The sequence below is a fragment of the Lupinus angustifolius genome, unplaced genomic scaffold, assembly GCF_001865875.1.
Source record: "Lupinus angustifolius cultivar Tanjil unplaced genomic scaffold, LupAngTanjil_v1.0 Scaffold_45_35, whole genome shotgun sequence".
NCBI lineage: Eukaryota > Viridiplantae > Streptophyta > Magnoliopsida > Fabales > Fabaceae > Lupinus > Lupinus angustifolius.
Window position 1 is genome coordinate 1 of NW_017721786.1, and position 53,485 is coordinate 53,485.

Below are 53,485 nucleotides of genomic sequence, written 5' to 3' on the forward strand. Positions count from 1 at the left end.
TGCCTATGTTTTGATGAAGACAAAGGACTTAGTGAAAGCTTAAAGACAACTCAACAAATCAACATGCCAAAGATTCAAGAGCTTCATGTCTATACTAGAGTCATAGATCTGTCTTAATTATTTAGTCTAGGTTAGGTAAACCTAGATGCAAATCTCCAAGTCTAAAAACTATCATATCATTTACATGAAACATGTCGTCTAGTTTATTATATGTTCATGCATTAACCATACATGTTATTTGTGCATTTTAGGCATATCATAAAGGTAAAACATGTAAAGTTGATAAGCATAACGTATAGGTAGTTTACCAATTAACATCTTAACTGAAAATATGCCAGTTAATCGATTAAGTAAAGCTTTAATCGATTAACGTGAAACAGTTTTTAACAGTTTCAACAGATAACTGAAAAACAGATTTGGACTCTCTAACATCCCGTTAATCGATTAACAGGCAACATAATCGATTAACTAGGTGAAAAACAACTTTTCTATATAAACTGTATTTTCAACAGATTTCATATACGATTTAATACATTCATTCATTGATATTAGAATTGCTAAGTTGCATATTTTCATTTCAATGTATGTCATATAGGCAGAGAGAATTGCATGTGAGATTAGAGTGAGATAGTATTATGCTTAGGGATTAACCTGTCATCCATTGCATATTATCAAATTTGTTCATCATCCTATCTTGTTCAGTTGTTCTTGCATGATTCTTTCATTACTATTTAGAGATTTCTTATGGGTAGAAACTACATGTTCTTCATGATTTTGATATTATACATGTTCATAGTAATTGTGATATTTGTATAGGGTTTATAACTTGTTCTTTCTTGTAATATTTGAGCTATTTTAGTGCTCCACATTACTCTGTTTTTTGTGTTGTTTGTGTAACAAGGAAAGTCGTCTCTTGGTGTCGTACCACCAAAGAGATCAGAGAGTCTTCACCAAGACTTGGAGGTCTTGAGTTTAGAGCATACTCTTGGCTGGGGCTGGATTGTAGGAAAAGTTTTCCTTGGTGATTGGGTAAGGTCAAACCAAGGTAGAAGTTTTGAAAACTCAAGAAGGTAGCGTTCAAGGTCTTGTAATTGGAAGTGTGTATGTAAGACACATTGGTTTCAATTTTAGTGAAGAAAATCTCCCGGATCAGATGGGAGGACTAGATGTATCTTTGTAGTGGACCACAAAATGAACCAGTATAAATACTTTATTGCAGACTATTTCTTTCCCTTATCTCGTTACTGTTTTTAGTAGCTTTTAATTGCCTATTGTAGCTGATATTTTGAATATAGTATTACTGCCAAATAAAGATCATTTGTGTTCAAATATATCTGCTATATCATTTATGTATAATCTGTAATTGGCTGCGTAATTGAGCCATTCAACAACTGCTAATTTTGTGTGACTTAATCGATTAAGTCATAGCTTTAATCGATTAACCATGTAATTTTTCAGAATAGGGCTTTGGTGCAAATAACGGTAAGTGGGAATCGCACCTATTCAATCCTCCCCCTTCTAGGTGTACTCTGTGACTGATACCTAACAACATCCTCTCTAACTAAAAATATAACTAACTTAACCAATTCACTCTCAACTAAAATAATAGAAAGAAAAACAATACATCACATGATAATCTAGTCTACTTCACCAAAACTAATCCAGGAAACAATATAAATGAAAGGCTAGCCAACAAGGTTGATTTTGGCTCCATCTTCTTTGTCATCAGTAGCTTCATTATCAAGGAAATGTTTTCTCTATTTGATTGAATCAGAAACATTGCCTTTAAGTTCATGGACAACAGCCTCATCTTCAAGGTCTTGATCATTGATTCCTTTATCTTCAAGTCCTTGTCTACTACTTCCTTGAGCTTCTCCTTGAGTTGAATTGGATTCATATTTTGACATCCCCCGCAAGTTGGACTATGTATGTCACAAAGGCCAAGCTTAGATGAAAGGGGATAGAACTTGGCAGGGGCAAGAGCTTTGGTTAGAATATCTGCAATTTGAAATTTTGTAGAAATAGGCATCAAGTGAACAATTCCATTTAAAACCTTCTCCCTAATAAAGTGACAATCCATTTCAATATGTTTTGTCCTTTCATGAAAGACAAGATTTGTTGCAATATAAAGAGTTGATTGGTTATCACAATATAAGACAATATGATTAATGATAAAGACAAGTAAGTCCTTGAAAAGTTAAGTTAACCATTGAGCTTCACAACCTGCAAGAGCAAGGGCTTTATATTCATCTTCAGTAGAGGATCTAGAGACAGTCTTCTGCCTCTTGCTTTTCCAAAATATGATAGAATCACCAATGAAGAAACAAAACCATGTTACAAATCTTCTAGTGTCTAGGCAAGCCCCCCAATCAGAGTCACTAAAACCTTTTAGGTTGATCTTAGTGTTGCTAGGAAAAAACAATACCTTTCCAAGAGCATTCTTAAGATATCTAAGGATTCTAAGACCTACATTGTAGTGATCTATTGTGGGCTTGGATAAGAATTGACTTAAGTGACGAACACCAAAGGAGATATAAGGTCTAGTGTGAGTAAGATATACAAGCCTTTCTATTAACCTTATATAGGCAGTGGGATTAGGGTGACTAGAACCAGAGTTGTTATGGAGTTTTGTGGTGTTGTCCATAGGTGTTGAAACAGGCTTGGCTGCAAGCAGCATTGTGTCTTGTAGGAGATCAAGAATATATTTCATTTAACAAAGGTTGATACTCTTTCTTGTCCTAGCAACTTCCATTCCAAAAAAAATACTTTCTTTTATACTGAACTTCTTGTCCAAAAGCTGCTTAACAAATTGAATTTCTTTTATGTCATTCCCAACTAATACTAAGTCATCAACATACACTAATATGGCAATGAAGGAGTGGTGAGAGTTTTTAATGAACAAAGAATAGTCAGCTTTAGATTGGGAATATCCATTTTGCATTAGGACAACACTAAGTTTAATATTCCACTTCCTACTAGCTTGCTTCAATCCATGTAAGGATTTTTGAAGTTTGCATATCTTTGATTTATTAGTGATGTTGAGGCCTTGAGGGATTTTCATGTAGACTTCTTCAACTAAGTCTCCATGAAGGTAGGCAGTGTTAACATCAAGTTGATGAAGATGCCAATTCTTAATGGAAGCTAAGGCTAGGATGACTCTAATTGTTGTGATCTTTACAACAGGCCTGAAGGTGTCTAAGTATTCTATGCCTATTGTTTGTGTGTATCCCTTAGCCACTAATATGGCCTTATGTCTATCAATGGTTCCATCATGGTTGTGTTTGTTTCTAAAGATCCATTTGCAACCTATGGTTCTCTTGTCTTTGGGAAGGTCAGTGATGATCCATGTTTCATTTTTATCTAAGGCTTCCAGTTCCTTCTTTATGGAATCTATCCAATGTTGGTCCTGGATGGTTTGATAGTAATCGCTAGGTTCATATATGGAAGAGATGTTGAGAATGAAACTCTAATAGGTAGGAGTTAAGTTATTATAGGACAAAACAAAAGACAGAGGGTACTTGGTATGACTGATATTACTCCTAGAATTCATCAGGGTGCAATAATAGTCTTCAAGGTATTTAGGAGCTCTCTCTATCCTACTAGATGTCCTAATATTGTCACTGTGTCCCTCACTAGGAATAACCTCAATTGATTCACTTGGCTCATCAATGTGATCCATCTGGTTGGTTTGATCAGGTTGAGAGCTAAAAGGCCTATCATAAGGATGGTAATATAAATAATGATCACCTTGGTTAAAGGGGTTAGTAGGTAGAGACTCATCATCTTTATTCTCATCCAGTTTGTTTTGGATAGAGAAAGGAAAGGCTTCTTCATAGAACACTACATTTATGGACATAAAAGTTTCTCTAGTCTCTAAGTCATGGAGAATGTAGCCTTTAACTCTATGTTTGAAACCTAGCAAAGTGCACTTCCTAGCTCTATGGTCAAATTTTCTCCTATTGTTAACCAAAGTGGAAGCATAACACAAACATCCAAAAACATTCAAATTAAGAAGATTAGGCATAGAAGATTGATACATCAAGGCTCTTACAACTCCAAGAACGTGTTGATGTTTTCTCTCCACAACACCATTTTGTTGTGGAGTCTCAACACAACTTGTTTGATGCACTATGCCATTAGAGTTATAAAATTCATTCATTCTAAATTCTAAACCATTGTCTGATTTTATGCATTTCAAGGTGATGCCAAATTGGGTCTTAACAAGGATAACAAAAGATTTTATATATGTTGCAGTTTCAGATTTATTCTTCATAAAAAATAGCCATGTATGTCTTGATTTATCATCTACTATAGTTAAGAAGTATCTATGGCCTAAATTAGAAGGGATAGAAACAAACCCCCATATGTCAACATGGATAATATCAAAGGTAAAATCAGAACTACTAATGCTATTTTGAAAGTTCAGTTTGTTTTGTTTGGCAAAATGAGAAGCATCACAAGGTTTGTGCATTGAATCATAATGAATGAAAGAGAATTCTTTATTGAGAATAGAAATTTTGCCATTTGAAGGATGCCCAAGTCTATTATGCCATACGTCCTTCTTTACACTATTGACTATGTTTATACATTTATTAGAGAATTTAGGCATATAGAAAACATCAGTTAAATAGAGATCATTAGAGAATATAACTATTCCAAATATAGCAATAACAATTTGGTTTTCATCAGGCATCTTAATGACCACAGGGTCAATCTTCTTGAAAGATTGATATCTTGAAAAGGAGTGACATATGTGATCTTTTGCTCCATTGTCAATTATCCAATCTTCCTTATTCAATTTGTTAGATAGGTTGTGAGAATTACCTGAGAATTGCACCTTACGTGAGTGAGCCAAGAAAATTGTATTGATCTGATTGTTGATATGATTTGTAGGCTCCTTTAACATAGCTAAAATGGCTTTATGTTGATCAGGAGTAAATCCTATGAGGTGTTCTTCTTCAGTTTGTGGTTTGAAATTGTCCAACTCTTGCCAATAACTTTTCAACTGAGTGTAGTATTGATCTATGGATTGATTCCCTTGCTTGGTAGTATATAGTTGTTCTTGTAAATCACAAATATGAAATATGTCACCTTGATAATACCTTTCTTTGAGATATTTCCATATGTCATAGGCAGTTTCAAGCCATAGAACACTCTAAATAATGGAATGATCTAGTGAATGGTTAATCCAAGACATCACCAAGGTGTTGCATCTGTCCCATGCTACAAAGGTGGGATCATCAGGGTTTGGCTGGGGCAAGGTATCATCCACGAATTGCAGCTTATTCATGGTCTTGAGTGCCATCAACATGTCCCTTGACCAAGAGTGATAGTTGGCTCCTGATAGATGTTCCTTCACCAGACTGCATCCTGGGATTTCATTTGGATGCAAATAATAAGGACTCAAGGGATCAGTAAGCGAATTTATGATGGCTACAACATTGACCATTTTAAGAATGAAATGAGGATATAAAGGTTTAGAAAGAAAGGAAGGTAAGTAAGAACAGAAAAGTTTATGTGCAGCAAGGCATCAATTGATGCTTTGATACCATCTTAAACAATGGTAATTCATGATGAGCAAAGGTGATGCACAAAAGATGAAAGAATGGAAGACGACTTGCAAGAATCAAACAGAGAAGAATTGAATAAAATTGCTCTTCTTTTATTGATTGTAAAAACGAGTGAATGATACAATTTATAGGATGATTAAGATGACATCCTCTCTAACTAAAAATATAACTAAATTAACCAATTCACTCTCAACTAAAATAACAAAAAGAAAAACAATATATCACATGCTAAAATAGTTGTTTGATTTACAAGCAATCTAGTCTATTTCACCAAAATTGATCCAGGAAACAATATCAATGAAAGGCTAGCCAACAAGGTTGATTTTGGCTCCATCTTCTTGGTTCAGTAGCTTAATTATCAAGAAAATGTTTCCTCTGTTTGATTGAATAAAAAATATTGCCTTTTAAGTTCATGGACAACAACTTCATCTTCAAGTTCATGGATACCAGCCTTATCTTCAAGGTCTTGATCATTGATTCCTTTATCTTCAAGTCCTTGTCTACTACTTCCTTGATCTTCTCCTTGAATTGGATTCATATTTTGACATTTACATTGATACCAAGAAGTCAGAAGATCAAATCTCAAAAAAATATTGTAATATCCAGATAAGAATAGTATCCAAAGTGCTCTATTTCATGGGCAAAATGATAATATATGAAATATAAAATTTGTTTGGCATGGTATATAAAGAATATTTGCATTTGGTTGTAGACTTGTAAATAACAGTTGCACCAACTCTCATACTAGGCTATGAGAAGTTTGCATAGGCTAAGACAAAGGGCGGTGCTACATATATCTCAGGATGAGTAAATGTACACCTTGATTTTTTCAAAACATATGCATACCACCTACAATTTTACAAATCCATTTTTTTTGCTAACAACGTGAAACATGCTTTGTTAAGAAGAAATAATCATTATCATGATGAATTAGTTAATACTATTGTAGATAAGGAACTTCATGATCATTATATGTATTGTTCGAGTTCAACAAAATTGTTCTCTAGTTTTGATATGATAATACTGATTAAACTTGTAAAGTTTTATCCATATGATTCTTTTCAATTATATTGGTAATGCTTGATAATCAACTTAAGGCTTATATGCATAGCAGTGTTGAATTTGTTTCTTTGAAAGGAATCAATAATCTTTCAGGTAAGTTGGTTGAAAGTGCAAGATAGATCGTTCACACATTAATTTATCTTATTTTGAAGTTAGTGATGATTTTACTTATTGTCACATCAACGATAAAAATAACATTTTCAACTAAGAAGACCGTGAAAAATAGCTTGCTAGTTGAATGAGAGATGCGTGAGTGAATGATTGTCTAGTGCCTTATATTGAGGGAAAATTGTTTAACATTGACAAGAGTTAATAATCGTTCAATAATTTCAAAATATAAAGTCATGTATAGATCAATTATGAAGTACATAATTTATTTTATTAGATATTTTTAAGTTTTGTGATTTTGATATTAATATTTCATCCTTTTCTATAAGGTGATATTTATTATTATAATTTTTAACATATATTGCATTCTTTCTTGGTGTTGTAGATTCGTCACTGACCACAACAAAGAATCATCAACATAGTCTTGAGAGGATAATATAAATAATATTTGGACATTTACTGAAAAGACTAATGTAAAGAATACTCGTAGAACAAGTTTACATAAACATGATTAATAAAAATACTACAAAATAGTATGCAAAGACTTATTTAACAAGGAAACTTAAGCATTGGTTAAAAAAAGTACCAAGCAAATAGTTTGAAGAGACTTGGTTAAGAAAATCACTTGAGCAACAAGTCTGGAAAAACTTACTTAACAAAGAGTACCATGCAATGAGTCTAAGAGAAACATTCGTGCATGCAAGGAGAGATGTTCAATACTTATTTGTGTTTGGAGGGGCATTTTTTACTTGTGTGTCTAGAGATGCCATATCCACTAATGATATGAAAATGTGAAGGGGCTTGGTTAAAAGAATACTTAGATACCCAAAGAAGCTTTTTTAACTTGTAAAATATGTATTTTGATAAGTTATAGTAAAATTTTGGAGCTGGATGTAGTTTGTGTTTGAAAGAACTAGGATAAAATATTTTTATCATACCCTTATTTTGACTATTTGTCCAAACAAATGAGTAACTTCAGTCCTAGTGTTTGTTTTGTTGAACAAATATTATCAAGACATGTTTATCTTTTTGTACCCACTCATGTGTTTGAATGAAAGTTCAGTTAAGACGAAAAGAAAGTGTAGAATATAAAACGTTAACATTTTCTATAAAAATATAAAAAGTTCAGTTATCTCCCCCTGTCAGTGAACATCTCTCTTTTTGTACCCATCTTCTTTACTACTTCTTCATGTTTAATTTTTTACGGGTAAAGTTTTCCTTCCTCCAATAATATTTCATATGTCATTCAATTTTATAATTTAAAATTGTTCTCTCACTTATTTTCTATTTTATGCATTTATACAATATTAATTTGATTTCAATATAAGCAATGCAAATAGACCATATATTTCTGGTATCTATTAAGTTATCTCCTCCTGTCAGTGAAAGCATGACATGTGTCATGTTTCACTATTTTCTATAAAAATATTTTAAAAAATAAACAAAATAACACACATGTCACATTTTTATTGGTTAGAGGAGATAAATTATCTCCTTATACAAGGAGATACATTATTCTATGTTGAATAATACACTTTTATGAGAAATAAAATGTGCATCCATTTCTCTACACATACAAAAAGCCCTCTCTTTAAAAACCCTGTTCTGTTTTTAAGACATTTTTTCTCTTTCATTCTTCCATCAATTTTCTTCAACTTGTTTGCACCTTCTTTTATTTGCAATTATAAATTCATTTATTACTTATCTCTCCTTCTTCCTTTTAATCTCCACCGTGACAAAATAGTTTGTTAGTTGAATGAGAGATGCATGAGTGAATGATTGTCTAATACCTTATATTGAACGAAAATCGTTTTACGACATATTTTCTAGTACAACAGATATACCCCTAGAGAAATACCCTTTTAGGGGAAAATAAAAAGATTGTTTAGGGACCAATTTTTTGGGTAAAATTATTTTTATTATTATTTTACAATCTCATTAATATATAATAGATTTTTTTAATGTTATTGTGATTATACAATGATTGGAAATAGTCTGATTCCAGGATAATTTAAGTGTCCATTAACCTTGTACTAAGTGACTATACTTAGTATTTTCCCCATTAGTTAACACTAAAACTATGAGTTATAATAATATGTATACACTATAACCATTAGAGAAATTAAATAATTTGTTGTGACTGCATATAGAGGTAGATGTATGAAAACAATAATCAAATAGTTTTATTTAGTAAAATTTGCTTTATGAAATAAACATTGTCTTTGTATTTATCTGGCTCAAATATGACTGCATATAAGGGGAAAACAAAACATCATTATATGAAGATTAAATTTATAGAGAAGATCAATAATCCCAAAAAAGTCTGCCTTGGTTATAGCATTACTCTTCCAAAAATCTCACAGATAAAGCAAGTATTCATAAGGTTTTATCTGGGGTGTTTCTGTTTTTCCTCTTCCACATAAAACACTCGTAACTAGCATTCATTAATTCACACATAAAAAAGTGGATAGGAATACCATAGGATTAGCTAATTAACCTTCCCACTATATCAATAAGATGTTAGTCTATTAATATAATATCTCATTAGATCATCAGATATATTAAAAAGTTAAAAGTTTAGTTTGTAAAAGTTGTTGAAATATCCTTAATTATATTTTAAAAAAACTCGTTGACTTTTTATGTACATTCTATCCCAGAATGCAATTAACAAAACCATTAAACAATACAAAATTTTGTCCTTAAAAAATTATTTAGCCAAGATGAGGTATTTGCAATACCACATAGGTAAAATTTTGAAATCCTATATTAACCCCTAATCTTAATACTCTTTTCTCACTCCACCTCTATACTTCTTACTTTTGAATGGTATTTGATAATTACATAATCCAATATAGAAACCATGCATTGAAAAATAATATAAAAAGTATATTGAAATACAATAAGAGTTCAAAAATTGTGCTTTCCAAAGTACTATTTCTATTTTTTATTTCTTAAGTGGCCTTTGTTAATTAGTGAGTTTAAGCATATTTGTGTTTCTAATTCAGACTTTTACCTTATAACATTGTCTTTTGTACACTTTATGTTAAGTCCAGGAATTTTAATTGCGGGTTGCATCAGGTTATATTGCCGCAATATCGTGGTTGTCATGACCATCGCATCACATCACAATTATAATGTGAGACCAAATCATAATGATGTGAATGCAACTATGTTGGGTCGCATATGGGCTACAACAAACTGCATTGGACCGCACCAGACCACATCGTTTCCAAAAATACTTTGTACTCATAAAATAATTCACACTGCTACGGCCGCAATCCCGCAATCTACACTGCAACAACCTCAATGACTATAATCACAATAACCACAACTACAACCACAATTACTACCACAATGACAATTTAAAACACCGGTCCAGATATCCCTACAAACATAGTTGAGAGACAAGGTGAGGAGCTTTATTTATGTTAGGAATTAGGAAACCATATTTTCAACACTTCCCATTTGCAGTGGGCCATTTTTTTTGATTTTGTACTATACCTGCAAGTTAGGGTTTGAAAGAAAAAAAACATTAAACTAAAGAATATATAGCACTTGCCATTGACATACCCTAGTGTGAAGTAGTATATTTATGGACATTTATTTGTCTGATACACTGTATCTTAGGATGCAATTCACAGAACAATGACAACCTTCATGTTCTCTAAGAAACATTAACCTCCATAGTATATTAGTATATATGAGCATATGATTACAAATTTCATCTCTACAAATGAACACGAAGTCTAATACTCTTGACCAATTAATGAGCCTAAGGATACTAGTAAAGTTATGATCAAAAGCACATACATATATTGATTAAGAGAGTCCTAGGCTTCAAAATAAGTTGACATCTATAATAATGCATAAATAGATTTAATTCACTACTACTACTACTCACAAGTACATATATACAAAGTGTTTTTATGCAAGTAAAGTAAGAAACATAAAACTGAATTCCAATCATCATTACAAAATAAAACACGATCAAATAAACTGTTAAATCTATATATCAGTTTTAAGAACCATTTTCCTAAGAACAATAGTTAAGGAACTAAAAAGTACAAAGTACAAAGTTTTTAGTGAGAAGTGATATATTTAATAAATGAAGATATAATTTTTCAATAAAAACTTTGTTTTAAGTTCCTTATTGTCAGGCAAAACCATTAACATCTAACAAGGATAAGAGAATACAATACAACAAAAATTAAATTTAAAAAGACACTTGAATAATTGTTTTTTTTACTATTCTATTTTCCTTCTTTTGTCTTATTCCAAGATATTTAAACTTGACATCCCAAAAAAAAGTTTCATTTCTAGTCTCTTTCATTCTTTATTTTCCAACAGTATTGAGGATTCTTCTAAGTCTTAATTTGGAGGTGAGTTCATGGAAATTGACTTTACCCAATGATCTGAGATACTCTCTTATTATTATTATTTTTAACAGAAAAGCATCATTCAAATCTGTGTAGCAAACAGAAGTCCTGCTCCTATGTTTGTCTTGTCTCGCATACTGTTCATCTTACAGTCTATGTGTTGATTTTGCTTTCCACATTATCACACCGTGATAGCATAACATTCTGTTTGATATATCCTTTTTATGCTATGAACAGTATTTTTGCATTGAATGTGATCTTTTGATATACATATTCAGGAAACATTATAGTAATTTTGGTTGGCATTAGCCACCACATTTGCAGTGAACATTATAGTACTGGTCAGTTAATTTCTATCAAATCACTTAGCACCAAAAAATTCGATGAAATATCTCTACTAATCAATTATATTTTTAATTTTGTATTTTTTAAAATTATGATTGTTCAACTAGAAGTAGGATAAATGTTTTAAATTATATTCTATAATAGCAATTGTTGTAATATTATGCTTTTTATAGTCTTTGTAACCATAATAATTGTGATCACATTTTGTCACAATTATAATAATCATAACATTACAACATGTTTAAGTATTATTTTGATATTTCAACCTACAAACTTACATTTTATATCTCATAACTTAACCAACCGAGTTGATATAAAGGATTAAATTTGACAAAAATATTCAAAGTAGAAATATAAAATAATGTCTTTAGTAAATAAATGAGATTAGAAAATATTGTGTTTATTCTCATGTGATGTGGTGTATAGTTTTTTTATAATGAAAATATTTGTTCTACCAATCTGTTAATTTTCACTAAATAAATGAGATATGAAAATATAAAATAAGTAATGTGTTTGTATCATGTAAACCTAAAACAAATTAATTTAACAAAAAAATAACCTAAAACAAAGTGCTTCAAAGTGCCATTATAGATAGTCACTCTCTTTGCCTAGTCCATACCCCGTAGTTGAATTAGATTTATCAACCAAACAAGTAGCACAAACTACATATATCTTGGTTGAATAAAAAAATCTTGGCTATAATTATGGCAATGAATGTGACGGATGGGGATCATCTGTTTCCAATGATGTCTCATTTCCTATCTCATGTCAATCATATATTAACATGTTGATAAAATAAAAAATTTAAAAGTAAAAAATAATAAAATTGAGCCATCTGATTGACTTGGATCATAGAGTAAAATACTGTTTAGAATAGGTGATCTCAATATTGAATGTGTGACAAACCAAAACATGCATGTAAATAATCAACCTATGACTGAGTTTTCAACTTTGAACAGCAAGAATACTGTGATGAAGACCAAAAAAACATAATATAAGGAATCAAAATCCATCACGTAAAATATCTAATTATCAGAGATCATTGGCTAAGCATTAAGGGTAAGGATCAGAATTAGGACACTTACTCTTAAGCTTTGGCCCTTGATAGAATGGAGAAAACCCACTTTTTATTCACCTCAAACACGTTTTTATGCAGTGCTAATCCAGACAAGAAAAATGGCTGCTACTGAACAAAAAAAGACAAGAAAATATAATCAACAATATATAAATAATGATAGTAATAAAGGAAAGTGCAGAGAGGAAGATAAGGAAGAAGGGGGTAAGGTAACTATTCACCAATAATCAATCAATGAGAAACAGTAACAATAGTGAAAATGGAGGGAGAAAAATATTTACCCCTTTAACAGCTGTACAAACTTTCTGAGCTTTATCTGCAAAGCTAAAATGCCTAACTAGCTGCAGCATCAGAAGCAGCAGTGTTGTGAACCACATCAACCCAACAACGCTAACAGAAACATTATAGGAAAGAAAGAAGAAAGTAACAAGCTTTTCTGTGTAACATTAATTGCAGTAAACGGAAAGAGAGAGATTCACACAATAATAATAAGGAATAAAATAAACATATATACTACTATGATATGATAAATATATATTTGTATAATAATGTATTTTTTATACACAATTGAAGGGTCTAAACATATGGATATTTTATTTCCCTCTTTGGGTTGTGAAACGATGTTCCATTTTCATCATCATACCAGGACCCAAATCCCTATGGTTAATTAATTTCATTGAGCTGTTCTGAACGTGCTAAAAGTTCAAAAGCTTAAACACCAATTACTGATCAGAAGAAGAAGAAAGTCTGTGAGCACTTTCCTTTGTAGCTGGGGTGATGAAAATAAAAAAGGAAATAATATAAAATATAATGTAAATAAAATGCTTCAAAAGAGAGTGTAGCTAGCTGCTAGCCCCAGGCATATAACTTTTGAGCTTGTATCTTCTTCATTATTTTGGCTCTAGCTTCAATTTCTTTGAGTCTGAGAATTTGATTTGATCACTGCCTGCGGTATTGCAAAGATGGGTCTAAATCAAAATGCATTGAAGCTTCCCCTCTTTGATTATCTCCAAACCTTGCTGATGTTGAAAGTGGCTGTAGAGAAGAAGACGCATGTGGTACAGTGCAACATTTGGGGTCTTCTGATGGTGAAGAACCACATTCCATGTTCACACCAAATAGCCTTAGTCTTTTTGATGCACTATTAGTATTATTACTACTAGTAGTACCACTCTTACCACCATGGTGTTGTTGTTGTTGATGATGATGATGAGCAACAGGCACTGAATCAATGATAATAGGAGCAATATTATTAACTCCTCCCTCATGTTGTTGTTGCCTTGCCATAAAGCTTTGATGATCACTCATTTGCATTGAAGGTGTTGTTGATCTCAGGTAATAGAGTGAGCCAGATCCTGAATTACTCACCTCATTATAGTTGTTCATGTAGTGATGACTTCCACTTCCACCACCACCATGGTGATGAAAGGGGTACATATTGTTGTAATTGAGGTGCTGAAAATGTTCATGGTGGTGGTGCCTTGTTTGTTGTGTTGGTGAAGGTGAAGGCATGGAGTATAATCTACCACCCCATCTAATAGAGTACTGTGACAAGTGTGGCTGATTTGGAAGAAACAAAGGAGCAATGAGTGTTCCTGAATTAGGATCAAGTACACCAACACCTCCATGATATTGATTAGGCCTTCTTCTCCAATCAATGAACAACCTATGCCTGTATAACTCGCCTATGCCGCGATGAAACGAAACAATGTCACCAGCATCAAGCTTCTTCTCTTTGACAAAACGGCTCCACCCTTTGGTCATCACATAGCTTTGGCTGCTGTTCCAATAGGAGTACCTGAACCTCCACAATTTCCCATTTCTATCTTCAAAATTGAGCAAAAGGCCTTTCTCATTTGAGGTTGTATCAAGAGGGAAGTACTTCTCAGCATGCTGTTTTGGTATCACCAACCTGTTCAGCTTCCCTACATCACTAGGTGTCACCACTTTATCAAACATGTGCTCTTTCTCAGTTACAATAGCTTGTGAAGATTGAGATCCTTGTTGAAAATTGGCTTCACCATTATTCATGTTTATATCTTTGTTGTTGCTGCCTCCAAGTGACAAATCCATGAACTCTATCTGCTTTGTGTGATGATTCATGAAATTGGAAGAAGCAGCTTCTTGTTGGTGTAACCCTAACCCAGATGATGAATTGTGAGATGTTGCATCTGAAGACTCATGATGAATCATCATCCTCAAGCATGAATATTTTTTTTGGGTGAGGAGGGATATTATTATTATTTATAAAATAATGATGATGATTTGAGATTGAAGAAAAAGGGTATTAGTGCTTACTGCTATTGCTTTCTTCTCTTGTGATGATTTCTTCTGTTGTTGCTCCCTCTTCCTCCTCTTCTTCTCTGCTATCAGAAAACCCTTTCACTCCTTGCATAGCAGCTTCCATGAAATTATAGAGTACTCCTCCACCTTCAATAATTCTTCTAATTATAACCTCTGGGATCTCAGAAATTTATAAAACAATGTCAAAATCAAATTATAAAAGCAAGAGGATGAGGAAAGTGGGGAAAAAGTTAAATTTGACAAGAATATAAAAAAATGGAAAATTTAGAGAAAGTGGGTGTGAAAAAAGAAGATTACAAGGTCAAGTGAATAACCTTACTAAGTTGAGCTTTTGTTAATAGTTAGGGGAAGATATTTGGGCTCAGATTTATGAGGGTGTAAAGGAAAACTAAGAAAAAAAGGAGGTTCTTTGTTAGAGACTAGTACAATACTTATTTGACTACAAGTTTTCAAACCCTAAAGACAAATCCATGAACTGTTCAAAACGGGGTCAAGAGTTGTGGTCTATTGTTGACCTACAAACACAACATAACATGAGAACTTAGAGAGAGAGAGAGAGATAGATAGAGAGAGAAAAGGAGAGGGAGATGAAGAAAAAGGAAGGTGGTGATGTGAGTTTAAGCTAACAAGTTTAGTTACCTCACAAGGGGAAGCTTCTTTACAAGTTGCAAAGTAAGAAAAAGAAGTCAAAATGTTTGTTGCAACCCCAGTTTTACTCTCGTTATGAAAGAAGTGAGAGAGTGTGTGTTGAAACTACACTAGGGGCCCATGAATAATGTGCTTATTGGGGTCATGTGAGCAACTAGTCATTTTCATAAAATATATTTGGGATAATATATATATATATATATAATCTTGTACAATATTATGATTCTGGTTCTAGGCCAAAAGTCCCAGTTGCTCTAGGAGCTAGCATTTAGCTTATAATTAACTTTGTTAACTTCAATGGTTTTAAATTTTGATCCTCGCTATTTACGATGTTAGGAGTTGTCCAAATTATATCATTAGTGAAGTATCATAGTTACTTATAATAGTCCATAACATCAAGGTTTTGAGAGTTTTTAAATTGTGATGACAACCAGTATTTAAAACTTATAACTACTTAAATAAAATCTGCAATTCAATTAACCATCTTAATTTTTTATTATTAAAAGTAAAGAAAGAAAAACATATATAACTATGGCTAGTTGTTGTCGTTATTTGAAAGAATAGAAGTAGTGGGGGTGCAATGCCAACGATGTATATAGAAGAGGACAGAGAAGATAGATAGAGAAAGATATTGAACAGTGTTAAGTTGTTTTATTTTTGAGTTACATTATTTTTTTGACTTTTGGTGCCATTGATTGTGTGCTGTGTGTGCTGGTCCCGGCAGAAAGGAAAGGCAATTAGCTGAGAGAGAATGAAAACAACAACAGACTCTCTCCCTCTCCCTCTCTCCACACTGCCATATATACTTCCTTCTCTCCATGTAATATGTATGTATTTTTTGTATTACTAATAGTATTTTCTCACATTTTTTGGATAATGAATTAATTCCTTTCGAGGTGTTTGATTATCCCTCTCACATCAAGTGTTGCTCCCAGGAATTGAATTATTGAATTATTGGTCATCCTAGAAATCCAGTAAAACTTATACCACCAAATCAAGACTTTGTTGTTGTAATATGTATGTTTATACCTAGCTACTTCATTTTCTTTCAATTATTATCATTTCATTTCATTTTGAGTTTCGCACTGTCTACTACACATTCAAGATTCCCTTTCCAATACTATTTTTCAACCAAAAAGAAAGAATAAACTAATAAATAAATTAGCCAATAACTTCTACAACCCCCAAGTTCTGTTCTTATTTAATAACCAGATGCCCAAAAAAGTGCTAACTATGATGACCTTTTTTGTATAGTTTTCAATAATATTTTCCATTATTATTATTATTATTATCATAGATTCTTCTTCACCATCATATATGATATTTTACTTTATCTGATTTATTGGTATTTCTTTACTACATGAAGTTTTTTTGCCTTGATTCTTATTACTGGTGGTTTAGGGATAAATAGGGTAATGTAGTTGCAACGATTTAAAAGAATATGTTTTTAGGAAGCATAATGGATATATGTTTTAAAATTAAGGAAGTAATAATAAAATGGAATTAAGTTATAATGTTTTAAAAAAAAAGGAAGTAATAATAAAAGAATATGGCTTGATTCTTATCTATGATCATTGCAATGTTGTGTTGAGATATAAAAAATTGGAGAGAGGACCTAGTCCATTTAGGTTCAATAATTGTTGGTTGCAACATCATACTTTTGAGAACCTGGTGATAAACAAGTGAGAGGTGGAAAACAACAAATTGGAGGGATAATCTTTTAAGACAAAAGTCTCAGAATAAGTGGTTAAAGGAGGGGGATGCTAATACTAGCTTATTCCATGCTTGTATAAATAATAGAAGATGGAGAAATCAGATCCATGGAGTGTGGATAGACGGATTGTGGTGTGAAGAGGAAAATCATATTAGAAGTGGTGCCTCGAATTATTTTAAGAAATTGTTTACGCAAGTGCATTTGCCAAAGCCCATCATTGCTAGTGTTGTGTTTAGTATGATTTCTGATTCTCAAAGGACTTCTCTGGACTTACCCTTTTCGGAGGAGGAGGTCAAATTGGCAGTATGAAGTTGTGCTGGGGATAAGAGCCTTGGTCCTGATGGTTTTAATTTCAAAAAAATTCAGACTTTTTGGGATACGATTATAAAAGATATTATCCTTTTGTGTGGGAATTTCAGCGTTATGGAAAGCTTCCTAGGGGTCTAAATGCTTCCTTTATAGCTTTGATCTCTAAGATTAATTGTCCTACTAAGATCCAGGATTTCCGACCCATATCTCTAATTGGCTCGCTATACAAGATTTTGGCGAAGATTATGGCAAGTAGACTGAAAGGGGTGATGGGTTCTATTATTAGTTATTCTCAGTCAGCCTTTATCCAAGACAGGTATATTCTTGATGCAACTGTGGTGGTTAATGAAACAATTCACTCGACTAGGAGGAATAAAGATGGGTGTCTTCTGTTGAAGGTGGATTTTGAGAAAGCTTATGACTCTGTTGACTGGGGCTTTTTGGGTTATATGTTGTCCATATTTGATTTTTCGAATAAGTGGAGAAGGTTGATTAATGCTTGTCTTTTTTCTACGTCCATGTCTGTACTAGTCAATGGTACCCCTTCTAATCAGTTCTCTATTTCGAAGGGTATTAGGCAAGGTGATCCTTTGGCTCCTTTTCTTTTTCTTTTGGTTGTAGAGGGCTTTGCTGGTTTAGTCCGAAATGCTAGAAGGTTAGGGATGCTTGAAGGGTACAAAATCGGTAGGCAAGAGGTGGAAGTATGTGACCTTCAGTTTGCGGATGATGCAATTTTGGTGTGCAAGCCAACTGTGTCAAACTTGTGGTGCATCAAATCTATTCTAAAGTGTTTTGAATTAGCCTCGGGTCTGAAAGTGAACTACCAAAAGAGCTCTTTATCTGGTATTGAGGTGTCTGAATCTTTCTTAGCACATGACATATTTTTCTTGGCTTGTAGAACTGGTACTCTTTCCTTTCTCTACTTGGGGGTGTTAGTGGGGGCTAATCCTAGAAGACTTGAGACTTGACAAAGCACTATTGATGTGATTACTAAAAGACTTGCTTCGTGGAAACATAAGCATATTTCTCTTGGTGGAAAGGTAATTCTTCTAAATTCTGTACTTGCTAATGTTCCTACTTATTTACTTTCTTTGTATGAGGCTCCTAAAAAGGTCTTAGCAAAACTAGTGAATTTGCAAAGGCGTTTTCTTTGGGGTAACAAGAGAGGTAATAAAGGTATTGCTTGGGTTTCTTCTGCAGAGGTTTGTAAGTCTAAATCTCTTGTTGGTTTGGGCGTTAGAGACTTGGCTTGTTTCAACGATGCTTTGCTGGGGAAATGGAAATGGCGTAGACTTCTGGATAAGGAGGCGCTTTGGGTTAAGGTGATTAACTCAAAGTATGGGAATACCATATATTTCTCATCTTCAACCAATTCTTCTAGATGGTGGAAGAATTTGTGTAAAGTTGGTTCTTGAGTTAACTTTATGGGTGGATGATTTGATGAGAACATTTGGAGGGTCATTGGTGATGGGTCTCAAACTCGTTTTTGGTTAGATATTTGGGTGGGAAATTAGAGCTTGAAAGAGTTATTCCCTAGACTTTTCACTTTAGCTCTAGATAGAGAGGCTTCTGTTGCAGATTATGGTGATTGGTGTGATGATGTGTGGAAGTGGGAGGTGGTTTGGCATAGGGATCTGCTTGATATAGAAAAGGATACCATTGGGAACTTGTATGACTTGATTCAAAATCACTCTTGAAAGAGGGCTATTACAGATAACTAGAGCTGGAGTTTGGATGCATCTGAGAGATATACTATCAAATCGGCTTATCTCAGTCAAGTGGATCAAAGTCCTTCTCCTTTAGATAACTCTTTAAAAATTTGTTGGATTAATTGTGTTCCCTAAAAAATCCGTTGTTTTGTTTGGAAGCTCATTAGACAGAGAATTCTAGCAAAGGTAGAATTATTTTAAAGGAAGATTATTCAGAGGATTGAGGACATTAACTGTGCTATTTGTTTGAACCATGGGGAATCCATTAAGCATTTGTTTATTTCTTGTGATTTTGCTTCTGCTGTGTGGAGAGGAGTTTACTCTTGGTTACAAGTCTCCATTCAACCTCCAAATTTGGTTGGGGAATTCTTAGTAATGCATGATGCTCTTAGACCGAATGTAAAAAGGGCAAGTTTGTGGGGGATGTTATGGTTCATTGTGGTTTGGTCCATTTAGATTATGAGGAATGATTTGATCTTTTCCAACAAGGCTATGAGTTATGTGCATATTTTGGATTTAATCCAAGCTAGATCTTGATCGTGGTTTCTCTCTAAAGTTGCCCCAACCTCTCTTGTGTTTGCAAATTAATGTAACGATCCAAAAACTTGTATTATATTAACTTCTAAAAAGAACAATTTTTATCTTTGAGGATGATTAAGGAAACCAAAAAAAATGAAATTTACAATATGAAGTGGTGTATTTAATAAGGAAAAAATAGTTTTTATTTTATTTTAAACATTGATGGTTTGGGAGCTTTTGTTGAATATAGATGAGCTATGTAACTTCGGGAAATGAACCGGAAGTTGAGATTAACATATACATAACTATAATTAAGCTCACATGGTTAAACTTTAATTAGGTAGTCACCAATTTAAGTATATAATATTGTCTGTCTTTGATATTACTATATGTAAGCTAGACAGATATAGAAAGATTGACTAATTACTTGCATATTTAGTAGATCATGCTTAGATTCTAATATAATTGTTTTTGTTTAAGTTGTTCTTGGAAGATTACACACGCCTTGAATTAAGTTCCATAGAAGTCAAAGTTATTAAGAATGTGAATAGCTAATAAAGTCATTATTATGATATTCCACTTATGAAAACACCAATTGATTAACAAAACCTCCCACACATTTTTGTAATTTAAAGTTGTTGGACCGAAAAACCTTCAATTATCAGATAGTTCCATTATTCTTGGGGTATGAGAAGAGTGCAGAGTTATAAGCGAAACACAACATCTTGAACCAAAATCTTAAGGCAATGATTTCATGAGTCTTTTCCACTTATACACTCTTTCTCTCATACCCAATGTATCTTAAATTCACCATGTTATATGTCTGTTGCCCCTTAAATTCACCATGTTTCAGTTGAATTATCAGCTCTGATACCACTTGTTGGACTAGACCGTGATCAAAGAGCTTCTAATCACTGAGGAGTTCCAATATTATCAGGGCATAACAAGAGTGAAGAACCACAAGTAAGACAAGTAAGACATCATGTCTTGAACTAAAATCTTAAGACAATGGTTCTATGAACATTTTTTCACTTATACTCTTTCACTCTTCCCCTCATATTCAATGTGAAACTTCATACTTCACTAAACCCAACCAAAATATTATATAATTAATTACCCATGCAATATCTCCAATTGAAGGATACATGAACAAAGATTTTAGTGTACATGTCCATATAAATCAGTGATCATTAATTGGTAGAAAATCAACAATGAGAAAGGCATCATCATGTTGGTGTATCTAAGAGTAATTTCAATTTCTTATTATATGATCACCACACATATATGACATGATATTTCTAGGGTAGGTAAATTCAAAATTAAAATGTCACAAAACTAAGATATACGCTGCTGCATTATTTATATGTCATGGTTGCTACATTATATATGTCCTTTTGATAGCATTTGAAATGATCAAGTTGTATATCAAATTATGGAAAATAGTATGTCATAAATTGATATATCAATTTGACATAAATATCTAATTGTTTGTGTGTATGTGGAAACGAATAGATGGAGTGGAGGACCTTATTCTGTAACTTCTTTGGTTAGCTTTGTAAACCTTATTCGTATATTTGGAGAACGTAGTTAGAAACTCAGAAGGATGGTTACTATTTAGCACATTATATATATTTACTATGCTTTTATTACACACCATAAAAATGAAAACAAAAGTGTACGTAATAACCAAAAATAAAATAAAGAAGGTATACATTTTGCCTTTTCACAATTATTCTTAGCAGAAAGCAAACATGTCCTTATCTCCTACATGGTTAATTACTTTATAGTTAGCTATAATTTATTATTGTGGACTGTAAAATTAATTGAAAGTGTGCTTTTAACAAAAAAGAAATTAATTGAAACTGGTGCTAGCTAGGTCTATGACTACACATAATAATAGATGGCAATGTTTATGAAAAGTAAGTATCATGCGTGGTCCAGTGTGATCTATTTGCCTATTTCTATGCGTTGGACAGAGTCTCCAATCACCATAAATTGAACATTTGCATCTATGATATAGACAAGCAAAAAGATTAACATTTTCATACTGAAGTTGTATAGCTAGAAACATAGGGAGGGAAGGAAATCAAACGCATTGGCAAAAGAAATGGTGTCTAGTCGCATTTCAATTATACAATTCTATGCACAGCAGCACTAATGTTGAAATGTGATACCCTTTATTGTTTCTTTTGGTATTCATGGTAGGAGTTGTTGAAGTGGGGTATTTTGTAAATATCTTGCTACATGTAATAATAATGACAATGAAAGTAATATAATTACACTGATAATATTATGCTATAACCTACAAGTCAATTAGGTCTAGTTGAGTTCTTGTGACAGTAGATATTTAATTCTGGTTATGTTTATTAAAAAGGCAAAATTATTTACTTTATCAATTCTACATCTAAAAGTGATTTGGACTCTAATATATTTTAGTTAATGTGGATCAATAAAAATTATTAAATATAATTAATGGTTGAGATAATTATACTCAGTCAATAAATCAACCTAATAGTTTAGTCTAAATTCAGAAGCATTATATTCTAAAGTGAAAGATGCACATTAGAGGATTTTTCCTTGGATAAATTATCATTTGGCTGCATGTTGAAGATAAAATTATCAAAATGGTAGGCTTATATGATTTTGGACTAGTCCATTTTTCAGTTCTAGTCATGACTAGGCTAGACCCAAAAAGCCTAAATCAAAATGGGTGAAACATTAAATCCTTGACAATCGTAGATGGTAAAATGGGCAAAGTTTACTAGCTGACCTGCATAGCCTACAAATTTTTGCAAGTAGCACATACAAATATTTTCTTTTTGCCCGTCATGCCCGGGGCATTTCTAGTAGGCAATCTGGGCAGTCTGCAGGCTTGATGTAATAAAAAAGAAAGAAAAAATCAAATAAATTATATGTAATATGTTTTAATTTCTCAAAAAAGTTGTAATGTAGTATGATTTGTTCTACTTCATATGAAATATCAAAGTTTTTTTTAAAATTCTCTCCAACTACTTTATTTAATTATTTTTAATATTTTATTGTATTAATTTTTTCTTTTTATATTTCTTATCAATATTCGTGAACCGTCTCCATGCTTGTTAGTCCGTTTTAAAACGGGCATGGTAGTCCGCATAAAGTATTGCCTGCATTTGTGGTACAAACGAAACGGGTCTGGCGGCCCGTTTTGCCATCTCTACCGACAATGAACATATTCGTATACTTGACCAAACATATTTTTTGTGCTTTGGTTTAGTTTAGGCCTATTGGTCAAGGCAAAATGACCAAAGGCCAATCTAGGTTTATATTTGCTGCTCAAGCCCGACCATTTATCAAACTCGACAAACCCAACTTTTTTTTTATCAAATTTCACGTTCCTTAATCATGCTTTCTTCAATTGCAGAAATTTTTCCATTGTTGCCTCCCATAGGATTCTGCATCATGTCAATGTGGTGGTTGTATTTAAGGTGATGGTGGTTTAGGTTATGGAACTCAAGATGGTGGTTATAGTGTTCATAAAGGTAATTTTGTAAGTGTCAACGATGATAGTGGTAGTGGTAGTGATGATGAGGGCAATAATAGTAATGGCTAGGTTTATATATGGTAACACAACATTAAAGGGTACTCGAAGTAGTGATTATTGTAATGGTGGTGACAGTGGCAAGCAATGGCGATGGTTAAGGTGGTTAATGAGGTAGTGGTCGTTGTGATCACGATGGTGGTTGTGGTTGTTATGATGAGGATGTTAGGGTGGTGACAATGATATTGATGTTTGAGGTGACGACGACTACCATCAAAATATAGTTGTAATGTGGAGGCAATAGTGATAATTATGATGGTGATGGTGATAATATTGGTAGCATCCGAGTAGTGGTGGTTGTTGATGCAGTGATGATTGTATTCGAGGTGGTGGTGGATAAGATTGTGATGATAGTGTTCAGAGTGGTGGTTATACACGAGGTAATGACAATATTGGAAATGGAGGTTGTGATGGATGCAATAATAATAATGGTTGGTTTTATTTATGGTGTTGGTGTTAATGATGACATGATAGCATGGGTGGTTATCGAAGTAGTTATGATGTCAGTGGTAGTAGTGGTAGCAATGTGGTGGTTACGTTGTAGAAGTGATGATTAGGATGGTGATTATGATTGCATTAGTGATGGTCTTTATGATGGAGAGGCGAGGGTAATGGTAATTATATTAAAGGTTGAGGTAATGGTGGTGACCATCAAGATAATTTTTTTTTTTAACTAAAGGTGCAACTGCACCTCATAAATATGTATTAATAAGAAAACATTATAAGAGGATCGATTACATGTTGTTCAACCTATAATTAGGAAGTAACAATCTATTTCTAGTGAATTCACTAACTAGAAAATGAGGCATTTCATTCCACCAAGAGAAAACCTTTGAATTGATTCCAATGTTAGCTAACGGATCAGCACAAGCATTGTCCTCTCTAAAGATATGAAATATATGAAAGTTCATTGAAGTTAAGGTATTTTTGCACCGGGTGAACCTATTTGCCAGTTTCCAAGGAGCATTCATTCAACCCATAAATATATCCACACTCAAAGAGGAATCACATTCAAGCCAAATGGAATACCATCTTTTCTTGTACGCAAATTCAATGGCCAGAATAGCAGAGATTAGTTCTGCAAACAGAGTGTCTTGAATGACAAAGAAAGAAGCAAAACAAGCCATGAAATCACCCATATGGTCCCTGAAAATTGCACCACCTCTAGCTAGACCAGAAGCACCATGAGTCGCTCCATCTAAGTTTATTTTTATGAAACCAATCTTTGGGGGATGCCGCAAAACCTCTGAAATTCTAGGAGCCTTCCTATAGTTGATTGACACATTGAATTGTTTAAGAATGTTGAAGTCATGAATGGAGTTGTTAGAACAAGTTGAGGAATTTCTGTTAGATTGAGAAATGGCTAAATTTATTCTAGAAATGGCTTGCATCCTATTCAAGTTCTTATCCTGAAATCTACTTTGGTTCCTGCAAAACCAAATTGTATTCAAGTGTGAATAATTGCTGCCACCAAAGTTTGTCTCACCTAGTTACTCCAATGTCTATTACAAGCTGACAAAATTGTTTGAATTGAAGTTGTGTCTAGATGTATTGAAAAATTAGAACCCAATCAATCCCATAGAGACACAGAAAAAGCACATGTCATGAATAAATGCTCTCAAGTTTCATAATTTGTGACCAGCACAGGTTGCACCTAGAAGGAAAAAAACATCATTTCCTCTTTAAGTTTTCATTTGTTGGCATCCTCCTATTGATTAGTCTCCATGAAGTGAAGGACTTAGATGGGGGAATTTAAGAGGACCAAATAGATTTATGCCAGTTCAATTGATTAGTAGTAGGAGTGACAAATCTATAGACATCGTGTAAAGATAATTTACCATCATTATAATCATACCATATTAGTTTATCATTTCCTAAAGAAACTATGGTGCTTGTTATTTCCTCTGCAATATGAGGGAACAACTCTGCCAATCTTTTAGGAATGATCCATTTAGAGTTTGATAGAAAGTCAGCAACAGAGGCCATGCGGATATGATGCAATTCCTCTGGTATATTCAGAGCTTGGGTCAGAGGTAAACTTAGCCAATTGTCCTTCCAAAAATTTGTGTCTCTCCCATCACCAATCAACCAAGTATAATTATTAAAGACTACATGCCAATTACTCTTGATCCTTAGCCAGATAGAATATTTGTAGTACCTAGAGTAATTGTTGAATCTTTCTCTGCAGAAATTAGCCCAATCCTGGTGAGAAGATTTCATCTCCCAATTGAGTTTAAGGATAGCTGCTCGATTCAGCTTTTTGATTGACTTAACTCCTAAGCAACCCAATGAAGTACGATTGCAAACCTGACTCCAAGAGACAGTGACCAATTTCCTCACCTTTATGTCACCAGACCAGATGAAATTTATGAAGCAAGTATCCAGATAAGTCAGTAACTGTGAAGGCCAAGCATATATTTTGAAGATGTATATCAGCATGCTTTGATAAACGGACTTAACCATGTCCACTCTACCTATGATTGAAAAGGAGATACCTTTCCAGGTTTCCAGCTTCAAAATAATTTTGTCAACTATTGGCTGCAAATGCCTTTTTCTAGGTTTCCCTTTGAAAAAAGGGACTCCTAAATAGGTGAATGGGAAGTAGACAGCATAGAAGCCCAAGTGATTAGATAACTTACCATTTTTTCTATTTATTGTCTTTCTAGTGTAAAACTTACACTTGTTTGGGCTGATTTGTCGGCCAGAAGCTAAAGCATAATCAATAATAAGCTTTTTCAATTCAGTAAGCTCCCTTTTGATGCCTCTACAAAAACTTAAGATATCCTGTGCATAAAGCACATGAGAGGAAGTGGTCAGGCTTCTAGGACCAACAATAGGCTTTAATTTGTTCGTAGAGACGAGTTTGGTAATTCCTCTGCTGAAAACATCTTCTGCCAAGCAAAATAGCAAGGGGATAGAGGGTCACATTGTCTCACCCCTCTCTTACAACTGAAGAATCCAAAATTCTGGCCTTTGACATTTATAGAAATCCTGGCAGAATGTAAAATTGTCCAAATTCAATTGCTGAATTTATCATGAAAACCAAAGGTTTTAAGAGTTTCAATCAGGAAATCCCAATCTAGAGTATCAAAAGCTTTCTTGATGTTAAGCTTGATAGCCAAGTTACCACCAAAAACTTTATGATCCAGTAGGTTTATTACCTCAAAAGCAATGCATAAACAATCATGAATGTGCCTATCCTTGATGAATCATCTTTGTCGTGGAGAGACAATCCTTGAAGATATAGAAGCAAGCCTGTCAACAAGGACTTTTGTTATTATTTTGAACTGGAAATTAGCTAAGGCAATAGGTCTGCAATCTTCTATTCTGTCAGCATTTGTAGTTTTAGGGATAAACACTACAGTATTAGAATTGAGGTTGAGAAGGATCCAACCATAATTGAAAAATTATTTGACAGAGTTGCACACATCACTACCCATAATCTTCCAAAATTAATGGTAGAAGCAACCACCAAACCCATCAGGCCCAAGAGCACCCTCACCACTCATTGAGAACACAACAGCCTTGATCTCCTCATTGGCAGGGATAGTAGTTAACATAGCATTCTCAGAGTCAATCTCCATGCTAGGAATGACCCTATGCATTAGAGAATTAGGGAAGCAGATATTATTTGAAGAAAAACTCCTCTTCCATTTCTCAAAGTCAATCACCATGCTAGGAATGATACTATGCAATTTTAGCCTAGACTTCTCCTTCCAAAACTCCTCTTCCATTTCCAGAGCTTCCATCAGGTTCTTTTGAACTACAAACTCTTAGTCTAACATATCTTAGTCAGGACCAACATCAGTGATACAAGTCTGTATAACTTCAACACTTTCCAAAGCAGCTTGCACTCTAGTGTGAATGTTTCCAAAAACATTAGTGTTCCAGACCTTTAACTTATACTTGAGCCTTTTCAACTTTTGAGGCAGGATAAACATAGGGTAGCCATACACCACTTCTCTCCTGGACTCAGAGACCATTCTCCTTCAATCCAGATGGTTCAACCATATTTTATGAAATTTAAAAGGAACATGTCTTCTAATATCAACATGGTTTGAACAAAGAAGAATAGGGTGATGGTCAAAGCATATTCTAGGCATAGTGCAACAGAAAACCTATTGCCAATAGGATAACCAAGCTTCATTGCAAAGGCTTCTTTCAGTATGAGCAATGCCACTTCTCTTATTGGACCAAGTGTATTCAGCACCCCTTGTGGCTAAATGCAACGAATTAGCCTTATTAGAGAATTCTTTGAAGTCCTCAACAACAATTCTATTTGGCAAGGAAGCTCTTCTAGACTCATTTGCCCCAAGCACAGTGTTAAAATTACCAACGCAACACCAATGCCCAATATGAATAAGCATAAGATTTTCAATTTCAACCCAATGATTTATTTTAAGCAAATAGTTGGTGTTGGCATAAACTGCAGAAATGAACAAAGTTTGGTTCTCAATAGACAAAGAAAGAGCTATTTATTGAGCAAAGGTATTTAGGACATTAGGATTAAGAGCCAAAGTGTAGAACCCTGCAGATACTAGGTAACAAAGGTCCTCTATCATTAACTACAAACAACTTCAAGTTTAAATTTCTCCAAAACATAGGATTGATGTCTTCAAAATGAATTTTTGGCTCAGGTATGAAAAGCATATTAGGTTTATTGGTCAGACAAAGGTTTTTCAACATTAACCTAGTCTTGTTATTCCCTATACCTTTACAGTTCCAATAAAGAACCTTCATTGGTTGGTAGTTTGTGATCCACCCCTACAAGTAAAGTGCACCCTCTCAGGAGTACCTTTATTCCTCATCCTTTTTTTTGGGTGATTTTGTTAGGACTGTGGTGAACGATCCTCTTCATCTATCTCCTCCACTTCCTCATCCTCAACCCATAGCTTTCCTAGGAGTCTCATATCTTTAGCAGCCATTTGGTTATCAATTTCCTCAATGGCTTGGACTGTAAAATTCTCCCTTTCTACTTGCTGAATAATAGGGGAATTTTGAGCAGTATTCTCCACTCTAGTCTCATTTGTCTCATCATCAGACTGATCAAATATGTGCACATTCATAGGAGTTGAAACAATAAGATATGTGCACATTCAAGATTGATGATTTAATCATTCTCTTCCTTATTCTCCATTTGTTTTGTAGCCTTATCCACTACAAAGTTTTTCCTTGACTGTTTAGGAGGCTCCTCAGTTGTGGTTTTTTTTAGAGTTCTTCTGCAATTAGCTGCCAAGTGCCTAATGGATTGACATCCATAGCAAAACTGAGGGAGATTTTCATATTCTATGAAAACAAAGAATGCAAATCCTTCCCTTTCAACTAAAATCTACTTTGGAAGATTACTCTTCAGATTGATGACCACTAGCACCTTGGCAAAATGACCAAAACTTATGTTGTTTTTTGCCTCATCCAACGAGATAGGTGTACCAAATCCCCCTGCAATGGAAAATATGATCCTAGGACTCCAATATTCTTGGGGAAGCCCCATAATCTTAACCCAATTTTGTGTGTGTGACATCCTCTACAGACTAGGATTGAAGTCAAGAGTCTAGAGGAACATGCGAAGAATTCATGGTTTGAGATTCCAAGACCCAACCGCACACACACTTCTCATGTCATCCACCGAAGAGAAGGCAAAGTCATAGAAGCCCTTCCCAGATCATACTCCATTTTCCAATTATACTCCATAATGCAGTGAGCTTGATTTTTAACTCGACATATTTGATGGGAGTGTCTCCCTTGGATAGAATAAGCCTACTATGAAGATGGTTCTTATATCTTTGAAGGCTTGCTGGAATTCCTTCTCTGGGATTTTAATGGCTATTGCATCTCCTTTGATGCAAGGTTGTGGAAGTTGAGATACAGTAATATCATAAGTGTTCTTCACTTCTTGGGCAAAGGATTTCATTGCTTGATGTGTTGGAGGTTTCGTGAAAGCAGCTGAAGTTCCTCCGAAAAAAGACCAAGGAATGCAAGGTTCATTTGTCATGGTGTAGAACAAAAGAAGAAGATCCAAGATAGTTGGAGATTTAGTTCCAAGAATTTAGGAGAGATTCCCAGAATGATGAAAATTTATCAAACCCTAGCAGAGCCATTCTCACGTTAACTTTTTGGTGATAGTGATAGTCCAATGTGGAGATAATAATAGTGAAATTAATGATGGTAGCGTTCGAGAATGATAATGGTGCCGACGAAAATAGTGATAACAGTGGTGGTTAAGATATTAGTTATGGACCATATATTTTTGGAAAAATTAATAACAAAAAATCTATTTTTGGGTGAAAACATTTTGTGACATCTTTCAATTAAGTGGGTCATATTTGGTGTACCAAAAAAGTGTGTCACCCAATGTGTTATTTCTTCTGATTGAGTGGAAAAAAATATTGAAGTTAAAAAATTAATAATAAAGTTTTTTTTTTTGGCTAATCAAAAGAAGTAGTACATAGAATGATATACTTTTTGGGACGTGCTCCCCAATTAAGCAGAGGATCTTTCACTTCCTCAAATCAGTTGTGATTAGTTTGACGGTCCATAATATAATAATGCTACGAGAAGATTAGCATAGAGACTGATTTCATTTCTTTCTATTTTTGTTTTGGTTGATGGATAAGAAGGCAAGTGGTAGAAAGCGATTGCGATTTGAAATATCCATATTTACTAACTAATCTATGACCCATTCACTGTGAAAAAAGAAACTAAAGAAGGAAATATATTTCATTCCTAAAATATTAAATAATTGGTCATATCACTATGCCTGTTTTGTATATTGATTAATTATAGTAATCTACAAAATAGTTGGTATATAACACTTACCGAGAAATTTCCGAGGAAGTGTCACACCTTGGGTTAGATAGAATCATTTAAAGAAAAAACTGAATGCCTAAATTTTAAATTCTAGTTAAAAGGCCATAGGGAAATTGGAAGGAAAGTGTGCCCCCTACTCTCACACATAAATGTGATATCTATCTGTTTAAATAATAAATTGACATACTGATCTTTATAATAGTATAGTTATACAAACATATAATTAAATTGGTTAAAATTAAAAATATTTAATTATATTGTGCTATACTGACCAAAACTGATTTATATATGAAAAATTACATATTAAATTCTTTTAATTAAAAGAAGGACATATTAGTGATCTTGTGTTAATTTGTACATGGCCAGTCATAGAAAGATTTTAATAATTAAGTTATAGGTTAAAAATAATAATATTTATAAATTTATTATATTTATTATAATATATAACTTAACTGATATGCGGAATATTAGTTGAACCATTATACCACTCCTAATAATAGTGCTCTCACCCTCCTCTATATGGCTATTAACACATTTAGAGACTTCTCTATCGCAAAGCTCATATTATACGCATCTCTAGCATAAATAATAATGCCGGAAGATAAAAGTAAGGCATAGATTGTGGTAAGCTCACTCATAAAACTAAGAATTATACTATTTGCAAATTAAATTTGATACCATATTTTTATTTTTACTTTTATTTTTTATACAAGATGATAAAATCATTCATTAAATGATTTAGACATGTATGAAATAGAATGTTAGAAGTATGAGTAAGTAATAATGAGAGTACATCAATTGAGAACAAACAAAATTTCTAGAGGCAAAAGAAGAAAATTATAGGTAAAACAATTACGAAAATTTAGAGATTAATATTTTTTAGTGAAAATGATTTATAATAGAATACTATTGTTAAGAAAAATTTCACTAAATTTTTCTATGATGTCATATTTGTGTAAGTGAAAAATAAATGGCGTTGATAGAGAAAATTAAATTGTGTTTACAAACACTCAAAACTCACAACCCCAATTATACACTAAATTTTTCTAATTTCTGCTTCTAGCTTACAATTGTTGTTGTTTAATACTTTGCTTTGGCTTCACAACAATTTATAGGAGAATTAGAGGCATAAACTTCATATTTCTCACTAATTCAAATCATTAGATTTTCATAGAATAAAGATGTGAAGTAGTTTTTTAACTTATCACTCTTGGAGTAAGTGAATCTTCACCTATATATATATATATATATATATATTATACTCATTTAAAAAATACTAATTGAAGAACTGTTAAAATGGTCGGAGACATGAAAAAGACTTCTTGATAAATCAAGAAGTATGAGAAAAAATCATGAATGAGAAAATGGAAACTTTCTATATTGAATTGAGTTACAAGGAATAAGGGAAACACCATTTATATACTACACTACCTAACTAATAACTAACTAGTTAATCGATTAAATAAACTCTTAATCGATTAACGAAAATAATATTACAACTAACAAACTGAAATCAACTAACAACTTTAACATCCCCTTAAGCTGGAATGTGTGAAACATTCCAAGTTTAAAATGATTGTGTTGAACACCACACATACTCTAACCTCCCCTTATTCTTGCTGGTGAGCGAATCTTCGTCTCTCAGTCTTGAAATCTGAACGTGAAGCAATACTGATGCTTAACGCTTAACCACCATTTGGTAGAAGCAATTTCATCCAACGCTTAACCATCTTTTTGACAGAATGAAACCAATCATAACGGATGAAAGAGAGAAATTAGATGAACCTTAATCTTGTTCTTTATATGTTGCTTCAATGAGGAAAAATTACACACTATAATGTTGTGTATTTAATGAGAGAGGTAAAGAAAATAGAGTAGAAAAGAGAAAAGATAATTAGAGCGTAATGATAAAGAATAAGAAAAGAATGTATAATATGTGTGATAAGAAAATTCAAAGAACCATTAAGATAAGGTGTGTGAAGATGAATAATTGCTTCGACAAACTTCAATTCCAACAACTTAGCACCACCACTTCCATGTTTTTAAGCATTTTATGGAGTACAATTATCAGACCATAAACCAATGCAGTAACTGCAAATGCTTTGATATGCTCATCCCACGCCAAATAATCCTTTGTCATGCTTTTGTTGTCTTTCAAGTATTCCAATCTTCCAGAATTTCAAGAAGCTATCAATCTTCTTGAATGTAGGAATAATGTATTCCGTGACTTTCCCAACAATTAATAATTCCAATGTCATCAATTATGTTATGTTAGCAATGACTAGCCAATCTAGTTGTCTATATTTTTGTAAAAGGAATAAGGAATACACATCAATATTCATCTTTAATGAAGAACGCATCAAAAACTTATCTATATATATAATACACATTGTTCTAGGCTCTAACAATGTGATGAACATATCTTGAAGGTAACATAGTCTTTTGTTCTTGCTTTACTGTTCCTCGAGTACTTAGGCTCAATTCCAAATTTTTTTGTATGAGACCATTTGCAAAACTTGAGTTCTTTGAAGTTTCTCTAAGCGTACTAGAATGGTAGCATCAAATTGAGTGTTCTGTGGATTATCTAAATAGGTAATATATTAAGGTGAAACACATGCTTGTAGCCATGTCATAGCTAATCTTTATTAGAGACTTTTAGATCCTGAGTATATATTAAATCTTTCAGGATATTCTTAACAACAAACACACATCTGATGAGAGGGACAAGGTTCTTGCAATTCTTGATGAGATACGCCAAATTCTTAAAGCACGACTTGCTGCACTGGAAGAAATGAATAAAGCAGCACAACATGAAAAGCTGGAAAATAGGGTTCTGTTTGTGAATAGAATGAGCAAAGAAAACAGAACAAAAAAGGTTGATGCAAAAAAGAAGATGGAAATAGATAATTACATTGCTCTGATATCATGTTAAAATGGTATGAGACATAAAAATGTATCTTAATGAATCAAGAAGTATGAGAGAAAATCATGAATGAGAAAATAAAAACTTTCTATATTGAAAGGAATAAGGAAATCATCATTTATATACTACAATGTCTAACTAATAACTAACTAGTTAATCGATTAATTAAACTCTTAATCGATTTACGAAAACAATATTACAACTAACAAACTGAAATCAACTAACAACTTTAACAATAACATTTATCTTATTGAAATGTACCGTAAAACTTATCCTTACATATAAGTTAACCATCTATTAGGTTCATATATCAGCCTGCATATCTGCCCAAAACTTTTTAAGTTTTATAAGCTGTGTTAATCAAAATAGAATAGATTTTGGTCTTTTATAATATAGCTCTGGGTTTGATTCCTTGATTTATAATTAGGAAATACAAATAATATTATGAAGAATCGCACTTGGACATCAGAAAAATTAATCTATATATCGTAAGGGTGGATACTCTAGTAGAAAAAGGCTACCCTAATATATAGCCTACCTTATTCCAATTAGTTTTTAAATGAAAATATATAAAAAAAAGTGACTGGTTGCAAATAAGTATAGAAAAAAGTTGGGTTAGATTAGACCCAGGTTGGGCTGTAATTACTCGTTTGAGTCTGAACTCTTATTTGTTAGATACAATTTTTTAGACCTATTTATGAGCTTAATCCAACCTATTACCTATAAAAATATATTGTTGTTATTGTTATAATATAAAGCAATGATATGGCACAAAGAGAGTGAGTAATTAAAAGAGAATACTTTTCAAGCAGTTTTAAATTGAGCTTTTAAATTAAGTGACGGTAGACTCTTCACCAAAATTTAAAGATTAGCCGAATTTATTGAAAAAAGATGGTCTTAAGTCTGTCCATGAAATCATGTTAAGGAAACTCTACTTCACATGCCTTGAGGTGACCCTTATGAAGGTTGGCAATATAATGACTCATTTAAATTGTATAATATCAATTTTATCATATTGAGAAATTAAGCTCTTTTCATGGGAACTTGTTTAGTTGTATTCAAATTAGGGAATTAATAAAAATTACATTTTGGAGGTGCCTAAGACTAGAAAAGGATTACTTATTTGTTATTTTTCACAATGGTGAAATAATCTTTAACATATATTGTTAGTAGTATTGTTTCGTACTAATTCATTAATCCAATCTTGTAAAATTTTATTAGATATTAAAAAGACCAAAAATTAAGAATTTGATTCTTAAGAGAAATATTTATTGAGAGAAATGATTATATACCCTAAAAAAATTAATTCATTATTTATAAGATTAAGATAATATGTTGTTAGAACAAAAAAAAATGGTTGCTCGATCTCATGAATTATATATATGGGTGACTCTAAACAATATTATTTAATTTAATCCATGCTGAACTAGACAAACACGTGTCCGTGGGTTACTCAGATGATCCGATCCTGCGTTAAGACACATGTAGTGATAACAAAATAAAAATACATGTGTACAAAAAAAATATGATATTTTTATTAATTTAAATATACATAAACATAAGTGATTTGTATAATTATCATTATAAATTTGTATACAACTTATTGTTTCACATATAATGTATAATTATTTTTTATGATTATACTTTCTTTTTTTTGTTTTTACAACCACAAATGCATTTAAATTTATTAAAAATTAAATACAACAATAATCAAATCTTATAATTTGACAAGTTGAGTTATTTGTTAATTACACTATTATCTTAGGCTGATATGAATTTTTCTAAGGTGTATTTCACTGAATCGGATAATAAATGCCCCCACAAGAGATGAGAGTGGCCTAACACTGGTATGGATGATAATAATTAGCTGCACATGTGCAATAAATAATAATACTAAATTGAAGAAGCAAATTCAGAATCATAGTCGGGATAACAATATTATTATTATACTGAAAATCTTTGTCATTATATTACAGTCACAATTGCCATTATAATCACCATATTTTTTCATTATTGTAATGAATATTATCATCAGAATTTATATTTGGAAATCATGATTTGGCTATAATATAATGATAATTTAGAGGACTTCATTCTCAATCCTTTGTTTTTTTTAATTTAGTAGGGATGATATTTGGTGATTGGCTAATGGGCATGATATTCCCACGTCTACCTCAACTTTGGTTTTGTTTTTTCCTACCAAATTCTAATTCCTTCCCTAACACTTTTATTATGTTTAGGTTTATCTCACTTGTGACAATAATGTGCTCCGAATCATATGCAAAAGGCATTTGCTAAAACAATATTGTATTCATAGGTTATTACTATCATATTATATATACATACATATGTATCACCATGTGCCTCTTGTTATAGTATAAAAAACATAAAAGAATATTCTAGCTAGGTACATCTAATCAGTTGTTAATTATAAAAGTAAAAAAAGCTCTCAAATCAAATGCTTCTTAATATCTAAGATACTAATTAATATATCAAGTTTTCAAGTTCAGGAAGGAACTCTAATTAATTTTATGATTTCCATCATTTGAGAGTGGTGGGTGCATGGAGTGAGAAAATTGCAGAGGGGAAGTGGTGGACCATTTTTTAACTAGCCCATGTTGCATTAACTGCTTAGAATTGAAGGTGTCCTAGATGTAAATGAATTAGGACACAGACTAACTTCTTCTATACATAGACAACTACATATGCAATGTTTCCAGTAAAGTACTTTAGAGACAGTTATAGGTCAATTTACCTCAAAAAAGTTGGCCTCGCAAACCCAACCTGAATTTAAACTTCTTCCTCATCCATTCTTCTGATTTTTGTCCCTTACTTAATGGTCCAATACTACTCTGTCATCAATTCAACATTTATTTTGGTGCATCCTCATCATTTATAAGTTTTGTTAGGTTTATAGTTTGTGTAAAATTAATGCTCTCCTAAAAGAGATTTGTTCGTTATCTATGAGATAAGGAATATCATTGGTTATACAATAAATCAATGTCTTCTATTTAGTTAGTATTTTATTTTATTGGGTGAAAAATTTAGCTAGTATTGTTAATCTAGCTGTGTTATGCGTCTGGATGCACATATAGGGTATAGGTGTATAGCTTATGAATTATTATCCTTATATATAGTGTGTTTAATTTTGAGAACAAAACGCTACTTTCTTAACTGGTTTGCATATTCAGCTATGAAGAAATAGTATATCTTCTTCACACTTTATGGTTCCTCCTCCTGCTTCAAATTATTTCAAGTATAACACATGCATGTGCCCTAAAGTAGTCTAGATATTAGGGCTTAGTAGCTATAGCTTAACTTTAATTTGAATATTTGACTAAACAAGTCGAAAATAAACTCCAATTATAGCAAAAACATTAGATTTCTTTTATATATTTTTCAATTTACAGCGTGGGAGCTTTGCTGCATAACTTTTTAGTAAATAACTCCTAATTGGAGCAACTGACTATGAATCTAATGTAACTACTTTGTAAGGATTTTAATGTCCAAATACATATTTGCACAAAAAATAACATACATGCCTCTAATCTACAAACTTTATATAGCATTAATAGCAAAATATTCAACTCTCCCCACATGGTGGTCCATTTTCTTTTTGAGCTGTGTTCACACTCATTTGTTCCAGGTAATCAGAATATTCTTCAAAACTTTTGCTAATCTACCTATGTGAGGATTCAATTAATTAACATCTATTCTTAACCACCAATGTGTAGCAACTAAGTTACTCAATACTCAATATAGTTAAGCCTTGATCATATATTATAATAAACATATGCACATGAAAATATGTAATAAAGATATGTTTGGAGTCAATTGTTATTTAGTGTCTGTTTGTGAGTTTCATTTTAGATAGAAAGAAAGAAAAACGAGAGACTTAAAAGTAACATCATAAATATATTTTATGACTTCTAAGCCTTCCTCTTCTATCCAAAAACCAAATCACTAATAAACCTTAAATAAAAAAAATGATAGAGCTAGAGATGATATATATAGTTATATACCTACCAAAATACCTATTTGCATTCATTAACATACAAATAGGACAAAATGAGAGCCATGGAGGAGTTCATCAACATAAGATAACCCTACCTAAATGGCTATTAGCCGATAGATATAGATGGGACAAAATGATTTCATGGGGGGCTTATAATCAGAGGACAAAACCTCATCAATCTATTCAGTATCCACAGACTTCTGATCTAATAAAATTCTGCTACCACCAAGGGATAAAGGGGAGACCACAAAAATACAGGGTGGGACCATATGTAAGGGAATGGGGAAGACACATTTACAAATCAACAATATTGCTGGAAAAGGAACTTTATGCAGTGGTGGTGAGGTTACCAAATAATTCTATCTTAGGTTCATATATAACTATATGTAAGTGACATATTATGACGGAGAAGCAAATCAGCAAATGCCAAAGGAAAATGATCTTTTCCATTTCAGTAATATAATTCACTATCAGAATTGGTAAATAGTAAATAAAAGTCACATTGCACCATTTATCAATCCTGAACAACATATACGGAAATATTGTTCCTCGATTATTATTTTTACGAAATAGACAACAATGGAAAATGAAATGAAGAGGTTTTATGATATAGCAAAAGTACAATATACATTATTCAATAGGCCAAATAAGGGAAAGTCTTACAAATAATTACGATTAAAAGTTAGTTATTAATTATATTTTTTCGGTGTAGAAAAATTGTATTAAACTAAATACAACTAGTGTCCATCTAATACAAAAGAAACAATCAACTAGTGATATATTTAGAGGCTAAAGTAATACAAAGTTTTAGATACATAAACCAATTTACAAAACATTTAAAAAAATCATGTACATATATCTTTTAATCTTGAATGTTTAAATAAGATTTAATAATCTAAATTAATTGTTCTCATTTACGACAATAGTGCAATGTTTTTATATACATAGATATAAAAACATATATACATAGATATAGCATAATAGCATGCTAGGTAGCTGTAGAAGCATATATATGTAATAATCACACTATTCAGGCTTTGGAGCAAGCCAACACACCTTCCTTGTTCCATTCACCTCCTTTTATCCTTGCACAAAATTATGAAATTTACTAACCCCACACTAGAAGCTACTCTACTCTCTACTACATGCCCTCACTCTTATACCACCCTCTTGAGAAAACTGTTGGGCTATCCTTGCTGTTAGGTCTAACCCTCAATTGAGTAGCCTCCCTCTATTGAGTTTAGGTCACTAGATGCTATGCTATACCTTCCATATCTTAATCACCTTCCTCTTTTAATTTATTCATGTATGTTACGTTCTAAGCATATTGCAGCTTTTGTTTGTGGCTTTTGTTGCTTTCCACTGCAAAAATTGTATGAGTATAATTATGATGGACTCATCTGCCAAGCTGTATTACTGACTGCAGTTTTTGCCTTAGATTTGCTTTCTAACAACATTGCATTAAGTTTGCTCATCGAAACATAGATTACATTCTGTAATACCGTGAATTTTCTAGGTATGTTTTATTAATTATTTATTTTATCAATAATTAATTTTAGAAATTAATCGGTATGGATTTTGGCTAAATCATAGTTGAGTGTTAGTCTTGTTTTGTGATTTTCTATTTTGTGGTAAATTTTCGTAATTTTCTGTGACAAAAGGTTTTTGAACTGTTGTTGGGCCCAAATTCGCCCGAATTCGGCCCAATAACGTGTTTTTGAGTTCCGTAACTCGGAATCGAATTCCGATTGCGCAATTGGTTTCGAAATATTATTTCGAATCAAGATAGACATCAAGTTTGTTCAGAACGCATTTCTAAATATTTTTTACTCTTAATTCTGTGTTTCAAAGTTCTAACCGTAAACCGAAATCGGGAGATTTTTATTATCCGATCGGGTATTAGACGATAATATTCAGGCATGGTTTAATCGAGAATGTGTCGTCGAAAAAGTCACATCACTTTCATGTAAGAGGCTTGCTTGTTAAACAAGCAAAAGTACATATTCTCTTACACAAAATCCAAAAAATCACTCACATATCTCTTACACAAACTACTTTTTGAAAAAACCATTGACTTTTCCCCCCATCCCCCCAAATCTGATTTCTCTCTTTAAGGAGCCAAACCCTAGCTAAGAGAATACCTTGACATTTCAAACTCTTTCTTCTCTTTGCATTCTCTAAGAACTCTCAAGGTAGTTCTTCATGGCTTTTCATTTTGATTTCTTCATCTCATAAGATCTAACCATTAGATGTTTATGAAGTTTTAGTATGATGTTTATAGGTATGTTATGAACATTTTCAACCGTTGAAATGTTCTAAATATATTCCTAACTCTTTTTATGTTTAAAACTCCAAATACCTTTGTTCTTGTGCCTATTCAGGGCAAGGTTACCGACTTTGATGTCGTGATTAGGGCAATGCCCAAAAAGGATTACATGATACCATGCAGCGAGGTCGTCTGATCGTAAGAGGCTTGGTCATGTGGTCGTCCAGGATATTGAGCGATGGTTCATAGTGGTAAGGATGGTATTCCTCTACTACATGATGACGTAAGATCGGGTCCCATATGAAGCATTCCTTTGGGAGATGTCTTAGGTTGGGCCAATCATATAAAAGAATGATTAAAAGATTTAATGGGTTAACCTCGGTTAGTGTGCATACTCATTATGGATAATGAAGTAATGGAGAGGAAATTTACGGGAGACGAACGAGCCCCAAGATGTTGAAAGGGATGGCGATGGCAGTGATTCGTCAGCAAAGTCTTGAGGGTGAGTCTAGGTAAGACGAGTCCCTTGTATTCCTGGATGAGGTATTCCGTTGGATCAGACAGTTCTCATAGCGCAAACGAGACAAACTCTAACAACCCCTCTTTACAATCAGGATCGATGAGAGAGATGCCCAGAAAGTGTTTGATACGACACCGTCCTGAAATGGACAGTTTTTTGGAACAGGTCGATCATATATCCTTGCGAGGAATAGTTTGGTGCGTTCAAATCGGCTTGTTATAGGACCTATACTATCGGTTATTTCCGAATAGTTTATTGGAAGGATATTGGTGTAAGGATGGATGAAATAAACATAGCATTCATACATTGAGCACATGGATATTAATCCTCATGGTTTGAGTTATAATGTCATTCATCATTTGCATTTATATATGTGATATATATATTGTGTATGTTATGCATGTCTGTCTGGATGTAATATTCTGTGTAATTCCACGTCGTTAATGAGTAATATTCATTAGATGTCTTACTTCCTCTTCTTTCTATTTGTCTTCTATTCGCGTTTTGTTCATATGGATCGCTCGATCACGATTCGGAGTTATCGTTTTTCGATGTCCCAAGAGGGGGCATGGAGGATTGAGGGAAACCGTGATACCTACACAGACCCTTGTGCTTTTTGATTAGTGTACCTGTGTAGGGTATTTATTTTAGAGTAGTTTTATTTGGGCGACAATTAGGTTTCACCTTGTACTTTGTACCAGCATTTTATGATATTCTAATGAAGTATGATTCGAAGTTATATTGAGTTATGTTTTTATTACCATTAGGTAATGGTTTTTAATTTTCCGCATTATATGTTACTTAAAATGATGTTCCAAAAATGAAACGAATATAAGGAAATAAATTTTATATGGCTTCACCATTCAAAAAGAAAATTACCCATTTTTGAGCAATATTTTTGGAGTAATTTTCGGCGCGTTACACATATCACCATGTTTTAAATTGCAATTATAACTACATAGTGATTATATTGCATTTACCTCAATCACGAGAAATTGCAAAAAAGGAAAAAAAATGGTTAATTCAACTATGATTGTGGTCATAGACTCCCAAAACCATAATATTATAATAGTAATTATAATTGTGGAGTACAATTTATACCAATTCTTATATCACATGATATTGGAAGTTTAGCATGGAAACACAAAAAGTTGAATTGAATTGTGTGTTAACTTGGGTTTGAAAACGACCCTTTTCAAAATTATTTTCTTACATAAGCAATATAATGATGAATATCAAATACAAATTTATAAAAAAAGTTTCTTTTACAAAGAAGAATAAACATAAAATTGTTGGAACTTTAATGTCATTAAATATATTAATTATAAGTGTCATGAAATGTGTAATTACGAAATAGGAAAATGTGCAATTGTAATTATGTAAAATTAAAAAAGTTATCCCTTACTTTTTTGGTTTTACAATTATTTACTACTTTCATAGGACAAATTGGTACTGTATACACTAAATGGCATTTTCCCAACATAAAAACTAAGTGTTCCCTTATCTTTTCAAGAATTTCTAATGATAATTACGAAAGGGATATACAATTAAGTTTTACTTTACATGCTTAGTTTTTCACACACTGATTCCATTACATCCCTCGAAATGGTATTGTGATTGGTGCGTGACCAAGTTATGCATGATGCATAATACGCCATGAATAAATAGTCCTAACTTATTATATTGAGAGCAAATATCAGACATTAGTGGATGTAATATGGATGTTAATAATTATTATGATAATACAATTAACACAAACGAAAAGTAATTATACTCGTACAAGTTTCAATTGTAACTGTGAAAATTGATGACTATATCAGAGTTCAACATAAATGAGTGAAACAATTTAAATTCTAATGAAATTGTGGCCCTTTTTTGGTAGTTATGACTTATGATTTTAATCTCTCTGTTTTAAGTACACACTGGTATTAGATTTTATTCTAAATGTTTTCAGACTTTTCAATACTATTCCTATTCAACTGAGATGCAGGTCCAGTTACCAATTATATTTATAGATAGCATATACAAGCTCCTCACTAATTGTATCAAAAGCCCAATAAGAAAATATCAAGGGGCTAACAAAAATGTTTGGAGATCTTGATCTCCATTTCTCCTCATTAGATGATCAGTAAATTTTAACTGAAATAGAATCGATATTTTATTATATAAATAAATTATTTAAGATTCGTGATGTTATTTTTAAAATAATGAGAATTTGTAATCAACAAAGTGTGATTTGTTCATCATCTTTCAAAGTAAATGTGTTTTTTGACTTGGTGGGTGTTTCTGTAAGGATGATTTTCTCTTCAAACTAGAAAAAGAGTTTGTTGTTTTTGCATTTCCATTTGCATTGCTTCAACTAATTTGGACATTTTTTAGCTTTCACAAGTCTAACAACCTACTGATGAATATTGTGAAATTTATACACTTATTCAAAATTAATCCATTTCAAACATTTATTATAACAAAAAGGTAATTTTACAAAACTTGATATTTTTTAATTTTCACATAACTAAACACATTTTATTAAATAATATGAAATTTATACACTTATTATCCAAACAAAAATGCTTTTCTTTCTAAATTAATTCATTCCAAACTTATTTTTAACCAAAAATAATTTTATAAAATTAAGTTGATATGAAATAAGTTTGCAAAGACTCGGCGAAATACAAACTAAATCAAGTCATGTCACATTACTAAGTTTTAACATTGTGAAAATGATAAATTAATACAAATGTATTTTATAAATCCTATTATCTACATAATGTCTCAACATAGTAATAAATGATATATATCAAAAATATGTCATTACTCCATCTGGTTATTATTATCATTGGCAATTTAGGCAAAGCCCATGGGACCCGCCTGCCCGCACGTTTTGGGCAGGCAGTGCATGAAAATTGTGTTCATCCGCCCTAAAATGCCCGCCCAACATGTCATTTTTGCCCATGAACATTTCAAATGGGCGGGCAGGGCAGCCCATGGGCATCAATGAACACTAAAATAAGAAATTTGATGGTTCAAGTATGACAAAAGTAATTCATGTTCTTACCACTTGAGTGCATATGACAATTTTCCAAAATATAATATATTACCAATTAAATGCATGTCTGGTTTATGCAAAACAAGATATTATGTTTTGTGTTTCTAATCTTACTATCACACTATGTATCCATGTAATTTAAAGTACTATGTCATTTTTAGCATTTTTTTAATTTAGGGCGGTCCGCAAGCCCGCTCTGCCCTTGTTTAGGGCGGGCAGGGTATGATATTTCATGTCCTATTTTAAAATGGGCATGTCCAAGCCCGCCTTAATTTTGGTGGGCATTGTGTGAACATGGGCAGGGCGGGTAGAGCCGCCCTAATTGCCAATGCTAGTTATTATGATACATTTTATAGGAAGTTTATTTTTTGTTTCATAAAGTATGTCACTTTATATGCAATCAATTCTGATTGATTATGAAAATAATGAATAATTAAATTTAACTTAAATACATATTTTTAACCAATCACATCTCATAGTACATATGATCTTGACATGGAGTCTTGCTATTGACACTCTCATGTGCCTATTTTCTTCATATTGATTAATCATAATTTATAAAATAAATAAATAAATTTTAATTGGCAAATGGAAAGTATTAATAAACATAAATTGGCTATAAATGACTGAAGTATCCAACATTAAGGAAGCCCAACCCTCTTGAGGGGGAATAGGGATTCGATCACTAGAATATACAGAAAAATGAGGCACTTCCTTTATCAAGATCCAAAACTCTGATGGGCTGAATTACTTAGAGGATAGTGATCATAATCCTGCACATAGTATTTTAAATTGAGGCTATTGAATGGTTATGGTTATTGTAATTATGATTGTAGTGGTGTGAATTATTATGTGATAAAAAATAATCTTTTTAAACTTGATGTGGTCTGATGCAGTATGATGTGGCCTAATAATAAGGCTAAAATATGGTCTGATGTGATTGTGTTGCGGCTTAATAGTATGATGTGGCCTAATAATAAGGCTAAAATATGGTTTGATGTGATTGTATTGCGGCTTGATACGGCCGAATCATCGTGATTCAGTGTCATATTGCAATTTTGACGGTGACAACCAGAATATTGTAGCATATCATGTGACGGGGCAGATAATTTCAATCAGTGCCTGCACCCAATGTTATTGAAAGTACAAGGAAACATTCTTAATTAGCAACTATCCAAAATATTGAAATAGTTTTTTCTCAAGCCAAGAATGACAAATAGGCTACTATAGGAAAATAAAAAAGTAATGGAAAATATTTTAAGCCTATTATTGTTAATTTATTTATACCCTTTTCAGTCTACAAAAGTATGTTAGAGCAGAAAAATACATCATCAGGGGACTAAGTTAACTAACCAAATGAATGTATACCTCTCCATGTACCATTGCATTAGACATTGTTAACATTAAGTATTAACTGGAAGTACAAATGAAGATTACAAGTACAAATGAAAGGTAAAATTGAAGGTTACAAGTGCATGTAGAACAAAACTGATAAAAACAAACCACCAAATTATTACTTGGAAGCTGAATAATATAATAACAAAACATTTCAACAAACCAGGATTCTATGTAAACTACATATTGATCATAGTTGAGGATCATTCTTCACTTAATAAACAAAACACAACTAGTGTAGTAACCCACTCAATACAAAATAAAAATAGAGCTTCATATGAAAGTATTCAAAAACCATTTGGACTGGCTTATTTTGATTCATAGAGAATAGTACTCTTATCTATCTCCTCAAGGTATGCAAAATGTACTCAGCATAAAGATCCCTGCACCAAATCAAAGATAACATATCATATATGAGGTTAATTGATGCAGATTGTATCAAAAAGTATGGTAGAATAATGAATGATCTAGGAGTCTAGCAAATTTTCTTAATGTAATATTATCTTGTTTGTCACAAATTACTTATATGTAAGCCAATTTGAGTTAGACACAAGATAAAAATAAATAAATATCTGCTTAATGTATACTTACATTGAGTATTGGATGGCTTCAATAGCAGTAGCTGGAGGCAAAAACTCATTAACTGCTACCTCTTTGTTCTCATTCCTCTTATCTGAGAAATATGTTAAGAAAATGCACTTAGATTGTGAAGAAAATATAAACTAAGCTAAGGCCACAAGTTATAGGATTAAGGTTGTTAAGGATACAGTCTTCAAAGAAGCGTCGAATCTCCATGAGGCGATGAGGTGGAAGTTCTTTTAAGTCAGTGTAGTGTTTATACTCAGGATCATCAACACATACTGCAATAATTTTGTCATCCTTCTCACCCTGTGTCAATAGTACAAACTTGTTATGTAAATCTGTAGAGTGAAGTGGTATTATTGGCTGATGAACAAAAAAAGACACCTGATCAATCATGGGCATTAGTCCAATTGCCCTGGCTCGAAGGAATGTTCCGGGAAGAATTGGCTCCTACCATATTAGTAATTTAGTTAGATACTGATGGAGTGTTTTGTTGATAATAATATAGCTCATTGTCATCAAATTAATCATCTAGAAACATAAGATGGTTAATGGAGCATTTGAGTTTATTTGGCCTCATCTTTCGAATGAAGTTAAGGATGATCGAAAAAATTGTTCATAGAGTTGATGTGTGCTTTTTCTTTAATATAATCCAAGTATGCCAAAATTTCAGTATCAACCTAGCAGGGTTTAAGTTAGTGCTAATAGAGAGTAAACAGTAGCTAACATTAGTAATACTGTATATTGAAAAGTAAATAATGTCTCTTATATAACTTGGATGAATTTGAAATGGTAAGACTTTACCTGCATGAGAACTAGGACATCAATCGGATCATTGTCTTCACACAGAGTTCGAGGAATAAAACCATAGTTATGAGGATAAACAACCGACGAGTACAAAATTCGATCAACCTGAGCATTATTCAGATGATCAAAAGAATCCGAAGACGAGTAATGAAAAGCAGAAGTCAGAAATGAAAAGGCCAAGAACCTACAAGACTGGAATAAAACAATGCTTGACCCTCCACATGTTTTCAATACTCTCCCCAAAATAAATAAATAAATAACTGGACAGAAAAATTATCACTTGGAAGAGAAAATGTTCTCTGTATAATCTGTTTCAGATTATAGCACTAGAGATTTCCATTGAGAAACACAGGAAACTTGTTAACTTTTTCGTACCTTAATTAATCCAGTCTTTTTGTCAAGTTCATATTTGACCTTGCTTCCCTTAGTGATCTCCACAACCTGCAAGTAAGCAACTAACCACTGAACAAGTAGAATAGTATACTGGGAAATTTCATCATAAGAACATAATTACAGGTATGTAAATACAGTTCTTAAGAGAAGCTAAGATATTTGAGATTTCAAAATGTTAAAAGATAGAAATAGAAGTACTTTAAAGATTGTATGTGTTATAGACTTTGATTTAAGGAAGAATTATGACACTTATCTATCTGTTCAGTATCTAAATGGAGAAATGCAGGGAAGTCCTAAGTTGTGTAAATATCAAGCAAGGAATGTACCATATATTGTTGCGTGAAAATTTCTATATAGGTCAATCAAAAACAGCAAATCTGCATGATTTTCTTCTGTTATGTAGTAGGCTAGTAGCTAGTGCTATTTCTTCTTTTGCAAGTAATTTGCATTTTGTACATTAGAAGGTTTATAACTGCCTAAAATGTTAATATAGAATAGATCTTTCACTTTTTCTAAAGTAAATGTTGAAATTAATTGGTAGTATGATAAGGCAACTTGTGTTCTTTCCAAAAGCAGAAGTTGAGGACTTACAACATTGAAAATGTGGGGTGCTCCAGGTCCTGCATATGAAGATTAAGAACATTTATAACATGACATAAATTCAATGATGTAAATTAAATTGCAATGCGACAGATAAATAGGACAAACAATATTGTCAATAACAGTACCAATTTCAAGATCATGCCAAGGGTGAGCAGCAACTGATCTCCTTGACATAGATGAAAGAATCCTTTCATTCAAACGGGGCGCTGAACGCGGACCTTCTTCGCCATTCTCACTCATCTTTAAAGACAACACAAACACAAAGAAAAATCAATTATTTTGATGAACAATGAGTAAGTGAGTAACCATGATCTAAGACTAAAAAAATGTAACACATACGTTAGCAAACAAGGTTAGTATCTATATAGTCCAAGTTTTAAAGGTTATGCTCCATTATAACATGATTATGATTATGAATCAATTCTCAGCAAAGTACCAATGATCATATGAATCCTAACTTTGTCAAAATTTCATCAACACAATTTGCTTCATTTCATAATGTTATTTTTCACCTTATCAGTTTTTCCAATACTATACTACACATATGAATAAACCTCAAAAGGCATTGACTTTTTGCTGTTTATATAACCACACTTTGTTATTATGATCGGATCTAAAATAAGCCATTTTATTGCAATACAAAATAGGTTGTTTATAGAAGGAATGGGGATCACCTTTTTTCAACGGTGTCGTCTCATTTCCTGTCAATCATATATTGACACATGAATAAAAGAAATTTTTTAAAAACAAAAAGTAATACTGTTTGGGATATGTGAGCTCTGTCACTTATAGAACACTTCCAATTTGGTGCACTGATTAATATAAAGAAATACCCCAGAGCATCATTTAATGAGACTTTGTATGCTATGCATGACATAGAATCCAGAAAAGATGACAAGTTGATGCATGAAACAAATACCAAACATTGCATCAAAAATGAAAAGGATCATATAAGCTTTGAAACAAAACAAATAACATACCTTGAACAAACAAAAAAAAATGCTGAATATATGGTAAAGGGTTGAACAGAAAGATTGGAACAAGTGCTATGGTCTGTTATATATATATATAGGTCAAAGTAACAAACCGTGTCAGTGAATTTTTGTAGAGCACTCCTCGTGTCTGTATAAGAGATAAGTTAGCTTACCACTCCACTTGTTCCTTGGAAATTTCAACAGCCATCTTTATAGTCATAATAATAATAAATTAGGCTTTAGCTTATTTCACCTTTAATCACTGTATTTTTATTGTTATTGCATGGTTTTACTTCTTCAATATAATTGGGATATATAAGTAGGAATATTCTCGGAATAAATAAGAATTAAATATTATAAAAAACCTGTATGAGGAAAAGTACTTCCAATCATAGATAGATGGGTTCTTTTAGAAACGGATCTTTTAGTTTTTCTTTTTCTTCAGTTATTGTTTCTTTGCTTTTCCAATATAAAAAAAACATATCTTGAGAATTAGTGATGTACCACTTTTTATGCACCCCATTCATTGAGGACCATGATAAGTATATTAGGAGGCCTTCCTTTCCATTACAGAAAAGGTGGATTGTTAATTTCAATATAATCACATCCCATTTTTCCAATAATGTCTCATTTTCAGATCTAATTAGATTTTAATAAGTAATATAAAATAATACTTTTGTTGTTAAAAAAATTCCTTTTAGTTATGTGTCAATACTTGGTTGGTCTGTGATAAGAAATGAGACAACATTGGACACACTTAATCTGAGATCACCTGTCCGAACAAAGTCTCATTCTATGTGCCTGTCCAATGATACATTGCCACATAGATAGAAGAAATTTTTTAAATAATGATTGACTAGAAATAAAGAATGAAACACTCTTCCACACAATTGAATCTGTGTGATCTGTGTCCCCTTAATTTGTGTCAAGTCTCGGCTGTATATCAGGTTGTGTAGGTCACAAAGCAATTGCTTGCACGTTGTGCCAAAAAATCACTTTTTCTTTGCTTCGGTGGAATGGGAACATGGGATACGTTGCACATGCAGCATGTCAACTTATTTGTTCGTTCACAAGGTGAAAAATTCAAACCAAGCACATGGCCTAAAGAAAGAAAGTTTATGAGATAAAAGCTATTATAAATTATGACTATGATATGCCTTAATGGATTCAACTTCTCTAAAATGTGAAGTGAATAATCTATGAGTTTGATAGAAACATAAATTATCATAGAGAGTGGAATTATTATATGTTACAACATCAACATTTCCAACTAAATCTTCTTTTATAATAAACTAATTTAATTTTAAATCATTTAATAATATGTTGTGCAATGACTCATTAATATTTGATTGTTTGTTTTCCAACATAATTCATCATCAATAGTGAGAAATTGGGATCATTAGTCATCTAATAATTTTTCCAATTACCTGTTCATGAGTAATTAATAATATTGATGGATTTAAGCATGAGTATTATTGGCCCTAATATTCATGGACGGGTATGATTTATCATAATAATATATAGAGCATCATTTTTTATGTTTTTTTGTGCTATTTATCATAATAATATATAGAGCATCATTTTTTTATGTTTTTTGTGCTAATGACCATGCCGTTTTGCACAGAACCGGCCCAACCATATGCCTGATAAAGCAAGGGTTTTGTGCCCATTAGAGAAGTCATATCTTCTGTCTCAAACTTTAGATCATTTCATATACTTTTATTTTTTATTTGTCAGAAAAATAAAACATGAATTATATATTTATTAACTTTACTGTTTTTGACTAATGAAAGAGTACATGAAGTGGTATAAAGTTTAAGATAAAAGATATGTTCTTTGAGGGACCCAAAATTTTGTAAATAATATTTAAAATAAGAATATTAAGAGCTAATTAATTGCTAGATATGTACTCAGTTTTGTATGATTTAAGACTTCTAGTACAACATGATTGATGCTGTAAAAACAACAATTCAGTAAAACCTAAAGTCATTGATTAATTCTATTCTATTGAAATTTGGAATTCTTTTTTCTATTTAGCTCACTATCATTTTGAAGTACTCATCTGCTCATGGTCACTAAAATTCAAAAATATAATATCTATATACTAGTGTAAATATTTATACATTATTCATTATATAATCTATTATTTATTTTGGTTACTTTTTTGAAGAATCAATGATGATTAAATATGAATGGTCGATGATACTTAATAATACATTGTCAGTGCATATATATATTTTTTAAATTGAAAATCATTTTATAAATTAAAAATGAATTATGAATAATATAATAATAATGTAAAAAATTGTTAATGTATACACATTTTTCACTTCGTCAAAGTAACAACAGTCGCAACACATTTTCACTATATTGAAAATGTGTATAAAAAAGTCTCACTAAAAACTTTGCATTAGGCCTGCTCACACATTTGGCCGTCCCTTGTTTTAAAGCAGCAAACAGAATGAAGAAAGTCTAGTACTCAATTAGTTTAAATAAATACTAATATTTTATTTTATTTAGTATAATCAAGTATATCTTTTAATCCCATGTATAAAGAATTAATATTCTTTTGGATGTGTGGAAATGAAGGACTAAGATGAAATAATATAAGGACTTCCTAAAATGAAATGGAAATTGATATACAAAATTTGAATAGGAAATGAATGATGATACGAATATTAAAAATATTTGTGAAGAACCAATTAAAAAATACACCTAAAAACTCAACTTACCGTGATATTGAACCAATTAAATAATACACCTAAAAGCACTTCAATTCTTTAAAGTATGGAATTTGAGTAAAATAAGAAACGTCATCAATCTGTATAAATGACTGATGAAAAGCAACATTGAACATTCTATCTGTATAAATACTATGTTTGAGGTGTGCTTGTATGATTATACGTTGAAGTTCTTTTACACGTGAAAGAGAAGATTGTATAAGTTCAGTTGTCATTTTTTTAGTTCTTCCTTAATAAAGTTTGTACTTGTAAAGGCCATCATCATAATAATATAATATACAATGAAGGTAAAGAAAAGAGCAAAAATCTATTATCCAAACCTTGTCCATATCATGTCTCATATCAATAATAAATAAAGCAAAGTCATATCCAGATTCCTTGCATAAACTTCCTTAATGGACTTCCTTGGAATAGCCCATTCCAACTTGACACCGCGTTTTCTGGAATTCGAGTCTCTCAAACAGCCCAACTAGAAAATCCCCTGCGTTCAAACTGAGTAAAAACTGAAAAGCCTAGTTCAACATGCCGTATGCTATGATCAGAGAGTGGATAGCAGCATCCAAGGCAGGGAGGACCCATAATTAATGGATCCTACTTATTTTTTTACTTATACAACTAATTTTATTTCTATAGCACAAATATGCTATTGTTTTTATTTTTTTAAATTTGTTGTTTTGAGAATTATTATTACTCTACACATAACTTCATTTAATACTCTGTCGATCACAATAATCATTGCTTTATATTATCATATAGTTTATGTATAATTGCAATAAGGGTATTATGATATGACATTATTTAGCTCATTAAAAAAATGATCTTATAAATCAAATTAAATTCAAGCCCTCAATTAGTAACAATAATAGAGTCTGAAAAGAAAGTTTAGCTGATATTTCCCAGTTTTTATGACACCTATTTTTGTTCAAAATTTATTATAAAAATATTACATAATCAAATTATTTGATATACATTGTGTTGTCATCACAATTTATTTTAAGTCCTAAATTTTGATCCAACTTTGATATTTAAACTCTATATAGTTAAATTAAGGGCCCAATTTTTTCTTCGCTGTATTCATTGAGACATTCCCATAAAGAACTGAGTTGATGACCGTGACCACCAATGTACCCCACCTTTCAGGCAAAGAACTTTGTTGGAGCGGAAGACCCAAGGAGAAAATATAATAGAGAAAATGACACCGAGAATTTAATGTGGTTCGGCAATTTGCCTACGTCCACAGCTAAAGAGCAACAAGGACTATTCCACTATGATAAAAGAGAACTACAAGTGTTTCACTCACTTCCCGAAACCCAAGTACACCCAATTTCACTCTCACTCAAGTATTTCTCACACAATTAGAACAAGAGAACAAGGAGAGAGAATATGCACTAAGCTAAGTATTTGGTGTGTCTTACAATGACATGAAACACTCATATTTATAGCCAAAGCTCTTAAAGATTATGTGATCAAAGGGAAAAAAACATTAATGTTGATTTCACCATAGCCACTTCTTTTTACTTGGCCAGAAATTCTCTATTTCTTCAAGATGATCTTTAGCCACTTTTTTTTTGCTTGGCCCAAGCAAGTCATTTCATTATCTTTTTCTTTTAGCCAATATTCAATAAATCTCCACCTTGGCTAAAAGACTATCATAGGTATTATCCTACTACTCTTCTTCATGCTCACTAGAGATTCTGAACATTAATCAAGTTCAGACAATGTCTGAACTTGGTAGTTGGAACTTGCTTCGTCATCATGTCCGCCGAATTATCTGCAGTGGGTATTTTCTCCACTCTAACAACTCATCTCTCCACTATGTCTATGATAAAGCGCATCTGAACATCAATATGCTTAGTTTTTTCATGATACATTGGATTCTTTGTCAGATGTATAACACTTTGACTATCACAATAGATGGTTGTTTCTTCGAGTTGTATACCCAACTCTTCAATTAGACCTTTCTCCCAAATGGTTTCCTTTACAACTTCTGTTACTGCGATGTACTCTGCCTCAGTTGTAGACAAAGCAACAATTGATTGTAGTGTTGCTTTCCAACTAATAGTACAACCACACAGTGTAAAGACATATCCGGTGAGCGATCTTTGCTTATCTTGATCTCTAGCATAATCCGAGTCAACATATTCAGTGATCTTGTTTCCAACATCTTTGACTTTACCATACGAAAGCCCTATATTTGTGGTACCTTTTAAGTAGCGCATAATCCACTTCACAACCATCCAGTGAACTTTACCAGAATTTGCCATATACCTGCTTACCACACTTACTTCATGAGAAATATCTGGTCTAGTGCATACCATGACATATGTAACACCGCGAATTTTACGATTTTGAATTATAAGATTTTATTAATATTGTTATTTATTATAGTTTCGAAAATGAATTTCTGGGAATTTTAGGTAAAGAATTAGACGAAACTCTAGTTGAGTTTTAGTCTTGAAATTCTATTTCCAATCTATTGGTAAATTTTCATGATTTTCGGAGACAGTCGGTTTCGGACCGCTGTCGGGGCCGAATCTCACCCGGTAGGCTCAAAAGTGGTTTTTGAGTTCCGTAGCTCGGAATCGAATTCCGATTGCACCGTTGGCTTCGTAATTTAATTTCGAGTCAATATAGACCCTGATTACACTCATACCTATTTTCTAAATATTTTTCACTCGGAATGCCAAAATTCGAAATACTAATCGGATATTAGGATCGGACGATTTATAATACCCGATTGAGTATTGACCGATAATACTCGGACATGTTTATCGCACGTGTCCGCGAGGTGATCATTTCGTATTGGGATGTGAGATTTGACTTTCCATAAAGCAAACCTCACATCACTCAATCTCATGAAATCATCATTAGCCACCCTATGAGATTTTGTAATGATTTCCTAGAGGGAAATCTGATTTCCCTTCCCTCATTAAACACTCCACACTTCACACTTCACACTTCACTCTCACACTCTCTCATTTTCAAATTTTCAAGGAGAAGGTGAATCTCTCTTCATCTTTTTCTCTCATTTCTCATTGTTTCTTCCATCTTTAATCCTTGATCTCTCAACATTCAACCAATGGATGTTGATGAGATT

The 53,485-nt window shown here is 32.4% G+C and overlaps 3 protein-coding genes across 13 annotated transcripts; all 3 read right to left on the bottom strand.

Moving 5' to 3' along the window:
- Positions 1–13,103: 13,103 nt before the first annotated feature.
- On the bottom strand, positions 13,104–15,589 carry LOC109338844 (B3 domain-containing transcription factor NGA1-like). 9 transcript variants are annotated; one of them, XM_019576187.1, is made up of 3 exons: positions 15,480–15,589; positions 14,835–14,966; positions 13,104–14,707 (listed from the first exon to the last, which is right to left on the bottom strand). In XM_019576187.1, the coding sequence occupies exons 2-3, from the start codon at positions 14,941–14,943 to the stop codon at positions 13,476–13,478; spliced, it is 1,341 nt and encodes a 446-aa protein (XP_019431732.1). In that variant the 5' UTR covers positions 14,944–14,966; positions 15,480–15,589; the 3' UTR covers positions 13,104–13,475. The 9 variants fall into 9 exon arrangements, with proteins under 9 accessions (XP_019431732.1, XP_019431730.1, XP_019431728.1 ...); XM_019576185.1 differs by having other exon boundaries at positions 14,835–14,993; positions 15,480–15,586; XM_019576183.1 differs by lacking the exon at positions 15,480–15,589 and adding an exon at positions 15,160–15,466 and having other exon boundaries at positions 14,835–14,993.
- Positions 15,590–24,287: 8,698 nt separating this feature from the next.
- Positions 24,288–27,065, bottom strand: LOC109338843. Its single transcript, XM_019576181.1, has 5 exons — positions 26,786–27,065; positions 26,478–26,571; positions 26,253–26,307; positions 25,172–26,100; positions 24,288–24,744 (listed from the first exon to the last, which is right to left on the bottom strand). The coding sequence occupies exons 1-5, from the start codon at positions 27,063–27,065 to the stop codon at positions 24,288–24,290; spliced, it is 1,815 nt and encodes a 604-aa protein (XP_019431726.1).
- Positions 27,066–44,326: 17,261 nt separating this feature from the next.
- On the bottom strand, positions 44,327–47,827 carry LOC109338842 (soluble inorganic pyrophosphatase 1). Of its 3 annotated transcripts, none has more exons than XM_019576179.1 (9): positions 47,761–47,827; positions 46,799–46,913; positions 46,662–46,690; positions 46,053–46,118; positions 45,675–45,782; positions 45,255–45,320; positions 45,056–45,176; positions 44,880–44,961; positions 44,327–44,671 (listed from the first exon to the last, which is right to left on the bottom strand). In XM_019576179.1, exons 2-9 carry the CDS (start codon positions 46,911–46,913, stop codon positions 44,629–44,631), a joined length of 630 nt encoding a protein of 209 aa, XP_019431724.1. In that variant the 5' UTR covers positions 47,761–47,827; the 3' UTR covers positions 44,327–44,628. The 3 variants fall into 3 exon arrangements, with proteins under 3 accessions (XP_019431724.1, XP_019431722.1, XP_019431725.1); XM_019576177.1 differs by lacking the exon at positions 47,761–47,827 and adding an exon at positions 47,654–47,726; XM_019576180.1 differs by lacking the exons at positions 44,327–44,671; positions 47,761–47,827 and adding an exon at positions 47,654–47,726 and having other exon boundaries at positions 44,876–44,961.
- Between the last annotated feature and the right edge of the window lie 5,658 nt (positions 47,828–53,485).

What these genes read in the sequence shown, in the direction of transcription:
- LOC109338844 (XM_019576187.1), bottom strand. Translation starts at nt 14,943, where the DNA reads ATGGAAGCTGCTATGCAAGGAGTGAAAGGGTTTTCTGATAGCAGAGAA. An exon ending in AAGAGAAGAAAGCAATAGCA is followed by an intron (nt 14,708 to 14,834) that starts GTAAGCACTAAT and finishes ATGAGTCTTCAG; the next exon opens with ATGCAACATCTCACAATTCA.
- LOC109338843 (XM_019576181.1), bottom strand. Translation starts at nt 27,065, where the DNA reads ATGGAAGCTCTGGAAATGGAAGAGGAGTTTTGGAAGGAGAAGTCTAGG. An exon ending in TGGGCCTGATGGGTTTGGTG is followed by an intron (nt 26,572 to 26,785) that starts GTTGCTTCTACC and finishes CCTTGTTGACAG; the next exon opens with GCTTGCTTCTATATCTTCAA. An exon ending in GGAAATGATAAACTAATATG is followed by an intron (nt 24,745 to 25,171) that starts GTATGATTATAA and finishes TTGGTTTTGCAG; the next exon opens with GAACCAAAGTAGATTTCAGG.
- LOC109338842 (XM_019576179.1), bottom strand. Translation starts at nt 46,913, where the DNA reads ATGAGTGAGAATGGCGAAGAAGGTCCGCGTTCAGCGCCCCGTTTGAAT. An exon ending in ATGTCCTAGTTCTCATGCAG is followed by an intron (nt 45,321 to 45,674) that starts GTAAAGTCTTAC and finishes CTAATATGGTAG; the next exon opens with GAGCCAATTCTTCCCGGAAC. An exon ending in GAAGCCATCCAATACTCAAT is followed by an intron (nt 44,672 to 44,879) that starts GTAAGTATACAT and finishes GATTTGGTGCAG; the next exon opens with GGATCTTTATGCTGAGTACA.